This window comes from Mauremys mutica, chromosome 3 (assembly GCF_020497125.1).
Source record: "Mauremys mutica isolate MM-2020 ecotype Southern chromosome 3, ASM2049712v1, whole genome shotgun sequence".
Lineage (NCBI taxonomy): Eukaryota > Metazoa > Chordata > Testudines > Geoemydidae > Mauremys > Mauremys mutica.
In genome coordinates this window covers 93,948,342-94,020,430 of record NC_059074.1, presented here as the reverse complement: position 1 = coordinate 94,020,430, position 72,089 = coordinate 93,948,342, and the positions used below count along the sequence as shown (strand labels likewise).

At 44.8% G+C, this 72,089-nt stretch overlaps 2 protein-coding genes across 2 annotated transcripts in view; both read right to left on the bottom strand.

Moving 5' to 3' along the window:
- Positions 1-30,415: 30,415 nt before the first annotated feature.
- Positions 30,416-54,912, bottom strand: SMPDL3A (sphingomyelin phosphodiesterase acid like 3A). Its single transcript, XM_045010638.1, has 8 exons — positions 54,722-54,912; positions 50,355-50,568; positions 46,920-47,064; positions 41,390-41,486; positions 39,531-39,709; positions 37,954-38,134; positions 34,421-34,545; positions 30,416-33,481 (listed from the first exon to the last, which is right to left on the bottom strand). The coding sequence occupies exons 1-8, from the start codon at positions 54,834-54,836 to the stop codon at positions 33,182-33,184; spliced, it is 1,356 nt and encodes a 451-aa protein (XP_044866573.1). The 5' UTR covers positions 54,837-54,912; the 3' UTR covers positions 30,416-33,181.
- Positions 54,913-68,454: 13,542 nt separating this feature from the next.
- Positions 68,455-72,089, bottom strand: part of FABP7 (fatty acid binding protein 7) — a 4,592-nt gene continuing 957 nt past the window's right edge. The window contains exons 2-4 of the mRNA XM_045010575.1: positions 71,836-72,008; positions 71,098-71,199; positions 68,455-68,805 (exon numbers count right to left, since the gene is read on the bottom strand). Coding sequence (XP_044866510.1) covers positions 68,755-68,805; positions 71,098-71,199; positions 71,836-72,008 — 326 coding nt within the window. The 3' untranslated portion in view covers positions 68,455-68,754. The remainder of the gene's footprint in view (positions 68,806-71,097; positions 71,200-71,835; positions 72,009-72,089) is intronic.

Below are 72,089 nucleotides of genomic sequence, written 5' to 3'. Positions count from 1 at the left end.
AGGCAAGCTAACCTACATAAATGTCTTGTAGAATACAAGATCCCACGTACAAAAGGAAGACAGATGGACAGCATCTTATTAGCACACATTGCATAACACAATGAAAGAGAGTGAGAAATAGGACTTATATTTCTCCATATAAAAGAGGATAAGAATGCCAGAATTATCCCAAAAAATGATTATGGACCAAATGAAACAAGAGAAAAAAACCTTACAAGTTAGGCTCATACCTCTGAGGTCACTATTGTGATTCAGATACAATGCACCAAAGGTATAGGCCAGTTAGATGTTATCTAAAAGGGAGAAAGAAAAGGCTGGAGGCTGCAAGCTTCATTCATTAGTGAATTCCATGCTTAAGGGGAGGATGTGGGAGAGGGAGAAAAGGGTAGTATTCATGAAATGTTATAGCTAGGGCCCAACCAAATTCAAGGCCATGAAAAATGCATCACGAACAGTGAAATCTGTTCTTTCCCCTGAAATCTGGAGTTTTGTGTACTTTTACCCGATACTGTACAGATTTCACAGGGGAGACCAGCATTTCTCAAACTGGGAGTCCTGACCCAAAAGGGGATTGTGTGTGTGGGGGGGGTTATTGTAGGGGGTTGTGGTATTGCTGCCCTTACTTCTGCACTGCTGGCTTCAGAGCTGGGTGGCCGGAGAGTGGTGTCTGCTGCCTGAGGGCCTACCTCTGCAGGCAGCAGTGCAGAAGGAAGGATGGCAATACCACACCATGCCATCCTTCCTTCTGCGCTGCTGCTGGCAGTGGCGCTGCTTTCAGAGCTGGGCTCCTGGCTCGCAGTCACCATGCTCTGGCTGCCCAGTTCTGAAGGCAGCACCGCTGCCAGCAGCAGAGCAGAAGTAAGCATGGCAATACTGTGACCCCCCTACAATAACCTTAGGACCCCCCTCACTAACCCCTCTTGGGTCAGGACCCCTCCACTTACAACACTGTGATTTAAATATCTGAAATCATAGAATTTATTATTTTAAAAATCCTACAACTGTGAAATTGACCAAAATGGACCATGAATTTGGTAGGGCCACAGTTATATACATAGTGAATTGTTCTTTACTAGAAGGAATCTGTTTTATTTAAAGCTGACATTGTTCTCTAGAGGTGAAATCCACTCTACCCACCTGCATAAATCTTGAGTATTCAGGCTTTATGGGGGTACAGTACGGAGATTATGGGGAGGTGATATCCATTCCTTAATGCAGTGCCAGCAGGGATGCAGAGTCCCTCTCCCCACCAAAGCTCCAGGAAAATATGGCTCCCTCAGCCCTTTCCCAACCCTGACTCTCATTGAAGCCTGTATGAGCTTATGTGGGACTGGCAGCATGCAGCAATGCTCATTCTTTCATAGCTGTTCCAGACATGGAATCCTGATGCAGCCCTTGTTCAGGGCTTAAGTGCTGTGGAGATCTTGAACTCACCCTCCACACTGTGTGTGAATTTCACCCTGATACAATAATGAAGTAAGTCTCCAGGAATCTTCAAACACAGTGGTTCCCAAACTTTTTTCTGTGGAGGAGCCCTTTAAAATCTGTCTAATTGTTCTGAGCCCCTTTCATTTCCAGTACTATGGGAACACCACTGCCAGCATGGGAATGCCCCCACCAGTGTGATCTCTCACACATGGTGGATGTGAGGTCACACTGCACGAAGGATGCAATTTTGTTCTCAAAATGGAATCCTCCATGTGGCAAAAGTGCTTGAACATCATTCTGGTGTGTTCTGGCCCTGGCTCAAGGGACAGAACCCCCAATAGACCTCCAGCTGTCCAGGCATCTCACTTTGGGAACCACTGCTCTAATAAATTTAGTGAATATTTTTGCTCATTCTTCCACCATCCTGACATCCCCTCCCCCACCCCCAAAAAAAGTAGTTGCATTCCTACTTTGTCTATTTAGATCAGGGGTGGGCAAACTTTTTGGCCTGAGGGCCATATCTGGGTATGGAAATGCCATGAATGCTCACAAAATTGAGGGTTGGGGTGCGGGAGGGGGTGAGGGCTCTGGCTGGGGGTGTGGGGTCCGGGTTGGGGCAGGGGGTTGAGATGTGGGGGAGGGGCGTGAGACGTGAGGGCTCCAGCAATGAGGAGTTCAGGGTGCGGGAGGGGGCTCGAGGCTGGGGCAGGGGGTTGAGATGTGGGGGGTCAAGAGGTGAGGGCTCTGTCTGGGAGTGCGGGCTCTGGGGTGGGGCTGGGGCTGCAGTGCTGGGGGTGTGGGAGGTTGCTCTAGGTTGGGATGGAGGGGTTTGGAGGATGGGAGGGGGATCAGGGCTGGGGTAGGGGGTTGGGGCATGGGAGGGGGTCAGGGTGCAAGCTATGGGCGGCACTTACCTCAAGCAACTCCTAGAAGCAGCAGCAGCAGCAGCATGTCCCCCCTCCTGCTCCTATGTGGAGGTGCAGCCAGGTGGCTCTGCACGCTGCCCCATCCCCAGACGCTGCCCCTGGAGCTCCCATTGTCAGTGGTTCCCGGGCAATGGGAGCTGCAGGGCAGCATTTGGGGCGGAGGCAACGTGCGGAGCCCCCTGGCTGCCCCTTTGTGTAGAAGCCAGAGGTGGGGCATGCTGCTGCTTCCAGGAGCCACGTGGAGTGGGGCAAATCCCCAATCCCGCTCCCCACTGGAGCGGGACAAGCCCCAGACCCTGCTTCCTGGTCAGAGCTCGAGGGCCAGATTAAAACATTTGGAAAGCTGGATGCGGCTCCCAGGCCACAGTTTGCCCACCCCTGGTTTAGATAGTAAGCTTATCTGGAAGAGAAGGTTTGAGGTCTGGAGAAACAAGTATCAACCCTGCATTGCATAAGAGAAAATGAAGATTTCCTGGACAGACATCAGGATATGCTTCTACGGGCACAAAGTTCTGAAGAATCGGAGCAGGCTGCGCAGAGGGGACAGAGGGATGGTGAAGAAATTTGGCAGCATGTGACCTCCAGAAGAAGAAAGAGGAGCGTCCATATACCAGCAATGGAGATACACGTGAGCAACCATTTTCATGTTCTCTGCATAGGTACTAATGCAGAGAGTGGACTAGATGATACATCTGAGGGAAGGGAGCAGAAGGAGACTCCACCGATTGGAAGGCATGAGATGCACTGTCCTAGGGATGGGGGCTCCACGACCACCGATCCCAAGAGAGGGAGGTGGGTGATGGTGGTCGGGGACTCCCTCCTCAGGGGGACTGAGTCATCTATCTGCCACCCCGACTGAGAAAACCGAGAGGTCTTCTGCTTGTCAGGAGCTAGGATTCATGATGTGACAGAGAGACTGCCGAGACTCCTCAAGCCCTTGGATTGCTATTCCTTCCTGCTTCTCCATGTGGGCACCAATGATACTGCCAAGAATGACCTTGAGTGGATCACTGCAGACTACATGGCTCTGGGAAGAAGGAGAAAGGAGTTTGAGGCACAAGTGGTGTTCTCGTCCATCCTCCCTATGCAGGGAAAAGGCCTGGGTAGAGACCGTCGAATTGTGGAAGTCAACGAATGGCTATGCAGGTGGTGTCAGAGAGAAGGCTTTGGATTCTTCAACCATGGGATGGTGTTACAAGAAGGAGGATTGCTAGGCAGAGACGGGCTCCACCTAACAAAGAGAGGGAAGAGCATCTTTGCAAGCAGGCTGGCTAACCTGGTGAGGAGGGCTTTAAACTAGGTTCACCGGGGGAAGGAGACCAAAGCCCTGAGATAAGTGGGGAAATGGGATAGCGGGAGGAAGCCCGAGCAGGAGAGTGCAAGAGGGGAGGACTCCTGCCTCATACTGAGAAAGCAGGACGATCAGCGAGTTATCTTAAGTGTCTATACACAAATGCAAGAAGCCTGGGAAACAAGCAGAGATAACTGAAAGTCCTGGCACAGTCAAGGAACTATGATGTGATTGTAATAACAGATACTTGGTGGGATAACTCACATGACTGGAGTTCTGTCATGGATGGATATAAACTGTTCAGGAAGGACAGGCAGGCCAGAAAAGGTGGGGGAGTTGCATTGTATGTAAGAGAGGAGTATGACTGCTCAGAGCTCCAGTATGAAACTACAGAAAAACCTGAGAGTCTCTGGATTAAGTTTAGAAGTGTGAGCAACAAGGGTGATGTCGTGGTGAGAGTCTGCTATAGACCACCAGACCAGGGGGATGAGGAGGATGAGGCTTTCTTCCGGCAACTAGCAGAAGTTACCAGATTGCAGGCCTTGGTTCTCGTGGGGGACTTCAATCACCCTGATATCTGCTGGGAGAGCAATACAGCAGTGCACAGACAATCCAGGAAGTTTTTGGAAAGTGTAGGGGACAAGTGTAGGGGACAAGTGCTGGAAGAACCAACTGGAGCAGAGCTCTTCTAGACCCGTTGCTCACAAACCGAAAAGAATTAGTAGGGAAGCAAAAGTGGATAGGAACCTGGGAGGCAGTGACCATAAGATGGTAGAGTTCAGGATCCTGACACAAGGAAGAAAAGAGAGCAGTAGAATACGGACCCTGGACTTCCGAAAAGCAGACTTTGACTCCCTCAGGGAACTGATGGGCAGGATCCCCAGGGAGAACAACATGAGGGGGAAAGGAGTCCTTATTGAGGTTGCAAGAAAAAAACATCCTGATGTGTAGAAAGAATAGTAAATATGGCAGGTGACCAGCTTGGCTTAACAGTGAAATCCTTGCTGATCTTAAATGCAAAAAGAAGCTTACATATTCCTTGACTTTAGCAAAGCTTTTGATACAGTCTCTCACAGTATTCTTGCCAGCAAGCAGGGCCGGCTCCAGGCACCAGCTGACCAAGCACATGTTTGGGGTGGCACCTTGGGGCAGGGAGGCACTCGTTTTTTGTTTGTTTGTTTTTTGCTTTCTCAAGGCAGTGCTGGAGGGGTTTTTTGTTTTGTTTTGCACTGGGGTGTAGGGTTTCGGGCGGGGCGGCGCTTGGGCGGCGTGGGGCACTCGGGGGCAGGGCTTTGGGGAGCACTCAGGGGGGCGGGGGCTTGTCGCAGTGCCCGGGAGGGTGAGGGCTTGGCGCGGCGCTCGGAGGGGCGGCGGGGGCTTAGAGCATCACAGCGCCCGTGGGGCGGGGGCTTGGCGCAGTGCTCGGAGGGGAGAGGGCTTGGCACAGCACATGGGGGGGCAGGGGTGGGGGCTTGGCACGGCGCCCAGGGGGGCAGGGGCTTAGAGCAGCACGGCGCTCGGAGGGGGGGTGGGGGCTTAGAGCGGCACAGCATCCGGGGGGGGCGGGGGCTTGGTGCAGTGCTCAGAGAGGGGAGGGCTTGGCACGGCGCCTGGGGGGGCAGGGGTGGGGGCTTGGCACAGCGCCCAGGGGCGTGGGGGCTTAGAGCGGCACAGCGCTTGGAGTGGGGATGGGGGCTTAGAGCGGCACGGCGCTCGGAGGGCTTGGCACGGTGCCTGGGGGGGCCGGGGGGGTGCTTAACGCAGCGCTCGGAGGGGGGGCTTAGAGCAGCGCGGTGCTCGGAGAGGGGGCTGGGGCTTAGCACGGCGCCAGGGAGGGCAGGGGCTTGGCGCGGCGCAGCGCTCTGAGGGGGCGGGCCTTTGGGCGGCGTGACACTCAGGGGGTGGGGCTTCGGGTGGCGTGACACTCAGGGGGTGGGGCTTCGGGTGGCGTGACACTCAGGGTGTGGGGCTTCGGGCAGCATGATGCTCGGGGTGGTAGCATGGGGCAGCGCTCTTCTTTTTTGCTTGGGGCAGCAAAAAAGTTAGAGCCGGCCCTGCCAGCAAGTTAAAGGAGTATAGGCTGGACTATAAGGTGGATAGAAAGCTGGGCTCACCAGGTAGTGATCAATGGCTCCATGGCTAGTTGGCAGCCAGTTTCAAGTGGAGTGCCCCAAGGGTCGGTCCTGGGGCCATTTTTGTTCAATATCTTCATTAATGATCTGGAGTATAGCATGAACTGCACTCTCAGCAAGTTTGCAGATGACACTAAACTGGGAGGAGTGGTAGATATGCTGGAGGATAGGGATAGGATACAGAGGGACCTGAACCTGGACAAGTTAGAGGATTGGGCCAAAAGAAACCTGATGAGGTTCAACAAGGACAAGTGCAGAGTCCTGCACTTAGGACGGAAGAATCCCATGCACTGTTACAGACTAGGGACCGAATGGCTAGGAAGCAGTTCTGCAGAAAAGTACCTAGGGGTTACAGTGGACGAGAAGCTGGATGAGTAAGTGTTCCCTTGTTACCAAGAAGGCTAACGGCTTTTTGGGCTGTATAAGTAGGGGCATTGCCAGCAGATTGAAGGAAGTGATCATTCCTCTCTATTCGACATTGGTGAGGCCTCATCTGGAGTACTGTGTCCAGTTTTGGGCCCCACAATACAAGAAGGATGTGGAAAAATTGAAAAGAGTCCATCGGAGGGGAACAAAAATGATTAGGGGGCTGGAGCACATGACTTATGAGGAGAAGCTGAGGGAACTGGGATTGTTTAGTCTGCAGAAGAGAAGAATGAGGGGGGATTTGATAGCTGCTTTCAACTACTTGAAAGGGGGTTCCAAAGAGGATGGATCTAGACTGTTCTCAGTGGTACCAGATTGGCAGAACAAGGAGTAATGGTCTCAAGTTGCAGTGGGGGAGGTTTAGGTTGGATATTAGGAAAAACTTTTTCACTAGGAGGGTGGTGAAGTACGGGAATGGGTTAACTAGGGTCAGGAGGTGGTGGAATCTCCTTCCTTAGAGTTTTTTAAGGTCATGCTTGACAAAGCCCTGGCTGGGATGATTTAGTTGGGAATTGGTCCTGCTTTGAGCACGGGGCTGGACTAGATGACCTCCTGAGCTCCCTTCCAACCCTGATATTCTATGATTCTATTATTCTTATCAGGGTATGGCTCTGCCCTTTTAGCTGCATGTAAAGTGTCATACATACCTGCTGCTATAAAAATAAAAGATCAGTTGGAATTCTTTCAGATATACCTGGAGAGTAGTGAATTTTAATTGTTGTTCTGCTTTTTCATTTGTCTCTCTCAAATGTTTCACTTAAAAGAACTACCAATACCAACACTTCAAAATAAGAAATTGATATCCCTTGAGATCTCAGTGCTAGAAGATTTTCTTTCCAGATTTTCTCCACTTCCAGAAGAATTACGAAGTTGATGTTTGACTGAAGAACTAATGAGTAGATGTTTGGGTAGTAGGGAAGCTACTTTCTTTTTTTTTTTAAGTGTCTACAATAATATTTTCTTTTTGGGAGCAAAATGATCATTTTATTTCCTTAACAACAAAAGAGTTTAACTTCTAGACAAGTGAAAGTAATTTCCAAACTGGAACAGGGGAGGGCACTAAAGAGTTACACATTGATCCATAATCTCAGCAAAGCTTTTCCCAAAATGTAAGCTTGGTAATAAAATTATTATTTCAGATTCATTGCTTATACACTGACAAAACACTGATTCTGATTTACATTTTCATATGAAATTACACTGTTAAAGAGCTCTCGATGAAGCTTATGTAAGATGTTTGAAACAACAGCAGAACCTCTGCTTTGGATTTAATTGTATACCTGCCAAGTACAGAAAAATTTAATTCTGTCAAAAACTAACCAAAGAGATAGAAGGCCTCTGAGAGACAAAAACACAGAGAGAGAGAGAGCACCAGATGGTATTTTTTTATATTATACTGTACTTTCAGGGATTGCCAATTCAGTGGAAGTCATTTATTAACGTATAAATATATTCATCAAATCTTGCTCTCATCTGCCTTTAAGACTGCTCCAGGTTGAACTGAAGCTATGAAAGAACTGAAACATTTGGATAATAGCTTACAAACCTCATAGTACTTCTAAAAATCTTCTGCAACTTTACTATACCTGCTTAATTCCCAGAGAAACTAGACTTGGCTCCTTTTAGGAGACAACAATTGATCTTTGTTGACAAAACTGAACACTGTGCACCCATTACCATAATTAATTACTATTAAGTCCACAATGCAGTTAAAATGCTGAGACAATTTCTGCCTGGCAGAGGTGCACTACACATTGGGGGACACTCAGGTCCTTCTTTGCAGAATCACATTTTTTTAAACGGCCAGATAAAGTTGTAACCAATAGTAACATTGTAATTATGCATGCTAAAGTAAAGCTAAACAGATCTCATACATTAGACAGAAAATGGATCTCTCCACTCTCACCTGCAAATTGTATAAGTAGGTAGGTGCTTTACTGGAGAAAGAGGAAGCTAAAGTATAAGGTACTGGCCACTGTTGGAATTATGGTACCAGACTTAGTGGACTGATGTTCTGACAGATATATTCCTGTGGTGACTCTCTTGCAAAATCCTCCACATCATTCAACATCTACTGGTGAGGGATATCTTGTTTGATTAAGTGGACGATTCGGGTTATTTTCAGCTGAACAGTAAGGAGAGAAAAATGCTTTCAGATAAATTACACATGCAGTGGAACTCCATATGTTTGACAAGTACTTGTATTCACTAAAAATGTATAAGGTTTTGTTCTGAAATGCCTTTAAATTCTGTATTCAGTGTTGTTGTAGCCATGTTGGTCCCAGGATATTAGAGATACAAGGTGGGTGAGATAATACCTTTTACTGGGTCAACTCCTGTTGGTGAGGGACACAAGGTTTTGAGCTTACAGAGCTCTTCTTCAGGTCTGGGAAATGTCAGGGCTTGTCTACACTTAAAACACTGAATGGCAGAACTGCAATGGTGCAGCTATGCCGCTGTAGTGCTTCATTAAAGACACTACCTACACCAACAGGAGGGGTTCTCCTGTTGGCATAGATACTCCATCTCCTCTCCGAGAGGTGGTAGCTAGGTCAGAGGGAAAATTCTGCCATTGACCTAGCACTGTCTACACCGTTACTTAGGAATAGGGATTTTTCATACCCCTGAGCGACATTGTTATACTGATCTAATTTCCATGTGCAGACCAGGACTTAGATGGAAAACCTGGAGACATATCTCCACTGCTACAGTGATCAATACCCACCACAACACCCCTTTAAGGCTCCCTGGGTTCTACACATGCTTATCATAACATGTGTTGTACCTCATTCAATGTATTAAAAGCCACAACAACTATATGGGCCAAACCAGACAATCACTACACTCCTGAATGAACTCACACAGGAAAATGATAAAAACAAAAATACCATAACACCTGAGGGCGAACACTTGTCACAAAACAATCACTCCACATCTGACCTCTTAGTCCTCATCCTCAAAGGAACTCTGCACAACACCTTCAAAATATGAGCTAGGAGCTTAAATTCGTAACGTGGCTAGACACTAAGAATCATGGACTGAGAGTAGAGAGACTGGAGTTATGGCTTATTACAACAATCTGTAACCCACTAGCCCCCCTCCCCCGCATTTTGCCTACTCCCCTTCCTTTTCCCTTTTTGACTAGAGGGATGTTAATGAGCCACTTCACCTTGAATGGTCTCTTGAAATGTGTTAACTACTTATGCTAAACAATCTGTTGCACCTTGTATTTAATTGTAACACTGAGTACATTTCCAGACCTGAAGAATGGCTCTGTGTAAGCTCAAAAGCTTGTCTCTTTCACCAACAGTAGTTGGTCCAATGTAAGATATTACCTCACCCACCTCATCTCTTTAAATTCTGTGGAAGTGCAGGCATGACTCAATTATGTCTTTAAATGGCAGTAGCACTAAATGACCACAGTGAAAACTTACATTGCTCGGCAATGCTGAACAAATGTACGATTGTGTGGATGAACAAGGGAGTCAGAAAGGCTTTTTTCCCCAACATTTTCCCACCATTGCTACCACTGGTGAAACTCCACTGATAATGGGAGCTCTAGTGCAGATGGGGCTCCAGGCAGCCATCCACATTTTAAAGAGTATGTAGTCTAATATTTCTGAGGGGAAGTCTGCGTAACATGGTGCTTAAAATTCCAATGACTACCAATGTGTTGTGTACTCTAGCACCCCTGCCAGGGCTACTAGCAGAGTGAAACTGAACGGGTGGGATATTTTAGAGAAATAATCCTAGCAGACAGGTGTCAAGCAGACTAAGGAGGAGTATAGCATGCCGCCAGAGTAGGTAAGCTGGGAAAAGAGAGAGGGTATGGAAGAGAGAGGCTTCTAGGAAAGGAATCACACACTCTGAGAAAGCTTTAACTGGTACAAAACAGCCGTCCTGCTGTTGAGCAACACAGGTCACCTAGAGCTCCTCACCCCAACGCTCTGCTCTCTGCACTGCCTTCATATTGTAGTACATACATATTCCAGTTTGAGGTCTTTGTCCTGAAATTCAAAGCTTTTCATAGGACTGGTCATAGCTAAATGAAAAATTTCTTCTTCTTTCATGACAGTGGCTTCCCATGACAACTATATTGCACTAGAACAATGAAACCGTCAGCCAGTAGGGAGAGGCTCAACATGAGTACGGGAGACAGAACTTTCAAAGGAGCTGGATGTAGATTATGGAACTTACTCTCACAAGAGATAAGAATGGTTACAGAGCTCACCACTTTCAGAACTAAATGCAAAACTCTCCCCTTTGATTTAGCTTCCCTTCAATACATTTTCCACACTTAAAAGAAACAACAACAAAAATGCTATAATCACAACAAGAGAGTTACTGTTATTGTGAATTTCAAGTCTATGCAGGAGAAAGTGGGTGTAGCTTTCTTTCAAAGCAACATCAGAAGCCTGCAATGATAAAAGTGAAGCAGACACTTATTCAGCTTATTCCCTTGTGGGAAACTGTTATTATTAGTATATTAATGGAGAGCTAGTGCACTAGTTTAAAAATATAATCCTGTTTTTATAATCATTGTACATATAAGCCTTTTCACAAATGAATTGCTAATGTTGCTGCTATGAAAAACAAGCAATCAAAGCAAAGTTTTGACTGCTTGACATCATAGACAATCTCAACAGGTTCTGCTGATAAATAGTATTTGGGAACTGTGACATAGGTTATTTCCTCACCAATATTCCCTACCCATTTTTGTTTCTTCCTCTTTAGTCTACATTCTGTTTTTGTGAGGCTTGAACTACCCATTCTTTTTGTTCTCTTCATTACCATGCAGACAATATTCATCTGTTCTCAAGGAAGGTCTGGGGATCTATGCACTTTTCCCAGGCTCTCTTCTTTTCCATTAAAAGAAGAAAAACAACAAGGAGACTGTTTGGTGCTGTCTGGCTTAGCCATCGTCTGATAGTGATGTAAGGTGCAAAACCCACAGTGACTGGCTGCAGCCAAACTGGCCATGTTCTGTCCACACACGGAACAGCAATCAGCTTACAACTAAATCACATCTGAGCCCAAGCTGTCCTCACAAAGACAGCTAAAGGGAAAGCATTCACAGGCTAACAAAGCATCAGTGAAGCATGAAACCAAAGGGAAGCTTGTGCTCAGCGAAGAGATTGTTTCCAGCTTTTATACTAATTTGGAGATTGTATGGATTATGTAGTAAAAGTAGTCTAGGACTCTTCAGTTTAACCTTTGAAGGAGTAGCATTTTTTAAAAAATGGGGGAGATCTGGGAAGAGAGCACATAAGAATATAAGAATTGCCGTAATGGGTCAGACCAAAGGTCCATCTAGCCCAATGTCCTGTCTTCTGACTGTGGTCAATGCCAGGTGCCTCAGAGGGAATGAACAGAACAGGTAATCATCAAGTGATCTATCCTCTGTCATCCACTTCCACCTTCTGGCAAACAGAGGCTAGGGACACCATCCCTACCCATCCTGACTAATAGCCATGCCTAATACCTATCCTCCCTGAACTTATCAAAATACAGCAGTTCTTCCAATTGAGGAACAGAATGGAGACTTTTGTTGAAAAGCAGCTTTCCATGACTGGGAATCAAACCCCAGGCCATGATAGTGAGAATGCGGAAGACTCTTACCCTAGACCACAAAAGGTAAGAGGAAAATTGTGATATATTAAAACACACAAGATTAGATCTCTGCTGGTGTAAAAGAATGTAGTTCCATCAGCTGGGGCTCTGACACAGACTGTCTGGTTGCTGAAGACTGATGAATTCTCAAAAATGTTGAACAATATGTTGATTGACAATTCTATACACCTGGTAATTTAAATATCTGCATATATATGATTTCCAGATTTTTCAAATCTCACTTTTTTCTTTCTAAGACTCTGAAAGACGTTTTCCGTTAGAGGTACAATACTGAACACAGGAATGAAAAGACACCTAACCATGATCTCCTTACAGTGTCCTTACAGTCTATGGGTTAAAAAGTGGTTTATTACTCTTTCTTCATGACTTTTTTTTAAAACACGTAATTTTTTTGAAACATGTTGTGAAGGGGGACACTCACCAGCAGTGCTGCTTAACGGTCAGGCTGGGGTGTTGACACCTTGTTGTCCATCTGAGCACTCCCCTTTCTCACTAGAGCTCTGCTGGATGGGGGAGGGGGTCTGTCCTTTTAGCAATTCAGATGTCCAGTCAGGTCACACATTCAAGTTCACCCCTTTTGGGGTATACATAAGGAGCCCAATACTGTGGAAGTCTTCAGAAGTCAGGAAGGGCTTCCCCTTGGTCTTTTGCACCTGCAGGATCTTCCCCAAATAGGTACTCCACCAACAGATGGACTGCTGTCATTATCCCATCTTTAGGGGCTGGTAGGGGAGCTTGGGCCCACCCTCTCCACCAGGCTCCGATCCAGCTCCCAATGGTAGGCAGCTAAGACCTGCACCTTGTGGTGTTATGCAGCTGCCTCCACAGATCGCCTCCTACCCGTGCCCCCTCTTCCCACAGGGTAAAGAACTGAACACCAAATTAAAGTTTCTGACCTTTGAAAGTCACCAATCCCTCCTCAGGTTTGGTCAGGTATCTCCAAGGTTCAGGGAGCAATAGCTCCTATTGTGCTCCTTCCCAGGCATTCAAAGTGCAAGTCAGCTCACCTCCTCTGCCTACCTACCACTGAGCTACTCTGCTTCCCTTTTTAAGCTCTCCCTCCAGCTTGTGTAGGCTTTGCAGGTGTGGTGCGGCAGGGCCACCTGGGCTCAGAGCAGCTTCTTAACCCCATCTTCTCCAGTGTGGGATTTGAATACCCCATCACACACTATACAATGATAGATATGATGTTAAAGTGCAAAAATCCTTTCTTTGGATGCCATTTCTCCAATGACCTGGTAATTTCTCATAATGGGCTTTTCATTTGTAGCTTTTGAAGATTATTTACATTCTCATTACCATAGGTCATAAATGGGTTACTATGGAAAGGAATGCTACAGTTTTTGCACTCTCCTTGTATGACCTTGCTAGACATTCCAGAGAGAAAAGGCTTATTAAATATATGCGGCTGCCTCACACCAGAAGATAGTCAATACAATTTGCTGCCCATTCTGTTGAGGTTTGTTATGTTTGCTAAATAACTTCACCTTTTCATCCCATTCCCTCTCCCCCTCTAGCATCTCAAAAGCTGGCTCCATTGGTGGCCCATTTGAATCTAGGCATTCACTGCTCACAATAGCTAGAGTTGCAGTCCCTTGACAGTTCTGTTGTAAATGGAAAATCAAATGAATCTCCGCACCTCATTTCTGGAGAGGCAAGACATTGACACTATAAAACCAAATCTCCACTTTCCGAAGAGGCTGTCAGACTTTAATCCAAAGGGGGCCTGAACAAATGCACTGTATGTCCCTCAAGACATCTTGCCCCCTTTTGCTGGAAGATCAGGTTCTAAAGCATCAAAATCTTCTGAATATAACTTAATATCATATTGTGTTGTCTTCTCTCAAATAATAGATCTTTGGCAAAATGCAGTTTAATCAGTTCAGGGTATCTCTCAAAGTCCCAGAACATCTCCAGACTGAAGCTTAAACTCAATAACATTGAACAGGTGGAAATTAATTCATTTATTTCTAATTAAAATAGAAATAATAAATAGCCATCCATTTGGTCTGGATGCCTTCATGTTAATTAAAACACAGTCCAAATATAAGTAGCCAATAAAATACAACAGAGCAGCCTATCTCTGTGCCTCAGACAAACACAATTGTGACCCCCCCCGCCTCCCCCACACACCATAAAGACTAATAAAAAACATTCCAAAAGTCCCCCAGTAGGCATCAGACCCCTGAAAGGCATTTAGAATTGATTTGTGTTCACAATTCCTACCTTCCATCTCTCAAGAGCACCCTGTCAGCACCTGCTGCATACATCGTGATGGCCCTGCATGCTTTGGCTTCTTAAAAATAAAGCACATTGTCATTCTACATTTCAGGGGGAAGCTATCCCATCCCTGACACTTCCTTGGTGGCCTTCTACGCCATCAGGTATCTCACTTCCAAGAATAGGTATTTACAGCCTGGTTCACTGAAAAAATGAACAAGTAGAACTACAGCCTTTTCAGACACTCACGCCTGAACCATTATTTAAATTCTGATTTTACTCTTCCCAAGGGAAAAAAATATTAATAATTATTGTTAATAATTGTTATTATTTGTATTATTGTAGCACATGGGAACCCGAGCCATGAACCAGGACCACATTGTGCTTGGCACTGTACAAACAGAACAAAAAGACAGATCCTGCCCCACATAGCTTTCAATCTAAGGGCATGTCTACATTTTCAACTTGCTGCATGTTTTTGTGTATCTGTGTTAAGTGTTCTGCAACAACTTCTGTGCAAGTAGTCTGCATACACAGCAAGGTTACGCAGTGTTTTCTATTACTATGGAATGGAGAGTGTATACATACCCATAGGAATGGAAATGTCTAGCTCCTGAGAGGATATCTGCATACTTTAGAAAGGGGAAAATGAAGAAGGGGCTTTAATTCTGATGTGAGATATTTGGTTTTTCGTTCATTATGTCTGTGTGGATCCAGCTTGCATGCTGGGGTGATGAGTGAGTGAAACAGTTCTTTCTTGAGTATTTTATAGTCAATCATTCTAGTATGAGACTGATTTGGAAGGGGAGCAAAGGGGAGGTCATGCGCAAGAAAGGTTGTATTTCAAGACTTGCAACCAACTGGAACTGGGCTGTGGGAAAGCAGCGTCACATTTACAGAGATCCTGAACTTAGCTTATGGAGTAGATAAGTGCTCCCAGTGCCTGCGGCGTCTTCTCACTGAGAACCACCACCTAGAAAATAAATCCTGTAATGAAAGCCGATTACCTCATAACATATCCCTAGAAGGGACTGATCCATCTAATTTCTCTTGCTTACAAAGTGCCATGAGGTTACCATAGTTCAGGCAGCCTCATTAGAAGCAATGCTAAACGTGTAGAGAATGAATGGAGATTAAACAAAAGCACTATGGATGGCTGTTACACATAATCCATTTGTTACTATGCTTCTAGCGAACAAAAGGCTGTATTGTTCAAGGGACTGATTTCTGCCAGGGGTGGGAAAAAACCTTACATGATATTCCACTATGTTTAAAAGGAATAGACTGCCTTCTTCACAAAGCTAATAGCTCATCATTTTAAAGGAATTGAGAATTGAGTAAAAATAAAAAATTAGATAAATGAATTAGTATCAGATTTACAGTAAAGTAGAATTTGACAGACCTGGTCCTCAGCACGCGGGGGCCCTGCATTTTCCAGGGTTATAAAGTGAGTGTGGTTCTCATGACATTTTACATGGTGCCCCATACAACTCTGGACCAGCTGTGGAGTTCATAGGCAGTTTGCTTCAAGTTCATGATATTCTCCCCCCCATTTACTTCAGTTGGCTAATTTAGCCTATAATTCTTCAAGGTAATGGGTGATGAAGCCTCGCTAAGTATATATGTGAAAACGATTTAAAATACAAATTATAAAAGCATTTTTAAGAGGTTTTGTCTGAAGGTCAAATACCACAGTGGTGGGCACAAAACAAGTATCAGAATCAGAACAGAATAGAATAGGATCAAAATTAACTGCACAATCAAAGGGTTGGTTTTAGTACTACAGTGAAAAGGATGAAAATAAAAGCTACTTATAGTAATTTTATATGACACACATGGGATTCTGCTCAGTCTTCCCCCTCCCTCCTGCACACACTTTCATAAAAAATGTCTGAGCCCCTCCCACCCAATGTAATATGCAGCCTGTGCAATATTTCATCTTTAGAAATAGCTTAAGATACATAGCATCATATTCTCAGCTTGACTTCACCGCAGCTACACCAGTTTACACCAGCTGATATGACCTGCAGTCAGTTTCCATGGGTAAATTATTATTTAATTATTTCTTGCAGATGTTAAATTGTTTGGTGGAAATGTGTGCTTTAAGACTACACTGTAAAAAGGTGTGGGTTTTTATATTGTTTATCTCTGAACAAAATATAATTACACATGCAGCTGAGTTACCAAGAAGATCCTAAGCATAAAGTACACATTCTTATATAAATAGAAGCGTGCTTTGTGCACCTGACTAGGAAACAGCTGGGGATCATTCTCCAAGCGGAACACAGACAAAAAATGGACAGAGCCAAGCACTGTGTCTTATTATATGGAGAGTTGTTTTTTTCCCCAAGCAGTTTGAAAGTAGTTTATCAGCTGAACATACAAAACAGCAGGGATTTCACAGGCACATTCACAACAGGATGCTTCATTTGTAGGAATTCAAGAACAGTCTTCTGACTGAAACAGAAATGAAAGTTGTGGCACTCCCGAGATACCGGTACAACTCACTCTGAGCTTAGAGTAAAAGGACAAGACCTTCTCATGCCCAGGCTACCTTCAGGAGGGAAAGAAAAAAGTAATTAAGAGACTTTGAATGCATGAGAGGCCTCAGAAGGGGAATTAAGCATTTGCAGGCAAAAAGTTGCATTGTGCAGCTCAAAATATTTATTTTATTTTGGACTCACAAGGAAAAGTAGCTGCAATGCATGACCTCATGTAATCGCATTAAGACAAAATTAAGGCAGAGATGCAGTTCTCCGTGGGAAAACATCTCTCTTGAAGCACTCAGAATCAGTGACATGTTTTAATATGACTTAGCAGTCCAAACTTGATACTCCACAATGTTGACAGAGTTGAGAGCAAACTGCCCTCCATGTAGAAGCTCGGCTTACTTACATTAGCACATTTCCATTTGATCCCACTGTAGCTGAATTTGTATATAATAATATGAACATGATAAATATGACTATTGTACATAAACATTGACGTCTAAGGTACAGTCCTTGCAATTGGCTCTGCTTAAGTGAACACATGCCTGATGAGAGCCCCAGGGACCTCAGTGTGGCTTGGTGCAGGAAGAGAGGTCCGCCTTCGTGAACTCTGTCATGTACTACTTGTACACAGTAGTTTGCAGGGCTGTTACTAGCAGGTCAGGCTTCTGTATCAGATGGAGACTGACTACAGAGCTTACTTCTCAGAGAGATACATACCAGATGTGTTCACCACAAGATCCTTTACTACTCCTGAGGAAACGCTGCTCCAAAAAAATAAAAATTCTGTGCACAATATTTTAAAATTCTGCATATTTTATTTCTCAATAAATAAATGTGGAGTCTCCAGCATGGCAGCGGGGAGTACAGGCCACTGGCTGCATGAAGGTGGGAGATCACGCTGCTGCTTTCCAGAACACGGACTCAGTGGTGACATAGCGCAATGGCCAAACCTACCCCAGAAACACCCCTGAGATGCCCCTCCACGCCAGGTGCACTAAGATAGCAAGCAAGAGGGACAGAATCTCGCATGCACACCCAGCTGTGGCCCCCAATCCAGGTGTGGGGCAGGCAGGCTCAGGCTGGCAGGATCCATGCGTGAAGGAGCTTATGTGAGGGGATCCAGGTGTATGGTGAGAGGGTTCTGTGTGGCAAAATCTGGGTGAGGGCAGCTTGATGGGGCATCTGGGTGCAGGAGGAATGGTTCTCTGCAGGGTGGTCCAGGAGAAGGTGATTGGGACTCAACAGGGGGGAGCTGGCTTGGGGGGGGATGGGGTTTGGTGGTGGGTTGTGGGTGCTGGGGAGTGAGGCTTGGTGGGGTGGGGGTCTGGGTACAGCTGGTTGAAGCTCAGTAGGGTGGGGGTGCAGGTGTGGAAGGCTTGTTGGGCTGGGCCAGGTGCAAGAGGGGTGAGGCTTGTCGAGGTGGGGGTTCAAGTGAAGGGGACTCAGCAGTGGGTGGTCTGGGTGCAGGGATGCAGCTCCAGTTGCAGGGGGTGAGGCTCAGCAGGGTAGAGGTTTGGATGCGGGGGGCTCAATGGGAGGGGTCTGGGTACAGGGGTGAGGCTCGGTGGAGAGGTCTGGGTATGGGGAGTCTGGATGCATGGAGGTTGGGCAGATGGGGGAAGCCGCTCCCTGTACAGTTACCCCTCCCCTCACGGCTGAGGAGTGATGGGGGCAGGAAGCAGAGAGTGGGGAGGTTTCTGGTGGCCACTTCTTGCAGGGGAAGAGGAAATTCCATTCTTGCCTGCCCCTAGCCCAGCCGGGAATAGCAGTTGATCCTGGTGCAGGGTAGGAGCCACTGGCGGGGGTGCCTCCCCACCTCCCCCCCGCAGTGATTAACCTCTCTGCCAGCTGCTCTGGGAGCCCAAAACCACAAGCCCACTCTGCTGGGGAAAGGTACATGACTGGTCTTGTGGCCTCCCTTTGTTTTGCCATCAGAAGCCATTTTTCTGCGGGGAAGCAAAGAAATCTGCAGGGGACATGAATTCTGCACACATGTGCAGTGGTTCAGAATTCCCCAGGAGTATTTAATGCTCTGCTGGGTATGGCTAAGATTAGCCTAAATGAGGTATTTTACACACAGCGCCACCTAGTGGCTGAACAGTATAACTGTTTAGTATTCCATTGTAGGATCTGGCCTAAACATCTAGTTCATGTCTGGTATGTGCTGCTTATACATCTCCAGTACATACAGAAAATCAGGGCACTTAGAGTTCCAAACTCAAAAGAACACCATTTCTTCATAATGTGTGAATTCCTTATATTTTACAGTTTTAAAGGTGAATTTAAACTTCTTGTCTGTGCCTTCCAGGTAGCTGGGTACCCTCAATAAGATAGATCCTGAGTGGATGAAGTCCTATTTTAATCAGTGGAACCTCACACAGGAATAAGTGTTGCCTAAAGCCAGTGGGACTACTCAAATGCTTTGCTGGATCAGAGCCTAACTCTTTAATGCATCCTGCACACTGTATTCCATTGAATATTTTTTATTAGAGTTGCTACAATGCAAAAGGCAAAAAGTAATATCTTAAATGTTGCAGCATTGGGTAAAAAGGGAAAGTCTGATTTGAAGTTAATAAGAAATATTAGGCCCAAGAGTGAAAACTCAAGTGTACTAAGCTCAGCTGAATTTAAAAGATGACAAGTGGTACCACTAAATAGCTGCCTAAATCAGAAGATGTAAGGTGTTGCTGGAATGAGCAGAGAGCCCCGTTTAGCAACCAAATAGTCTCCAGCACCTATGCACACAGCCTGGTGGAACTCTGTCCAGATATGTGCCCTAAAGAGCACATTAAACATGGTCTCCAAGTCAGGGTAACCCTTAATCTGCAGCTTTAAGAGAAAAACTCCTGTGTTCTAACAGTAGGAATCCACAAATTCCAAAAGTTTTATACCAAAATGTATTCTCTGAGTAACACTGCAAACTTTCCATAGTGACTGTACTGGGGAAAGTATTTAACACACACAAATATTAAGCGACAATTCCCAGAATCACAGGGAGGAAATATAAGTGATTAATGGATTCTCTGCTGAACAAAAACTACTTAGGCCTGTCACTAGATAGTTGCTATGGTTTCTTGATGCCTCCTGGCAGCAATTTGCTAGCTTAGCAGGAAAAAAAAGATACAAAAGAATGCTATAGAAAAATACTTCATGAAACACTAACAATTGTTCCATGCACAATTCTGTGCCTGTCCTGAATATCGAGCCTTGAATATATACTTTCAATTAATTTCTTAAAACAAACAGAGGTCTTTTTTAAGAACAGACAAACACCTTGAAATATATCTTGTTAGTAATAGGTAAAGCATATTGGAGAGTTTCAACTGGATTCATGTTTTTTTGTTTTGTTTTTTTTTATAAAAAAACCTCTTTTTGTGAGAATAGGTCAAACACTCTTTGCAATTTCTGAATTTTCCGAATGATGTTAGGGTAAAACGCACTCTCCATTAATAGATGGACGTTTTTATGGGTATAAAACATACGATAAGGGAGAAGTTAATTCAGAATTGTTTAATAAAAATAGGTAAGAATGGGCCAGAGGTGGAAGAGTGAATTTTGCACCCTTACTCTGGCCTTTTTACACTGTGTAAAGGGGCCAGAGTGAAATAAAGAGGCTCTAGAAGTCCCAGATCCAGGTATTAGAGAATTTTCTCAGCACAGGAACTGAGGTGGACAGCAATACGCTGTCCTCCAAGGATCCCTCCACTGACTTCCAGGATAATTTCATACAGCATCATTAACTTCAAACAGCTATGCCAATTTACACCAGCTGAGGATGTGGCCCACAAGAACTGTCACCACACTGGTTGATTATATAGGACAATAAACTGCTCAGTGATAACAATTAATTAATTAGCATATATTTATGTAGGTCATGCTGGATGCCAAATTATACAGTATTTGGATTCTCTCCAGGTAGTTTTGCCTCTGTTGTGCAAGAGATTGTTCTGAAATCTAACGAAATAATTTACAGGAGCTATGATGCGGATGTCAATTTTGTTGTTCACTATTGTACCACCCAAGACTGAAAATGTGATAGAGGAAAAAACTCAAGTGATTAGTTGTAATACTGTAGACAGCTACATTAATATTGCAACTCGACAGAAATATAGCTATTAAAAATCATTTTCAAGGCAAATTCTAAAAACTCCTGTAAGTGTTTCTGCAGCTCCATTCTGTGAACGAAACTGCTCGCTCTCTCACTCTCTGTCAGTGGAGACTACCATCTGGTTGATAACATGGCATCAGCTTCATGTGATGATACAGGGTGGGACTTAAGGAACCAGCTTGCCTATAAATTAAAAAAAGGATTGGAAATCAAAGTTTCACGTTTTGGTAACAGAAATTAAGCATTTTTTAAAAATCAGATAATTTAACTTTTTCCATTGATTTCTAACAGGAAAGCAATTTGGGTCCATAGACAGCAATTTTTTTATGCACAGTAGTCAGATTTGCCATGTGCATATCATTATATACAATATCCACTACTGTGGGATCAAGGGAGGATTCACTCCAATAGCAGGAGGCAGGTAGCATTTGCATTGCCATCACCATGCCCCTTGAGGGATTATGCCAGGGAGAGCTGCTTTACATTGCAACTGAGAATCTATAGGAAGTTAAAGCCCACTGGTGAATCTTGCACAAAGATTCAGTGAATCAGAACTTTTCCTAGTCAAGCTAGTCATGTTTCTTCTCTGGTGAGCACTGCCAACCGCTGAGGCACTGCTCCCCTGCTCCAGCCCTTCCATCCCCTGCAACTGAATGTTTACAACCAACCCCTCCCCGTCCCTGGCTAGATTTTCTGCTGTTTGGAGCCTTCTGCTGAGGTCTGCATCAGTGGATAGGGTCCCTAGTCTGTACCCATAAATTACCAAGATGATGACTAGGAATTTGATTGTTAGTTATTCCTCTGATATTTAAGGTACTTAATTTGTTGGTGATTTACTCCAGTATATAATTAGCATAACATTTATTTTACACTGGACTGTTTTGCAGACCCACAGGTTGTAAAATGGCATGGAATTTACATTCTGTATGTTCTACCAACATAGAAAATCTGCGAGAAGCCACATCTGACTCAGAATTTGAAATCTCAGAGTCAGGCTGTCAACATGGCTCCTCACTGATTATATTCATCTCTAACATTTTAAATCAATGTTGTTATGGATCTGGGGTGAGCTGTCCCATTGCCCTCTCTCTCTCTCCCAGTCTCTCCATATGCAACATCTTTCAAGTGACAGGCCTACAGGCATTCTCAGCATTCTCCCAAGCAACTGTTTCACTCTTAGCTGGGGCATTTCCCACCCTCAGACATGTGTCATACATTTGGCACCACTCATTAACTGCCTCAGTTTCCCCACTCTTGGATAGAAGGTGATACACAGCACACCTCCGCTGTGTCCCAGTTTCAGCCACAGTAACGCGCAGCTCTGCCTGAATGTACTTGATAAGAGCAGGCAGTGAACTGACCTCCGTGGGTACTGAATCTGGCCTCAGGAAGATTATACTTCAGCCAGTGTGACTCCCACCTGACATCTCCCATGTGGGAATGGGTGGACACATCCCTCCTCCCTACTCCAATTCATGTGCTTATTCACAGATGCTGGGGAAGTCACTTCCTTCCCATCACTCCATTTGCATTTTGGCTTTCACCTTCATTTGCATCCATGCAACTTGCTGGCAGAAACTGACCCACACCTTTCAAGGAAGAAGGATTGGATGTTGTTGTAGGGTTATAATCATGTTTCCAAGCAAGACATCAACAGGGATATCTTCTTAAGCTTCCACCACCAGCATTTTCCAAACCTTCTTGGGTCAGCACAAGAATTTGTGCCATAGGCCGTGTTGGTGCTGGTGTAACCACTGGTTTCACATTTGGAAATGTCACCCCTCTTTTACAGTCTCTCAGCATTTGATGCAGCCTCACCACATGAAGTTTGACCAGTGTATGGGCAGAATCTGTGTCCTTCCACTCCTTGAACAACTCCCCATTAACTTCCACCTTCCACTCCTACTGGGTATCAGGTGGTTCTGTAGTCACAAAAGTGCAGCATGAGATATGGCCAAATGACTGTGTGAACTCAGTGGCATAAACATTGTACATCTCCTCTGGAGCTGTACTGCCCTGATTAGTGTGTTGCATTGGTGTGATGGCATCACAGCCCCATTCTGGCCAGACAACTAGTAGGTTCCCCAACTGTGGTTCATTGCCAGTCCCTGGGTGCTTGAGCCCTGGACAGTCAGCCCCGGTATGTCCCATCCCCAGGTAGTGATAATGTTTCAGATCCTTGAGATCTCTCTTAGACATTGCAAGAGGATTCCTGCCCCCAGTCCTTGGGGTCCCTAGTTTGGGGTTGTCCCCACATGTTCGCCCTCTGGTGACCCAGGCTTTGGCCAGTCAGCTTTGGGCTTTTTCACAGAACAAGCTTTCCTATCCACAAACGCATCAGCTAACCTGCCTATAGTGCACAGGTCTTTGGGCTTCTGATCCCTCAATCACATTCTGAAATCATGGGGACACAAATCATAAGATTATTCTTACCAAAACATTTCTAGCAACTCATACAGGGTTGTGGCTCCCCAACATTTGCCTGATTTTCAAAGGTAATTTCCTAGCTGGGTTGTCAGCTTCAAATAAGTTACATGCTTGTGCTTTTGAGCCTCTTCAAAACCTTTTCCTGTAAGCCTCAGGAGTCCACTCAGATTTAAGGAATAAGACTTTCTGAAATCATCTGTTGCTCAGAGAATCAGTCCCATCTTTTTGGCTGTAAGCTTCTATGCCTTTCACACAGGCATCCCTCCCCTGGGACTAGACTGGAGCTGGTACTGCATTCTGCCACTGGTCAGTATCATGCGGACACAACACTTCTTCAACTTCCTCTCTTGAAACATTTCTAGTAGGTCATCTTTCCTGAACTGTGCATAATTCATTTTCTGACAGGCTCGTCTCACTCTCTTTCCTGAAAAGAACATAAACCACTTTTTTCTCTTGCTTCTTCTTTTGCAATATTTATTCTAACTCCTGTTGTGACTTTTTGTAAAATTACCACTGCCTCCAACTGTTAAAATTCTGGGGTAAACTGTATATTTGCCCTTTCTCTAAGGCTTTCTGTGGATACCTTTTTCAAGTGACAGGTCTAAACATGCACTTATTTCAGAGTGGAATCCAGAATTTGACCCACTTTAGATTAGCTCACCAGACTAGAGCATTCGCTGTTCACCAACCATAAGAGATCACCAGGTCCAACTGGCTTTGGCTCCTGCTACAGACTTTGCTCTGGGAGTTGTGACCAGTTTGAAAATGCAGTGAGTAAGAGCAACATGTTCAAAACCAAGTATTATTTACTTCTTCATAGGAATGTAACAAGCCAAGTGAAAAGGTTTAAAACAAGAAAAGTCTAAATATATATTGTCTGGCCTAATCTTAGCATTTGCCTCTTATACAGCACCAAGTACAGGGTTAGTGCTTAAAAAAAACCAATTACAGTAGAACCTCAGAGTTACGAACACCTCGGGAATGGAAGTTGTTTGTAACTGTGAATAAAACATTATAGTTATTCTTTCAAAAGTTTACAACTGAACACTGACTTAATATAGCTTTGAAACTTTACTCTGTAGAAGAAAAATGCTGCTTTTAACCATCTTAATTTAAATGAAACAAGCAAAGAAAGTTTCCTTACCTTGTCAAATCTTTTTTTGAAACTTTCCCTTAATTCTTTAGTAATTTATGTTGAACACTGTACTCTACTGTATTTGCCTTTTTTTTTTTTGGTCTCTACTGCTTGACTGCATACTTCTGGTTCCAAATGAGGTGCGTGGTTGACTGATTAGTTCGTAACTCTGGTGTTCATAACTCTGAGGTTCTACTGTAATAATAAGAAGTTACATTATAGTCAATGGAATTACATAAGGGATAAATTTGGCCCATTGTGCTTCGATCTTACTATTCCTTCTGCTTACCTGGCAACGAAGCTCTTTGTCCAGTGTCACAAAGTAAATCTGGGGCAGAGCCAGGAATAAAACCCAGCAATCACAACTCCTACTCTTATGCCTTAACCACAAGCCCATTTTCCTACAGGTTCACATACTAATATACAAAACATAATAGTATAAAGGCCATTATATTTCACATAAGTCTTATAACACATTAGGAAAGTCCCTTTTGTAGCATATAAATACAGTGAAGTGATGAAATCAAGAAAGGAAGGTTAATTCCGATTGCTGTTGTAAATCCCAGGCCTCTGTAATAGGAAAGGGGAAACACTGGAGATAATGTTTCTCTTTTGTAGTTTCACAAGTCTTCTTCCTTAATTTCAGTGGATCAGATTTTTGTGGTTGACACTTTTGTGTATGTCTTGGCATTAATACTGCTGAATTCATATATCAGAATTGTCTCTGCAGCAACTCATTGCAGTTCCTCCAGAGCTGTTTCCATACAGAATAAGACATGCACTTCCATTATCATAACAGCTTCCTGAAGCACTGATATAATCTCACTTCAGCAGATTAAGATATCATAGAGTTAAATAACTATTTCAGTCATTTAAAGTCACAAAATATTTTATTTATATTTACACACGTATAAATCAGGAGTAACTCCACTGAATTGCATCAGTGTAAAAATGATTTAAGTTACAGAAGAAACAGGCAGACAGTCTTTGAGCCTTTTTGCATGTACAGAATGGTGTCTTCTTTCAAATATTTGTGTGCATAAGGCAAGCTGGAAATTAGGCCACATTGAGTAGTAGGCCTTTGAAAAGGGGGTCCTGGGTGTTATTCAACTATGCAACCCCCAATCCTGCAAATCAAGTAGTCACTGAGGGGGATGCTATGTAATCACGAATTAGAATGTTATTTGGTGGGGAGGTGGAACACAAGATGACCTCAGCTAAGTGTTGACCCATGATAGGAACCTGGCCTGTTTGAAAAATGAGAAGTTATTGATTTTGTACAGTAACTGGTGTTCTTAGAGATTTGTTGTCCAGGTGCCCATTCCACTATTGGTATGCATGAACCCCATGTGCTTAAGTACAGAGTCTTTTGGCCAGCAGTGTCTGTATGGTGTGCATAGGTCTTTGTACTCCTCAGCAGGGGTATAAAAGGGTGGAGAGCACCAACTGCCAACAGTTTCCACAGAATCTAAATATAAGGAACTCTAAAGTGAAGAGATGGAGATCAGGTTATGGAATCTGCATATGGACAACACATCTCAAAGAACTCCAGTTACTGTATAGGTAAGTAACTTGTCATTCTCCTTTGAGTGATTGTCCATATGGACATTCCACTGATGGTGACTCTCAAGCAGTGAACCCCGTGCACTGGAGATAGGATCTCAGAGTCTAGGGGTATGTCTACACTACCCGCCGGATTGGCGGGCAGAAATCGATCCAGCGGGGGTCGATTTATCACATCTAGTCTAGATGCGATAAATCGACACCTGAGCGCTCTCCTGTCGACTCCTTTACTCCACTGCCACAACAGGTGCAGGCAGAGTCGACGGGGGAGCAGCAGCAGTTGACTCACCACGGTGAAGACACCATGGTAAGTCGATCTAAGTACGTTGACTTCAGCTACGTTATTTATGGTAGCTGAAGTTGCGTAACTTAGATCAATCCCCCTCCACCCTCCACCCCCCCCCCCAGTGTAGACCAGGCCTAGGAGAAGAGAGACTGCAGCATCAGACCTGGAGGCTTTGGTAACTGCATAATGCTTAGTGAATGTATGACTTGATCCCCAAATAGCTGCTTTGTGTATACAAGATGGAGTTATTCTTCAATGAGGTTGCTGAAGCTGCCTGAACACTAGCAGAGTGAGTCTTAAGGATGGTAGGCAGGTCCTTATTTGCTGCCTCATAGCAAGCCCTTACATTAGTAAGGCTTTTGACACAGTCCCACATGACATTCTCGTAAGCAAGCTAGGGAAATGTGGGCTAGATCAAATTACTGTAAGGTGGTTGCACAACTGACTGAAATACTGTACTCAAAGAATAATTATCAATGGTTCACTGTCAAACTGGGAGAGCGTATCTAGTGGGGTCCTGCAGGGGTCAGTCCTGAATCTGGTACTAATCAATATTTTCAATAATGACTTGGATAATGGAGTGGGGAGTATGCTTATACTATTTGCAGACGGCACTTAGCTGGGAGGGGCTACAAGCACTTTGGAACAGGATTAGAATTCGTGAACGTGACAATTTGGAGAATTGGTCTGAATTCAACAAGATGAAATTCAGTTAAGACAAGTGCAAAGTACTTCACCATGGAAGGAAAAATCAAGTGGACAACTACAAAATGGGGAATAACTGGCTAGATGGTAGTACTGATGAAAAGGATCTGGAGGTTATAGTCGATCACACTATAGGAGTCAATAATGTGATGCCGCTGCAAAAAAGACTAATATTAACTGGTATGTCATATGTAAGAGATGGGAGGTAACTGCCCTACCCTACTTGGCACTGGTGAGGCCTCCGCTGGAGTATTGTGTCCTGTTCTGCATGCTACACTTTAGAAAGGATGTGGGCAAACTGGAGGGAGAATTCAGAGGAGAGCAACAAAAATGATAAAAGGTACAGAAGACCTGACTTATGAGGAAATGTTAAAAAAAACTGGGCATGTTTAATCTTTAGAAAAGACTGAGGGCTGTTATAAAAAGGATGGTGATCAGTTGTTCTCCATGTCCACTGATGGCAGGACAAGAAGTAATGGGCTTAATCTGCAGCAAGAGAGACTTAGGTTAAATGTTAGGAAAATCTTTCTATCTATAAGGGTAGTTAACATCTGGAACAGGCTTCCAAGGGAGGTTGTGGAATCCGCATCACTGGAGATTTTTAAGTACAGGTTGGACAAACACCTGTCAGCAGTGATCTACTTGGTCCTGCCTCAACACTGGCAGATGGACTAGATGACTTCTTGTTGTCCCTTCCAGCCTGACATATCTATGATTCTATGTCTGTCAGAGATCCATCTTGAAAAATATTGGGAAGATAGAGCCTTGTCCTTTCCGTGACAGCCACAAAGCACCTTAGTGAAAATCTGAATAGCTTTGTTCTTCACAAGTAGAAGGCCAGAACTAAGGCCACATCTAACTAAGCTGGGCAAAAAAAATTTGGTGAACAGCAAATTCAATGAAAAATGCATTTTTCAGTTCAAATGAAACCAGGAATTCAGCTCAATTTCACCAAGTAGTTTTGGCCAAAAAAAATTGGAAAAGAATTCAAAAAAGAAGTTGAAACTGCTCATTTTGGCCATTTCAAAACAAAACATTTCAACTTTTCATTTTGAAACATTTCATTTCAATCATTTCAAAGCATTTTATTTTTACTTTGCACTTTGAAATGGTATTTTGTTTGGAAACGTAGGTCATTTTTAAAAAACAAAAAGGGTGAAAAATATCCCCAAATGAGCCAAAATGAAAGCCAAAAAAAATTTTGGTTTAGGTTGAACAAACATTGTGTGTGACCCAAAACATAAGTTTTATTAATTTTTTTGTTCATTTCAGGCATTAGACCAAAAGAATTGAGTTCACGGTGTAAACTATTTACGTATTGCATGTTTTCTAGAAATGTGCAATTCCCAAGGCAGTAATTGTACTTGAGGTGCCCATCATTGGCAGCCCCGTATCTTTTGCAAGAGAAGCAGTACTTAAACTCCAGGGACCTTGACGAGGTCATTTTCATAATCCAAATCAGCTGTTTGTGTTTGCTTAAAATTTGCCAGTGGGCAATAACTACTAACAATTAAAACTATACCCATAACTACAAAAATAGAGCTGGAGTACACAGCAAGCCCTCCATCTGGTTGCCAGAAGGCAACTGAGAGGAAATAATAGCAGTTTGTGCACTCTGCCCTTTTATATCCTCGCTGAGGTGCATGAGGAGCTGCACGGTGTACGTGCACTGCAGCTCCTGCTGTCCAGAAGACTCCAAACTTGAGTACATGGGGCGTATGTGCACTATTAGTGAAATGTGCATGTGGACAATCACTCAAAGAAAAAAAAACCTATTCTTGCTTATCTTCTAAAATTTGGCTCTAGATAAAATTAAAGCACTTTTCAAATTCACTATGTGGTGTAATTTGTCTTTTTCTGTTAAATATGGCTTTACAAATATTCCTCAAAATTAATCTCTAAATGGAGGCGGGAATAAGTAATTATACAAACTATGATGCAAGAATCTTGTCTTACAAACAATAATCTTATAGAGGTGTATAAATTTATTAAGGCCAAAATGTAGTATTCGCTTCTCGGCTCCTCAGAGGTAAGATCAAGTGTAAGTAGTTTCTCGGTCTATCAAAGGCTGTGATCAAGTGTCTTGATGGTTTTGGTCTTTTGGCCCTGAGATGAAAGCCTTGTCTGTGTCCCTGGACCATGAAGTACAAACATTATCTTCTAAGTTATGGCCATCCTCTTCACTGATGTTATGATTGATTAAAATAGCTACAGTCAGGAAAAGGTATCTGGTTTCCAGAACTTTCGTAGAACCAAAGAGGGAATTCAATAATTGCCTTGAGTCCCAAAACTCCAACCTAAACCTAAATATGCAAAAAGAAAACGGCCACTAAGTAACCTGTATTGACACTTAAATGTTTCAGTAATCAATAATTAGAAGAAATTATTGAATCTGGGGTCTTTTTTTCTAGTCAGATAAAATCTGGACATTTCTATCAATTTCAGATATCAGTTTTCCTGTAAAGCTTTGAGCCTGTGAATTTGTATCTGTTTTAGTTCCTTTCAGGATCCGGCATAAAAGAATGACCAGTGGTGTCTTTGATTTACTAGTTCATTGTATGTGGTTTATGGGGAGTTGGTCCTGTGAGTCCTGCTTAACATTTAGATTCAGAAGCCACAAAAAAGTAGGAGAAAAGAACAGTGGTGCACTCCCCTAAGGGGCTGGATTAAGCAGAATTGGCTATGGAAGTTTGAAAAAAACATAGTTAACATCTCAACTGCTATTGTCATTGCACCATCTGCCTATGTTTCCTCTTGGCTTATATTTGCACAACGTATTTTATCAGTGGAGAGTTCAGGTTGCTCAAGTGCATTTGCCAAACAACAAAACTGCTAGAAATTCAAGAAACTACCAATTAAGCTAGCATTCACATCCACGTCAACCTCAATTTACATCTGGTACCATCTAAATATCAAGATTCTCAAACCCACTCACAGAGTGCACAAGTCGACAAGTAGCTGTCTTTATTTTATTTATTTATATATCCTGATACAACTGAGATTACCAGTAGCAGATCAATTGGATGGTAAGGAGTGTACGGTTCTTTTATTTCCATTCAGAGGTGAAAGTAAGCCAGTACGGTGCAGTACACCGTGCCAGACTGGACCGGCTTCGCCAGCGGTGATTTAAAGGGCCCAGGGCTCCGGCGACCGCAGGGAGCCCTGGGCCCTTTAAATCACCACTGGAGCTCTGACAGCTGGGTTCAGGTAAATTAAAGGGCCCGGGGCTCCGGCCACCGCGGAGCTCCCGCCCCTTTAAATTGCCTCCGGAGCCCTGCCGCCGCTACCCCAGCCCTAGCCTGAGCCCTGCCGCCCCATAGTGGCGGCAGGGCTCCTGCGGTGATTTAAAGGGCCCAGAGCTCTGTGGCAGCCGGAGCCCCGGGCCCTTTAATTCGCCCCTGAGCTCCAGGGCTCCCAGCTGCCTTTGCAGCTGGGAGCTCTGGGGTGATTTAAAGGCCCTGGGGCTCCCAGCCACAGCTGGAGCCCCAGGGCCTTTAAATATTGAAAGGCCCCGCCTCTTCCGGTTGAGGCCCCGCTTCTTCCAGTTGAGGCCACATCCCGCTCAGGACTCCGGCGTACCGGTAAGTCCTTTAAGTTACTTTCAGCCCTGCTTCCATTAGAATGTAATCAGACCATTTGCTGGTATTCATTCTAAATGATTTATTCCACTTTAAAGGGAGTGGGGGGAGCCACATCTAGGCTGACAAAACATGGACAATTTCAGGAAATATAATTTAAGAGAAATATTACAGTAGAAATTATTTGGCATAAAAGATGAAGTTTACATGGTATTAATGCCTGTATTTCTATATTTTACACACCCTCAAAATATGAATGAAATGTTAATACAGCAATTAAGTTTGTACACAATTTTTTTTTAAATTGTGAAATACGAGTGGTCAAATTATCAGAGAAATGTTATTTTGGACAGATTATTCCTAACAGCAATGGGAAAATACTACAAATGTATAATGTGAGTGAGTTCGCTTTCATAAAAGTACCTTCATTCTTGTATTTTCCTATTTTATTTTAAAATATATCAGCACTGATCAGATTGTACTTCATCTCCACACTACCCCCGTTGGATACAATCTGTATAGAAAGAGTAATCCAAATACTGCATTAGGAAAAACTTTTTCACTAGTAGGGTGGTGAAGAACTGGAATGGGTTACCTAGGGAGGTAGTGGAATCTCCTTCCTTAGAGGTTTTTAAGGTCAGGCTTGACAAAGCCCTGGCTGGGATGATTTAGTTGGGTTTGGTCCTGCTTTGAGCAGGGGGTTGGACTAGATGACCTCCTGAGGTCCCTTCCAACCCTGAGATTCTATGATTCTATGAAAAACACATCTTTTCTTTTGTATTAATGCCGCTGCATCACTTTGAAGTGTAAATATATATCTTAATGCAAAGACATACAGTTTGAACAAATAACAGTGTGATAGTTACAGGAATCCCAGCACTGCTTTTAAGAAGTCAGTCATGCTGCATTCTGGTGTGCAAAGGCCAGTGTATGGGAAAGATTAATAGAATGTGTGAGCTAATGATCAAGCACATTCTAAACATTCATAGAAAGGAAGGAAGGAAGACTGTCATAGTATGGAGGCCTTGTTTACAGAGAATAATTGAAGAAAGCCAGATTAAGTTCTCTTACCTTTTTTTTTTCAAAGTCCGTATTGCTAGATTTGAGCATGTATGGGCACCATTTAAAATTTAATGAGATTTCCTATTGTGCATATTCAATGACCTGCTCAAATGTTAACAACACTGAAAGATTTGTTTCAGAATGCAAACTTAGCAAAAGCAAGCATTCCTCATTGGAGGATCCTTCCATGACAAGTCTAAGGTATTTGAAAAAGCTAACAATATTTTTTATTATTATTATTATTATTTTTTAAATTTCTTCTTCATAACCAACAGCTGAAGGGATTTTCCCCTCAGACTCTGCAGAACAAATTTCACTTTTGGGTTGAGACAAAACATAAGATGTTCTCCAACAGCAAAATCTATCTGTAAGTTAAGACCTCATGAAAAATAAGGGGTTAATAATGGCAATAGTTTTGCAACCACAGCTACAGCTTTGGCTACCCATGAATAATATATATATTAACCACAGTTCTCAAACTGGCCCCGCGCTCCAGGGAGAGCAGAAAATGACTTCTCATTTCCATATGCTGAATTGCATTAAAAGACATTTAAAATACTTGGATAATATTACTTTTTCATGTAAACAGTAGCTGCAGCTGACTAAGGGAATAGGTGGTCTGTGCAATCACAAACCAGAGGAAAGGTTGTCCATGAGAAACTCTGTATTATGATATAGTTCACCCTATGAAAAAGTTTCAGAAGTCTTCTGATAGGTGCGCGTTTGCCTATATTATGTAAATGAATGTGTGTTCATATCTTATTAGTGACTTCCATTTATTTAAACATTGATTTGTGTCTCTGTTGTCAAAAAATCTGTTAATATAAATATGTATAAAACTGACATTATCACTAATATACACAGCTTTATACGGAGAAAGCAATGTCCAGATCCTCAAAGGCATTTAGGTGCCTCCCATGGGTGTTAATTGCCTAAGCACCTTTGAGGATCTGAGCCTTAAGGTACCATCTAGACTTGGCGCTGGGGGTATGATTCCCAGCTCGAGGAGACATACTCATATTAGCGCTGATTGAGCTAGCGTGCTACAAACAGCATGTAGCCATGGCAGCGCTGGTGACAGGACAAGCTAGCTGACCCAAATATGTACCATCCTAGCCATGCATTCAGGGAGGCTAGCCCATCCCGCCACTCATGCTGCTGCGACAACACTATTTTTAGCACACTAGCTCAATTAGAGATAGCAGGAGTATATCTCCTTGAGCTGGGAACCACACCCCCAGCTCCAAATGTAGACATACGCTTAGTGCTGGATAGTCTTGTGTCCTTCAACTTTCAGTAAATATTTACTGATCACAAAGGTGTGTGTACTGATTGTGTGATAACTTGATTTACACTTATACAAACATTGCTTTTTTCAGCGTTACAGATTATATTCTAAACAGCGTATATATTGCCCAAGTATTCAAATTTAGACACCTAAACCCGTATTTACACACCTAAATAAAAATGGCTTGTTTTCATAGGTACTGAGCAACTGCAGTGCACATTCACTGTAATGGCTGTCACTGGTGCTCAGGATCACTGAAAAATCAAGCCATTGTTATTAAGGTGTTTAACTTTAGACAAAGCAATTGGAAAATTATAACCAATATATTTACCAAGAATAAAAGATTTAGGGGATCTAATGTCCCCCTGCAATTCACAGAGGATTGCCGCAGGCTCCCATTTCAGCAGAATAGGGAAACAAATTCCTTAAAATACAGGCTACATAGCAACATCAGTACTGATCACATTGTACTTCATCTCCACACTACCCCCGTTGGATACAATCTGTATAGAAAGAGTGATCCAAATACTGCATTGCACATATCTGGCTGGTCTTGCAGTCCCCTTCACAGACAATGCTTTTGTCATAACTCACAATGAAATTATTGTAATATTGTTGAAACAGTTTGCTGTGTGGCACAGTGAATTGCTTTGCCATTTCATATAAATTTTCTGGCTTCAAGTCTTCAATACCATATGCTTTGGTCAGGATGTATTCTAGTTTCCAGTTTGATTCATTTTTCATGTTGGCATCTGTGAGGTTCAAGTAAAACTGCCAAAGATCCTACAGGTTTAAAAAAAAGGAGAGGGGGCACAGTTGTATGGCTTTCTTGCTTGCTTCATTAAGTTTCTAGAATGATATATTGATTAGGAAGCTGTCACTGCTTATTATTCACAACTGAATAAAAGGTCATGCCCCACCCCAAGAGCTGGGCTCACACCATAAGCTGGCACTTGAATTGAAGTAATGGTGGGGGGAAGAAAGAGAGAGAGACAAATGAGGTAGCTACATTATTAGAGGTGCTTTCTCTCAAAAAAGAGGGTAAACCAAAGTCCCTTATGCTCATCTCTGGTGGCTGGCCAAATGAATGATAAAACCAGATCTAGGCTACATATAGGGAGAAAAGCATAGTAAGGGCTGAACTCACTTTTCCCCAGGCACCATTTGGTGGCATATGGATAGGTGGCCAGTGGAGGCCACGGGAAGAATGTAGGGAAATGAATACCTGCAGGAATGAGGGTCATGTGAGAAATGGGCAGCAGCTAAGCACATAAGCTTTGCCATTGACTCCAGTAAGGCAAAGGATTTCACCCCTGAACCTTCTGGAAGTTCTCTTCCAGTGTTTTATACAGTGCCAGACTAAGCGCACCAAAGTTATTCTCTCTATTACCAAAGCTCGCAGGTGTCTAAAGAGAGACGCGCCAGGATTCTACCTGCCTTTTCCATGGCTGAACAAAAGCTTTTTTTCTGACTTTTATTCTGTGTTCTAGGGTTTAGGCAGCAGAAGGAAAATGGGAGGTGGATCTTTCAGATCCAGGAAAGGCTGCATAGTTCCTATTTGAAGATTAAGAAGATCCCTTCCTCCTCCCACCCCTCTCTGCCTACCAGTGAAGAGACAGAACCCAGCACCAATCTGGCAGCAGGACACCCAGTATGAAAAAGGCTTGAGCTGTAGCTATTTTAATCCTGAACACTAACACAATGCTTTTCATCTTCACATACCAACAAGCTGTACTGAAGAGGATCGTATTGATACAGTCTGACTCCAGGATTGTTGGACTCTCTCTGCCACACACTTTTCACTGGAGTCACGGCAGGTGCCACAAACAAGGAATTTATTGGGTTTTCTGGAAAAAAAAATTGGGAAATAATCATTCGCTTTAGGGTAAATGCTTTTAGAAATGCATTATTTACATTTGAGAACAAAGACAACAAGACCCAGGGTGCTTGGCTTAAGTACTTTAGGGATTTTTGCACAGGGGTAGCTATATCAGTGCAACCGCCCAGCACAGAGATGCTGCGCTGGTGCAAACCTAGGTACGTCTCACCCATATGAACTCCACTTTATGTCAGTGCAGCGCATCTACACTGGAGGCTTGCACTAGAATAGCTATATTGGCCCAACAATCCAGAATGTAGCCATGCCCTATGTATCCAGTGCATTTCTCCTGTTAGCCTGGTGACAGATATGGCAATTTCCTGCACAACCTCATTGAAGAGAGACAAAGTAGGTGAGGTCATTTTTCTTTTACTGGACCAACTTCTGCTAGTGAAAGGGACGAGCTTTTGAGATTCACAGAGCTATTCTTCAGGTCCTTATTGAATTAAGTTTATATATCATTGTGGGCCAGGGAGTGTATGCAATTCCATGGGGGATGGGAACAACAGTCCCCCAGGAACTGAGAACAATGGGGGAGTGATTAGGCAAATTTACTCAGGTTAAATACCTCCAGAGAGCTACCACCACCAGGAGAGATTTGCATATACTGATTCAGACTGGATACTCTAGAGAACCAATAGTCAACAAAAGGACTTTTGGATAAACAGCTTGAGTTTAAACAGTCCAAGGGAGGCACCAATCCTTCCTTTTATTGTTTTAATGTATTTTCTCTGTAATGTTTTTACCTTAAGCATAAAAATGTTGCTTAGAAAGAGCTGGGTATAACTTAACTGTGGGCAATTATGCTTCCTATAGCCTCTGAGGAGAAGGCAAAGCAGGCCTGCTCAGGCAGTCTGATTTGCTGGAGAATTCGGTGTAGGCAGGGCACTGTGCAGCCTGGAAATACCCTAGTCAGGAAGGAGAGACACACATCCAGTGATCCCTCTAATTTTTCGCATGCATGTGCAGAATGAATTTTGTTGTGTGCAGCAATATGGAGGTGACGTGTGAAACTTCACCTCCATATTGGTGCACATAACAAAATTCATGTGGTGGGGGTGGGGCCGAGGGGTTCAGAGTGTGGGAGGAGACTCAGGGCTGGGGCAGAGGCTTGGGATGCAGGGGGGTGAGGACTCCAGCTGGGAGTGCGGGCTCTGGGGTAGGGCAGAGGATGAGGGGCTCAGGGTGGGGGCAGTGGGCTCTGGCTGTGGGGGTGGGCTCTGGGGTGGGGCCAGGGATAAGGGGTTTGGGGTGCAGGCTGCCTCAGGGCTACAGCGGCGATAAAGGATTCCCCCTAGTTCTCTCTCCCTGAGCAGCACCTGGGCTGGGGAAAGTGGGGGGGAAGGCACCTCTCCCTGCCACAGCAGCTCCGGGGTTGGGGCCATGGGATAGGCACCTCTCCGCGAGTTGGGCAGGAGCCGGGGGAGGGGTGCCTCTCCCCCGGCCGTGGCAGGTCCAGGCCGGGGCTGGCTTGGGGTCGGTGGAGAGAGGCGCCTCTCCCCACCGCAGTCCTGAGTGCCTGCATGGAGCTTAATAGGCTGCTGCATGGCCGCAAAGCTTAGAGGGAACTTAGGACATGTCTCCACCCAAGAGACTGATAGTTAGGGAGCCAGAAGCTTGAGAGCAGGTTCCCCTGCTGGATCACGGAGGGGGAATTCAGGTACAGGTGCCCTGAACTGTGACAAGCCTCACTAAAGGAAACAGATCAGAGCTATCTTCAACTTACGTCTTACATGCAGCTTCCTTTATGTTTTTTGCATTATCAGAAATGTCAGGAGCCTACAACAATTTGCCCTGAAGCTCACCTAACCAGACTATGAGAGAAATCCCTGCTGGCACCTGTTATGTCTACCCTGCTCTTTACAGCAAGTCAAAGGGAGGATATTTGAGGACTTTCAGTAGCTAGAATACACAAGTATGTGTATTTAGAGCATATCTATGAAGAAAGTTAGATATTCCTTTATGCAGCCAACATAACAGTGCAGAAGTCACAAGGCTGAAGGCCACAAGTGAGTAGGAGCTCTGAAAGCTGCAGAACAGTGCTGGAAAGCCAGCAGACTCTTCTGAAGGAAATAAAATGGACTCTGTATCTCAATACATGGATTTTGGCTGCAAATTCCAATTAAGCTTGAATTCAGCGAAGCTTGTCAATAAACAAATGCCTGAAATGAGAACACATTCTGAAAAGAGCAAAGTCATAGTGAGCAAGATTAGACATGCAAGTGCCTATTTTTGTCAGAGGAACAAGACAATAAAACAGATTTGGAAGCAGAGTGACTTGCACAACACAACCTGCAGCAACAAAACAGCAAGGCTGGTCTGTCCCCCTCGCTGAAGTTTGGATGTGTAGTCAGTTAATTAAATGTGCAGCCAGCCCTGGGAATGTGCAGCCAGCCCTGCCTTAATAGACATGTTAAGAACAAACTCTCTAAAGGTGGTTCTCTCACTTGGTGCAATTCCTTCTTATTGGGGTGTCGATGTGAAATTGGTCTATGTTAAGATGACAGCAACTCAGAGTGCAGAGCTGATTCATCAAAGGGTGTTATGATTGTCTTTAGAAGTTCATATAAAACCTATTATAAATGTGGAGTCAATTATGGTAAGTTTATAGATACTGTAACAAACTCAGGCACTGGAGTCACCGTTCTATGCTATAGACACAAATATTTAAGCAGCAATTTCTATTAGAAACAACATCCTTTGTAGCCACTCTCACTTTTAAAAATAAGTGATTTCAGAGCACAAAGCAAAACCTTCAAAGCTGGGTGCTTATCCCAAAGGGAAATCACCTGATCAAGGAGATGGCACAAGCAGAGATTTCTTTTCTCCACCCCCGCCATTTATCTTAATTAACTTTGAAGCAGCAGGGAACCCAGCAGAGAGGTTCAGTAATCATGCAGGAAACACAAAAAGCAGAACACGTTTCCTTGGCCTGAGAACATTCCCTTTGACATACATAACACACGATAGGAACCGGCCAATGTAATTTGACCATGTCACTGAAAGAGAGGAGAGGAAAGACTAGAGATGCTTGTCTAGGAATTACTGGTGTTCATTAGAAGTGTGACGCTTAAAAGTCTCTTCTAATATCAGTAGAAAAGGAAAATGTGGACAGTCTGTCTTACAATACAATGTGTAGTTCTTCCGCGCAGTTCTCATTACAGGAGTTTGGGGAGAACAGCATTTATACAGTGTTCTAGTAAATGTTCAACAACCTTGATCAACATAAATAAATAGCACTTTCATCCCCATTTCTTTTTAAGAATAATTCACACCAGAGTTTGATTGGCCCCCATATACACCAAAATATTCTTTTACTTGGAGCCAATCAGGAAGGGATGCAGCAAAGACACTTTTATTCTACAAACATCATTACCTTTCTCATCCAGAAGGATCATGATGCTATCTCTGTGAGTGTGTCCAAAAAACTGTCCAGCAATAACATCACTATACTTGCGAAAAATCTTTACTAATCTCTCATTGTAATATCCTCTTATGGCAGTAGTGTTCCTTGCAAAAGGCAGATATCCTATTGGCACATGTCCTATCACATATACCTAAAAGATCAGATAGATACAACACAATTAGCATCCTCATATGAAGCAAACATTTTCAGCTTTAACCTAGAACTGATTAACACCGAGTCTCATAATAATGCAGTCTTTGAAAGACGTTGTCACTCTGAACATTGTAAGTTAGTTTTTCTATAAGCAAGCATGAGTAGTTAGTAACAGAGTGTAAAGTAATTATGAACCAATATTTAGTAACCTTACATAAAAAATGAGCATAAGTGATAGGGTGACCAGATGTCCTGATTTTATAGGGACAGTCCTGGTTTTTGGGACTTTTTCTTATATAGGTTCCTATTACCCCCCGCCCCCGTCCTGATTTTTCACATTTGCTATCTGGTCACCCTAATAAGTGAATACATTTATTACAATACTAGGGAAGTAGCAACTCCTAAAACTAAAGCTGCATGACATTTCCTTTCTATGCCTTTCTATGCCTTTCTTTTTGAACATTCATAATTTTTTTGAAAAATATTTGCCAGGGTGACATTTTTAGCATTGTTCTTTGGACTAGTGTGAATATTTGGGGAAAGGCTGTGCAAAAAAGATTTCAGTAATTTAGGAGACAAGAAGAGTTAAAAATATACGCTTGTTCCATTATTTTAAAAAAAAATTGTGCCTTTTTCTTGAACTGTTTTAGGTTCCAAAATTGTTTGATATTTTATTGTAGGGTTTGAGAAATGGCATATGACTGTTTGATTAAATACTGTAGCAATATGTATCCACACAGGAGACAAAATTGTGTACACAATTTTAACTTTCATTTCTTCACTTCTGCATGCTTGGCAACCTGAACAATGTTTTGTGTTGCAAGATAGAGTTTGTGAAATATGCTTTTCATGTGTATTATCTGCTAAAGGGAAAGAATGTAATATTTGTACTGCAAGTACCTGTACAAACATACCCATGTTCTCTGGTACCATGTTACAGATGCAACTTTTCAACCAATTTCCCATTTAAATAGCAGAAATGTCCTCTGCATCAAGTCTTGTAGTTTTGTGGATAATTCCATTTTGGATTTCCTGGGCTATGAAAGTACTGTAATAGTCCTTATAATGCAGACATGATTCTGATCTCACTTGCACCAACACCGACCAAGAGTGAGGTCAGAGTTATGATATTAAACCTGTTTAAGTAAGACTAGAGTCAGGTCTCTTTTTTTTTCTTTCCTATTGCTCACTACTGCATGTAGCAGGTAGCAAATATACATTTCTTAAAGCCTCTGCCCTATCAAATCAATTGCAAATTCTAAAATAGCCCTGAAACTTGATTCACTTCTTTCTCTTTTCCTTTTGCCAGATTTCTTTCAGTTTACACAAATAGATATGATGGATACTACTACTGACATTGAGTTGATTCATTGTATTCTGTGTGTAACACCTACCTTCTCCTTCTTTTGAAGAGAGATTTCTAGTGTGCTCTCCAACCACGCTAACTGGTTGGCCGGGTCAGTTATATTCAGAGTCACATGGTTGGGACTATAATATAGATTTGTGTTCAAACTGATTATCCTGAGTGGTTGAGGGCTAACACTGGATTGAAAGAGTTGTGTATAAAAGCCACCTGTGGAAACAGGATCAACATAATTTAGAGGAAGAATGCTTTCGGAACACAAGTTTAGAATGAAAGGACTACACTGACAGTTAGAATAGTAAGACTTCTATCAACCAGATTCTGAAATGCTTACTCGTATTGAGCAGCCCTTATTTCTCAAGTAATCTAGTTGATTTCACTGTATTCAATATCACTCAGAGGTGAGGAAAATGACACAGGGCATCTTTTAGGACCACTTCTACTTTTTGCCCTTTATTTGTCAATTTGCATGTGTGTATGAATTGGGTAATTGCATAAGCGGTGCTAAATGCAACAAGAATATCTTAGCCATTTCGTGGGTTCTCAACATTAGCATTGTGTGAGTTCACTGATTTTCCTGTAGTTAAGGACATCTGACTTCCAAAACAGAGATCCAATTAAAGGAAAACACAATGTGTTTGCCATCCATTCAGGCTCATTAAAGGAAGCCTATGTTATGTAGTAGCGTGAAAAAATTAACCCACAACTCTGGCCAACCCTCTATAGCATACAGTAAACCTCAGAGTTACGAACACCAGAGTTATGAACTGACCAGTCAACTACATACCTCATTTGGAACTGGAAATATGCAATCAGGCAGCAGCAGAATCCAAAAAACCAAAATCAAACCAAATACAGTACACTACTGTGTTAAACATAAGCTACTAAAAAAATAAAGGGAAAGCAGCATTCTTCTTCTGCATAGTAAAGTTTCAAAGCTGTAGTAAGTCAATGTTCAGTTGTAAACTTTTGAAAAAACAACCATAACATTTTGTTCGGAGTTGTGAACATATCAGAGTTATGAACAACCTCCATTCCTGAGGTGTTTCTCCTAACTCTGAGGTTCCACTGTAGATGTTGTGGAGTGGATCCCCCAGCTACTATAGCTCCACTGACTTCAATTAACACCAGCTCTTCAATTAACACACCCTCTGTGTGTTATTCCTTTAGTCTCTCTCTCTTCCCTTCTTGCTCTCAAGTCCTTCTTACCCAGTCTTTCCTATTCAGAATGCCAACCCCCAAATATTCCAGTTCAAATTAAACTTCCAAACCCGCAGTGTTTGTGGGGGCTGGAAATTGAATTGAGTTTGTCAGCCCGTTGCTTTAAAAAAAAATCATTATTCTATCAGCCTATATCTGATTAACTGAATTAGATACGGAATATTTTAATTAATTGTATAATCCCAGTGATTATTTGCTAGCTCCTCACTTTGCATAAAGGTGTTACTAGATCTTTGAAACTTGCTCTTTGAATTGCAAGTATTCTCAAAACAAGTAAACAATTATTCTTCAATTTTTCTTTAAGTATAAGTGTAACTATGCTTCACATACCCTTCCTTGATAGTTATGCTCTTATTTTAGATTGTGAACTCTTCCATGCAGTGAGTGAGTCTCTTTTATGTTTGTACAAGGCTTACAACATTGTAAATGCTACCCAAAGCAGGGAATTATTATTATACAAGAACAAGAATAAAGTCTCCCTACAAGATTAACTGTAGACAGGAATTGCTATATAGCAAAATCAATAACTCTTTTACCTCTGGAGAAACTGGGCCAGATGCTCTATCGCACTGATTCATTCTTGCAGTTTAGTGAAATAGAGAGGGTAAATCTATAGAACTGTCAGATCTCTCAGCATTAGTTTTACAAAATATAGCTACTATATTTTACCTTTCTTGAAGGTACTGATTGCCTCATCAGTTAGCCAAGGTTTCCAGAAATTTGCTACTGCGCTGTAAACTTCACTGGCAGATACAGGCAGCTGATCCTGTCAAAAAACAGAACTTTCATCACAGTCTGACACACAAATTCATGGATTTTTAAAGCCAGAAGGGACCATCTGTTCTGATCTCCTGGAAAACATAGGCCATAGAATCTCAGCCAGTTACTTCTGTAGAGTGGTAAGGAGCAGGGTCGGCTCCAGGCACCAGCCGAGCAAGCTCGTGCTTGGGGCGGCAGATTCTATGGGGCAGCATTCCGCCCAATCCTAGGGCAGCAGGGGAGCACCCTGCTGGGAGCGGGCTGCACGCTCCGTCTGCCCCAGCCGTGCCAGGTCTGTAACAAGCCCGGCAGGGCAGCCCTGTCCTTCCCTCTCCGCCGACTGGAGCGGCGCTGAGGCCTCCCGGCAGGCGGCGCAACGGGAGGGGCCGCGTGTCGAGCGCCCCGCTGAAGCCCTGGCCACCCCCCTTTTCTCTCTTCCCCCCCCCGCTCCCTACCACTTCCCCCTCCCCCCCGCTAGCCGGGGCACATCTACGGCGCAGGGAAACCCCCTGCACCCGCGCTCCGGACGCGCCACAGGTGTTTTTTGTTTTGTTTTGTTTTTTTTGCTTTGCCGTTCTGGCCACCCCGATTTTTTTTTTTGCTTGGGATGGGAAAAAAGCCAGAGCCAGCCCTGGTAAGGAGTGGGAGCTTAAGGTACTGTTCTGACTACAAGATATCACTGATGACCAGTGCAGCTCTGGAAATTCCTTTCACAGTAACAGAAAGATATGCGGTGCATGCAATACAAAGATTTTTATGGCCCTACTTACATGCAAAGCCTGAAAGACGCTTTGTCCACAGACTTTGAGACAAGAGACTCTACCTCAAGAGCCTACAAAGTTTAATTTTTTACATTTTATTTAAACAAATCTGAAAACCATCATAATGCTATTCCCCCAGCCCTCTTTTTCTCCCAAGCTAAACATTTTAACAGTTTTTTTTAGGAGAAAAAACTTTTCATCTTCTGTCTAAGTTTGATGTGAGAGTTCTCTAATCAGGTTTTGCTGAGGCACTTGAGCATTGCTTGGCTCAGGTGAAAGTGCAAGAATCCTAGTTAAAGATGTTGATAAAAAATGTTCACATAAAAGTCAAAAACGATCCCTCCCTCCCCACCCCCAATCCCTGAATAGCCTAGTGGTTAGGGCATTCACCGGGCTGTCAGAGGTCCAGGTTCAAGTAATCAGAACCAAATACCTGAATTTCAGTCAGAGCTGAATATGACGTCTCTTTTCTATGGCATTTAACACCACTAGTAAATGAGAGCTAGAAACATTTAAAGTAATGGGATTAGGGCTTAACAACTCAGTTGCACAAAAAATTTCCAAGTTTCTAAATGTGTTTTTCTTTTTGATGCAAGATGAAAATGACACCTTTCTGATTCACAAAACGTGTGTGTGGGGGGGAGGTGAGAACAGTATTATGGTGGTTTTCATATTTGTTCAAATAAAATGTAAAAATTAAACTTTGTAGGCACTTGAGGTTGACACTCTTATTTCAAGGTCTGTGAATAAATCAGCTTTCAGTCTTTGCAGGCACACAGAGCTATCAAAAATCAGTTTATATCTTTTTGCTGCATACATCACATATGTTTCTGTTTCTGTAAAAGGAATTTCCAGAACTGCACTGGTCAAATATATGGTTAGTTTTCATCCAACAGATATGCTCAAATCTAGCTCCAGATATGAGGCTGAATTGTGGGTTCAAGGAGGCTTAGATCTGGTTCCCAAACACAGGGTCATGTTCTGTGTACATTTGGATTAGACACTAAATTAGGGAGCCTGTTCTAATTGGAGCTACCAGGTAGGCTTGTGCAAGAGGACCAATATGACAACAAAGGCTGAAAGACAATTCAATTACATATTAATCCGCTGATATTTTCCACATACGTTGCAACAAGAAAAGGACCAAAGATCATTAAGTAGCTTTACTCAATCAGTTGGTGTTCAGCATATTGGGGCATGTAGTCCAAAAGCAAATGTGAAATATGTAACAGCAGCCATATGTGCTGTGCCACATCAATGTCAGTTTGTGGCACGTAGTAAGCAAGTGCCTACAAAATACAGCCCATCCAAACTTGCAACACCCTCACATTTTGTACAGTGTCTCCCTTGTAGACTCCCACATGATATTCAAACTATAGGGAAAAAACATGGCAATTCCGCACATCAATGAAGTCTTAGAGTATGTCTGCACTACCAGATTAGTTGGATTTAACTTAATTCGAATTTGTGGAATCGACCTTACAAAGTCGAATTTGTGTGTCCACACTAAGGACACTAATTCGACTTTGTGAGTCCACACTAACGGGGCAAGCGTCAACATTGGAAGCGGTGCACTGTGGGAAGCTATCCCACAGTTCCCGCAGTCCCCGCTGCCCATTTGAATTCTGGGATTTCCCCACAATGCATGCTGGGGGGAAAAATGTGTCGAGGATGGTCTTGGGTAACTGTCATCATTCAACATGCTTTCGGACGTCTCAAGGGGAGATGGAGGAGCTTACTGACTCGCTTGGATCTCAGCGAAACCAATATCCCCATTGTTATTGCAGCTTGCTGTATGCTCCACAATCTCTGTGAGAGCAAAGGGGAGACCTTTATGGCGGGATGGGAGGTTGAGGCAAATCGCCTGGCTGCTGATTACGCTCAGCCAGACAGCCGTGCAATTAGAAGAGCCCAGCGGGAAGCGTTGTGCATCCGGGAGGCTTTGAAAGCTAGGTTCCTCAGGGAGCAGGGTAACCTGTGACTGTTCAGTTTCTTTACAGAGAAGCTGAACCTGCCCCTGCTTCAGTTACTGTTGACTTTCTTCTGCGGTTACATACCCCGTTCACCACGTTTCCCCCCTTCCAACACACGTTTAAAAATAAAGTTAATGGAACATTGTTAATTAACAACGTTTTCTTTATTAATGAATTCGCGTTAAAGGGTTGAAACATGGATGCAGACTGTGGTGGGTAGGGTGTGCAGTGATGTTAACACCGCTTCTACACTCGAGGAATGACAGGCTCCTGCTCCTAGAGCGGTCTGCAGTGCCGGACTGGTTGTTTCAACGGAGCCTGCCATTCCTCCTTTTCGGGTCTCTGTGTGCGGGGGCTACGTGGCCTTGTGGCGGGGGAGGATTCCCCTGCTGCGTGGCTCTGTGGACAAGGACCGCTGCATAAGTTCTGTAACCGCCCTCCCATGCCACAAAGTCACGTACCCCCCACCCACACAGAACATGGAAAACCCCTCCCAGACCGACCAGGGTGCCTACTGACTCCACTGTGTGTGTGACCTGCTGTTGATCCTGCCCCTGTGTCTGTACCCTGGTAAAGGTGACTGTCCTATGCAATTAACAACCCCCTTCCCCCGCCCTTCACAGACAGTCTTCTGTAGAAAAACTTGACGGAAATAGTAATTAACAGCAAACTACTTTTAATAATCAACTACACAGTTAGGGGATGAAACTGGGATTGGGGCTTTGGTGAGCCAGGAAGGGAAGTACTTCTCAACATTTAGGGAATGAGAGCCTTCTTGTATTTGTGCACTCTGCAGGGGTGCAGTGACAGTTTTCACGGCCCCTGTCACCCGTCCTTGTTACTTTGGGTGAGGGGGGTTTGGGACTTTGTGGTGGGGGAGGGCAGTTGCAGATACAGTGCAGTGGGGCTCTGTCCTCCTGCCTGCGGTCCTGCAGAACATCCACAAGGTGCCGGAGCGTGTCAAATTTTCCCTGGGCATTTTCTGTGTGGCTGGTCAGAACATCCAAGCTCGGACTGCTGTCCAGAGCGTCAACAGAGTGGTGCACTGTGGGATAGCTCCCGGAGCTACTAAGGTCGATTTCCGTCCACACATAGCCTAATTTGACATAGCCATATCGAATTTAGCGCTACTCCCCTCGTCGGGGAGGAGTACAGAATTCGAACTAACGAGCCCTCTAGGTCGAACTAATTAGCTTCCTGGTGTGGACGGGTGCATGGTTAAGTCGAATTAACACTGCTAAATTCGACATAAACTCCTAGTGTAGACCAGGCCTTATATTTCAAAACGAAATGCTATATAATAAATACTGACATATTTTAGAGTGCACAGCTGAGAGAAATAGATGCAGTTTCCCTTTAAACAGCAAACAAGTTTTTGGAGCATGATATTTTTCTGTCCTAGTTTACTATATTTCAGTGTGTTACATTGCATATGCTTTACAAACACGACTAACATTCACCATACAGGGTTCTCAATAGCTACATTCTAATGTCTGCACTGAGAATTTACATCAGCCACTGTTCATGAGAAAAATTGTATGCAGCTATCTTCCTCTAGATCCCAGGAGGTTGCTACGTATCAGTTATTCTCCCTAAACGCTGAAACTCCTTTTAAAACAACAACAACAACAAAAACCTGAACTAAATTTCATTTAAGCAAAGAGGAGAAACAGTGTAACTATACATTATATTAAAAGACACACACACACACACCCGTCCCCCCGTAAGGGCTAATGGACATACAGAATGCTGCTGGGGGGAAGGGGGGAAGGAATGTTTAGAGTATGGGAGGATCTTAAGAGAGTCCTAGCTAAAATCTAAAAACAGATTACCACAACTGATCTGCTTACGTACGATCTACCTCCTCCCCTGAGATCTGGTGGGAGAATTCAGCCCTTACTCCTTTGAACTGCTATATTAACTTAGAAATATGTTTAGTGGATATGTTCATTTTCTATGTTTTAATCTATGCCGAGAACAACATTGCTAACACAATGTGGAAGTCAGAAAGGCATTGTGCCAGACTGGAATGAACAATGGGACCAATAACTTGTCAGTGGAAATCTCTGTAGCAGTCCCAAACAATGCACTTCTAATGCAATTTTTTATATCAGTGAAGGAATGATGGGATTTTATGTTATCATTTGTTTTTGTTTTATGTCACCATTAGAAAACAGAGGAAATTAATTACAAAAAATGTACATGGTCCTGATACAATGTCCTGTGAAGTCAATGGACACACTCCCAATGAGCTTTAAGCAGGCCTTGAATATTACTGGCATACTGACAGATCCCATTAAGGATGCCATCTGTAGTACTGAGCTCAAGTATTACACACATACGCATGATTTACCCAGCATAAAAAATGAAATGTATATAAATTGTGTATATGAGGTAGTGGTTTCATGATTTGTAAGCATCCAATTTATCTAAGTCAGTTTGCAATACCATAGGTCAATAGATCTGACATCAACATTAGTTCAGGTAACTTTACACACAGAGAAAGTTGTACTTCACATCACTGTAGTATGGAAATATTTACACTCTGAAGATCTAGGTGTAAACTGGAGAATCACAGGATACTGCCTCCAGTATAACACACATATACAAATTTCATTTGTATTGCAGTGTTTCAGCGCTTTTAATTATACACAGCCATTCTGGTAAAGAAGCCCATCTGCTCATATTCCTAAAAACTCATTTTACCTGTGGCCAGTAGTCATGATTACCCAATGCAGGAAACACCTGGAGATCTGGAAAGAAACTTTGAATGGTGGAAGTCATATTGCCAATAACATTAATGACCATCTTTGTGGAGAGTTCCTCCACTGGAACATGAGGTGGACTATCCCTAAAAAGAAAAGGACTTCATAAGTGTCAAAGTAGCTACAACACTGTAAAAACCTACTCATTTGTTGTTCTGAACAACTCCGCCAATGCACCTAAATTCTGGCCTGGAACACCGCTACAGAACTCAAATAAAAAGCTAGTGCATTGTCTGAGAGGGTCCCCGCTAAGTCCGCTCCTTTTATAAATAGGTTCCATGTTTAACAGAAGTGAGCTGTAGCTCACGAAAGCTTATGCTGAAATAAATGTTAGTCTCTAAGGTGCCACAAGTACTCCTGTTCTTTTTATGTTTAACAGAGAATCCCATGATAAATACTTACCACTATTAATACTTTTCATTATCAAACCAACCCACTCAAAATTGATATGTAATCTGGATTTCATTGCTTCCCTGTACCTTTCCCCCATGAGCCATTTAAGGTTTTATTTATTTATTTATTTATTTCCTTCCCATTCTGTTGAAAATAAAGTGCTATAGGTTAATCTAGTCTGGTCTGTTTATACATACACTTGTCAGCATCCTACTCCTGTATTTATATAGCACCTTTTAGCTCAAAAGACCTTGAAACACAAAGACAAAGCAGCAAACACGGGTATCACTACCCATCACTAAAAGTAAATAATCCACTAATTTACACTGAAGAAGGAATTGTAGGTAGGTAGAATGAGGGATTTTGGCTAGGATGCCAAACTAATCACCTACAGTTCTTATGGAAAATAGCACGATAGTCCTGTCTAGCTACTGACATGGCCCCCATCACCACAGTGTTCAAATGCTTCACAAGCATTTATCTTCACAGCATCCCTGTGCTAATGGGAAGTATCATTACCCCTATTTTACAGATGGGGAACTGAGGCACAGACAGAGTAAATGTCTTGCCTGGGTCAACACAGGACTTCAACCCTGCTCTCCTGCATCTCAGGCCAGTGCCTCAACTACAGGCGCAGCCTTTGTTGATGATAAAGCGGGCAGGCTTGTTCTAATTTTCGTCAAAAGGAGAGCACCACCACCGGCACAATACTGAGTTATCAGTTCAGTATTGACTCAAAGAGGAGAAAAGTTCCTCCTGAATTTTCCTTAAAACCTGATTTTTTCTTGAAAGTCTCCCATCTGAGTGGTAGCCAGTCCTGACCCAGTCCTGTTCACCACATAAGTCAAGGCATAAGTATGAACCCAATATGCAGTTAAAATAACTAGCCTCCGAGTATTACATTACTGTGCACAACCATGTGGGGGTTCAACCAAAGAGTCAAACCACAGGTTGCCTGGTCCTTCAGTTGTTAGGGACGAGGAGGGCAGCATTATAAAGTGGCCATCTCTTTTAACCAGCCACACCACAAAATAAAGGACAGAGACGATTGCAGATAGAGAAAATGTAGCAGATGAAAATCACATAGGTTACCATAGATACAGAGCAGCTGCACTTCTCTCTCTTTTCAGGTCTCTGTGTGCATCTTCTCAGGCCTTTACCTATACCAGGGTGAAACTCCACAATCATCCCACTCTTACACTGAGCCCTGACCTACAACAGACTCTGCACCGGCCATGCTTACCCAGAAGGTCTGACTGGGTTCAGGTACCTGCAGGTCTCCCCTTCAGGAGTCTGTGACTAGAGGTACCCAATGGATGATCAGACAGCCTTCTCAAACCAAAGTGTTGTTTATTTTAACAATGGGAACAACGCATTTAGAGAACAAATATTTTAAAATAGTCCATACACGTGTGTCTGACCTAAAGGCTTACCATCATGATGCTAACCTGGCAGGCCTAACTTCTTCAGACTCCCCAGTGGGTGCCTTTGTCTGAGCCTGGTTCCCACAAACTACTCCACTCATGCTCGAGAGTGTGTTTCTTTTTAAACCTGCCACAGTTCTTTTGATCACCTATGCTCCTGGGTCTCTTCCTGTCCTGGCATTATTGTCTCTTAACACCCTCAAGTGTTTGGAGAGAAGTGGCTTCTTTTGAGTTATTCTTTTTCATAGATTATTAGAGTTTAAAGTCAGATGGAACTATTAAATCATCTAGCCTGACTGCCTGTATAACACAGGCCATTACATTTCACCCATTTATCCCTGTATTAAGTGTATTAAGCCCAATAACTTGTTTGGCTAAAACACAGAAAGGCATCGAGTCTTCAAGAAATCAAGAATCCACCACTTTCCTTTGTAGTTTGTTCCAGCGGTTAATCATCCTTGTTAAAAATTTGTTCTTTATTTCTTTTTCTGTCCTGCTCCCTTGTTTTCGCCAACAGCCAATATTAAACTATACAAATATATTTATACAGTAAACATCCCAATAACCAGGTCAACATACAATATTAATAAATTATTCCACAGCACCTCCAAATCTGTTACAGAGGTCTTAAACATTCAGTCTGTCTTGCAACTTGTTAGTAGGGATGTCAAACGATTAAAAAAATAATTGCAATTACCTGATTTAAAAAAATAGATGCCATTAATCACAGTTTTAATCACACTGTTAAACAATAATAGATACCAATTTAAATTCAGCATGGAAGCATGTCCTTTGGAATGGTGGCCAAAGCACGAGAGGCCTATGAATGTTTAGCATATCTGGCACATAAATACCTTGCAACACCAGCTACAACAGTATCATGTGAACGCATTTTCTCACTGTCAGGTGACATTGTCAATAAGATGTGGGCAGCATTATCTCCCGTAAATGTAAACAAATGTGTCTGTCTTAGTGATTGGCTGAACAAGAAGTAGGCTCAGGGGACCTGTAGGCTCTAAAGTTTTACATTGTTTTGTTTTTGAGTGCAGCTATGTAAAAAAAAGTTCTACATTTGTAAATTGCACTTTCATGTTAAAGAGGAACTACAGTTCTTGTATGAGGTGAATAGAAAAATACTACTTCTTTTATCTTTTTAGTGCAAATATTTGTAATAAAGTGAGCACTGTACACTTTATATTCTGTGTTGTAATTGAAATCAATATTTGAAAATGTAGAAAAACAACCAAAAATGTTTATAATAAAATTTAAATTGGTATTCTATTATTAACTGTGCGATTAAAACTGCGATTAATCATGAATATTTTTAATCATCTAGTTAATTTGTTTTGCATTAATCGCTTGAGTTAACTGAGATTGATAGCCCTACTTGTTAGTAATTCAGATAATGCAAGCGGAGCAGATAGAAGCAGCATCTAACTCAAATTTATTGCTGCATACAGAAACAAATATTTGAGTATTTAAAACTAGTGCACTATGGTCTTCCAACTATTCAAAGTGTGTCACTAGCAGAGTGGCTATTGACTGATTCGATTACTTACCCTGTCCATATCATGAAGGAAACTTGTTGTTCAGACTCATTCATGTACTTAAAGGCTGATAAAATAAGTTGATATGGAGAATCACAGAAAAAATCTCCAAAAGGCCCAGGGTTGGAGGCATTAGCCCCTTTGGAAGAAGAACAAACTTTGGTGTGATCACCAGTGATGTGGTAAGTAGGGTCTAAATGCAAGTCGGATACATGCCAGAACTGCCCTGTTTTTAGAAAACAAACAGTAATGAAAATGGACTACTGTATTTCTTGCCAAGGTGCTGAGTTTCTCTTTACAGTTTGCATTAAGATTAATATATGAGTCAATATCACCCTCTGTCATAAACAGATAGTTAAGGGTTAAGGTCTCTTTTACCTGTAAAGGGTTAACATGCAGTACCTGATGACCACCTGACCAGAGGACCAATCACAGATAAGATTTTTTCAAATCTCTGTGGAGGGAAGCTTTTGTCTGTGTTTTTTTTGTTTGGCTCAGGTTCTCTTTTTGGATCTAAAAGAGACCAGTCATGTCTCCAAGTTCTCCTGGAGTAGTTTCTACTAATTAATAGTGAGTATTAATTAGAAAGGTGAATTAGTCTTATGATTTGATTTCTATATTTGCAATTGTGTGTTTGCTAAAGGAAATGCTTTATTCCTGTTTGCTGATATTGCTTTTACTGAGAAAAGGGGGAGGGGGGATTCTCTCCAGAGATTGATAAGGTTATCCCCTATGAGTGTCCAGCTTGGGCTCATAGAGATTCTGTATTTTCTTTTTGTTCTCTTAATAAATTATTTTCTTTTCTTTGGACTTGGTTAATTCCTTCTCTTGTGGAAATTCAGGGGAAGGGGAGGGGGGAAGAGACAGTTCCTCCTGGGTTTGATTCAAGCAGTTTGAATCAGGTATCTCTTTCCAGGACTAGGGAAGGGGAGGGGGGAAGTGAGTCCCTCTTTGTGTTGAGTCAAGGATTTGACTCGGTGTATATCTCTCCAAAGTGGCTAGGAGAGAGAGAGGGGGGAAGTGGGCTGCTTCCCTGTGTGTAGAGATTCAAGGGGTTTGAATCTGGGTTCCCCAGGGGAAGCTTGGGGGACAGGCAGTGTGTCAGACACTTTAACCTGACTGGTGGCAGCGAAGGAGACCTACCCTAGGATTTTAGGGTGGGGGAATACATGCTGGTCCTCAACTTGAAACCCCCCAGTTTCAAGTGAGGGTAAGACCAGGACATGGTGGCAGCTTACTAGATCTAAACTAGGATTTTAGTTTAGAGGGAAACCAAGTCAGGTCCCCATCTTTGAACCCAAAAGCTCAAAGTGGGGGTGAGACCCCGTGACACCCTCTTTTGCCCATGCTTGGCAAATCTATTTATCAACTGAGATTGGGAAACTAGCCCTGGTGAATGTGGGGCCTATGCCATCAAGTTCTGCAGAATTTAAGCTTTCATTTTAAAAACTAAGTTTTTTGCCTTCATGATTACAAAGACAACCTGCAAATGTGAACTGAATGTACAAGATGCAGTGTTGTAATCCTAAATCTGCAGACTGCTCCAGTGCTTCTGTTGTGCCTCAAAGTTTTGCTAAGCAGGAGTAGAGTAAACTTAACAAAACCATGATCAGTCCCACTGCTGCTGTCCATTAGCCTGTGAGAGTGGTTTGAAACTGACAAGAATCACATCAATTTCATTCTGTTGCTACTGCTTGGGAAAGCTGTGAGCATAGGCAGTAGTAAATGACCCCAAATTGGAGGATGACATGGGGTGGAGTGATGGAGACCCTCCTTATTTACTGCTGGGTGTGGGGAAATAAAGAAAGCACTTCTCCCTTCCAGCAGCTAGAGGAGGGGGGAGTTTCAATTTTTTCCAGACATATACTATCCAAAAGTTGATAAGAAAGATGACGCCTCCAGGCAGGGTCCAGAAACCCCAACCTTCTCCCCAGCAGCTGTGATAACAAGCAGCCTAGACTTCTTACCAGGGCAAGGAGCCTCTACCAGTCTTATATTTTGTATCTATCTCTAGCTACTAGGTGTCTGGTAAGTTTTCAACTGCAGTTCCTGAGCACTAAGCAAAGGCAAGCACCCAATGGACTTTAGGTGTATATTAAACTAACAGATGAATTACAAAGTTACATGTTATAGGAATACTGACCTTCAGGTTTCAGATATGATTATAAATAGTCTTTTCAAGCTGTAGATTTCAATGCACTTTATAAAAGAGAAAATTATTATCTCTATTATACAAAAGGGAAATTGTGGCATAGAGGCAAAGTGATTTGCCCAAGGTCACACAGCCAGCCAATGGCAGAGCAGGGAACAGAACCCCAGTCAGACTCATCATAGTGTGCTTTAACCAGAAACTTATTTCAGGAACTTAAAAAGAAGATGTGAACATCTGAAAATTGTAATATTGCAATTTCTGCTAATGGTTGCAAGATTTGTCTTCTGGAAACTTACAGAGGTTTGCATTTGAGATGCATGTGAGTCACGGAAGCTGAGTATGGAGCAATAGTTCTTTTAAAACATGTATATAACTGGAAGATAAAATCACACATAGAAAATGTGGAGTTTGCTTTGCTGACCAAAGACAAAACATGAGTTAATGTTTATTATAATGGAGTAAATAAATAAATTTCAGACATATTGCATTATTAAGTAATGCAGGGCCTAGCCTGTATGCCATTGTCTGAACCACACCCTCATGCAGACAACATAACCTATACTCAGCTTTGGAAAGATCAGATTCTTTTATTGGTAAATGTCAGCAAATATCAATTTCATTGTACACACACAAACCAACGGAAAAAAAACCCCAAAAACAAAAAACAAATCTGGTTGTCCCATCTCAAAAAAAGATATATTGGAATTGGAAAAGGTACAGAAAAGGGCAACAAAATGTTTAGGGGTATGGAACAGCTTCCATATGAGGAGAGATTAATAAAACTGGAACTTTTCAGCTTGGAAAAGAGATGACTAAGGGGGGATATGCTAGAGATCTATAAAATCATGACTGGTGTGGAGAAAGTAAATAAGGAAGTGCAATTTCTCCTTCTCATAACACAAGAACTAGGGGTCACCAAATGAAATTAATAGGCAGCAGGTTTAAAACAAACTTAAGGAAGTATTTCTTCACACAACACATAGATAACCTGTGGAACTCTTTGCCAGAGGATGTTGTGAAGGCCAAGAAGTTGGAATGGGTGACTAGGGATGGATCACTTGATGATTACCTGTTCTATTCACTGCCTCTGAAGCACCTCTCATTGGCCACTGTCAGAAGACAGATTATTGGGTAGATAGACCATTGGTCTGACCCAGCATGGCTGTTCTTATGTTCATCAATATCAGTCAAAAATTTACAGATAGGAAAAGAAAAGTGCTACTTGAGAAGTTATTAGAGTTTGATTTAAGGGTATTTACTTTGTATATTTTGACATGTGATGGTCACAATTTATGTTTGGATGGTTATAAAGCTTTAAGTTTTTGAATCTTAGTATCTACTATCGTTAAATAATTGTGTGATCCTCCATTGTCAGACACACCCCCTCAATTTCCCCAAAGTGTGAAAATTTAGATCAATAACAATTGGGGTAAAATGCTTAAAAATAAACACTGACATATTATTAAAAAAATTAAAATAGAATTCTGTCATGCCTACTTGTCGCATGCTCTGCTCAGGTCAGGCACTGACTGATTTATCTGGGAGAGTGCTAGGGGGGTCACACAAATGCCTCAGCTTTGGGAAGAGAAGTAAATAGTATGGCATTGTACATTTGGTTAAAATAAAGCAAACGGGGGGTGGGGGGAGTGAATAAAAAGGAAGGGGTGTGTGTACCTCCCCGGCAGGGAAGTTTCTGGACATTTCCGGCCAGGTACAAAGGGAGGAGGGAGGCTGAGGACATATGAACGCAGGTGAGGGACTGTGGCAGTGCCACAGAGCCAGTTTAGAGCAGCTGGGACAAGTCACACGGGCTGGATGTACAGCTTTCCCAGGCTATAGTGAGGTGTTGCCAGTGAGCCACCCAAGCGGGATGTGGAGGGGGAGGAAGCCCCCCGCCCCCAGGAGGAGAGCTCTGTCTGCCTCTCATTCTCAGCGGGGGCTTTGCAATTAATCAGCAGCCTGGGGGATGAAGGGGGAGGGGGGGCAGGAACAAGCCCGGCTGGCTGGAGCTATTGACTGGCAGCTCCTTTGTGTCGGGGTCGCTCCCAGTCGGGAGGGTCTGGCTGGAGGTGACAACCGCACCGAGCCGGGGCCCCAGCCCTGCCCCTCCGCCTCCTTTCCAGCGGGGGCGGCCCCTTGCCCTACCTCTCTGGGGGGCGGGGGGGGAGGAGACAAGCTCGGCGGCTGAGGCTCAGCGCTAGCTCCCCGGGGCGCCCCGCCGACTCACCCACGGCTACGGGCCCTGCTGGCGGCGCTGGGGCGGCGGCGCCCGGGGCCGGCAAGCGGCGCAGCAGCAGCAGCAGCCAGAGGCTGAGCGCGCAGCGCCCGCCCGCCAGCTCCATGGCCCGCGAAGCTGCCCCGGGACAGGCTCCTCTCGTGCGCTCGGCCTCGGCACGGGGAGGAAGGTGCGCTGGGACCAGTCACGTGGCACTTCCTGTCCTGCAGAGCCGCCCCGCCTTGCGCTCAGCGCTGCTGTCCCGGGTGCGCCAGGCCCGGAGCTCGGACGTGGAGGCTGCTCCTGCGCCACCCTAGGGGTTAGCCCCGGGGGCGTGTCCACACTCTACTTTGCCCCCAGCCCCTGAGGCAGGTCTGAGCCCAAGCCCCCTTGCCGCCGCGCACAAATGAGTGCAAGTCAGCAAGCCCTCAGGGCCTGGGTCCTAGGACCCTGCTGGGCGGGGACAGAGCTTGAATCCTGTAGTGACGGGGTCTAAGGCCTTCAGTTCTGCAGTGTGGACACAGACCACCTGAGTCAGAAGCTCTGCATACAGCGGCATGGATGCATTAGCATGGCTATGAGAACCAGGTCCAGGAGTTGTAAACCCATGTTTACAATGCAGCGTGGATGCTCAAGCATGGACTTGGAAACCCCAAATCCACAAGCACAGGTCCCACAGACCTGGGCTTGGTGTGACATGTAGACATACTCTTAGAGCAGGGATCGGCAACTTTTGGCCCACAGCCCATCAGCGTAAGCACCCTGGCAGGCCAGGCCGGTTTGTTTACTTGCTGTGTCTGCAGGTTCGGCTGAGACAGAATCATTGGGAAAGTAGTGCACCTGATCTCTGACAGCATGTGGCACCAACATCCTGGATGCTTTTCAGTTGGGCTTCAGACCAACACACAATACAGCAGCAATGGATGAAGGTTATCTCTCAGGGCTCATGTTGCTTGACTTCTGCGCACCTTGCCACTCACTTGCAAGCAAAGTACTATAAACATGTTTTCTTGACCTAGCTGGATTAAATGGTGCAGCACTACACTGAGTGCAGTTATATTTCTCCAAGAGGGCCCAGAGTGTGGTGTTAGGCAATGAGAGCAGTTCTCCAAGGTTTTCACATGTGAAATTTTGCAGGGATCTTTCTGTCCCACCTCCTTCCTCAATATTGTCATGAGACTGTTTGGAGAGGTGGTGAGACATTACTTCTTTTGCCAATGATATACAGCTGGGTATCGTCAGACTATCTTAGTTTCCACAGTCCAGCACCAGCAAAAGGATATCATAATGCTGACAAGAAATCAGCTCCTGGATATAAATCTAAACCCAAGCAACATAGAAATGATACTAGTCCCAAGAGACAAATTCTAGGAATTAGCCAGGACACGGACTTTCTTTTCCATTGAAAGTTGTTGGTTTCCCATTGTCAAATAGTGCAAATTGCAGTCTCACTGGAATTATTTGGAGGGATAGCTCAGTGGTTTGAGCATTGGTTTGCTAAACCCAGGTTGTGAGCTCAGTCCTTGAGGAGGCCATTTAGGGATCTGGGGCAAAAAAGATAGTTGGGGATTGGTCCTGCTTTGAGCAGGGGGTTGGACTAGATGACCTCCTGAGGTCCCTTCCAACCCTGATATTCTTTGATTCTATGATTGCAGCTCCCACTGGCCGCTGTTCACCGCGCCAGGCCCATAGGGGCTGTGGGAAGTGGCGCAGCCAAGGGATGTGCTGGCCACCGCTTCCTGCTGCCCCCATTGGCCTGGAGCAGCGAACCACAGCCAGTGGGATCCGCGATTGGCTGAACCTGCGGACACAGCAGGTAAATAAACCATCCCGGCCCACCAGGGTGCTTACTCTGGTGGGCCGCGGGCCAAAAGTTGCTGATCCTTGCTGTAGAGGAAGGAATTGTTGTCCAAAGAGCAATGGAGCCCCTTTCACTCAAAGCTAAGACTGCCAATAAGGAAAGTCACCTGTTGTAACTAGGGTGTTTTATCTCCCCTAGGACAATTGGCAGGAGAGCCAAAGTTCATGTGTTAGAGAGAGACAATCACACCTTTACAGATGGAAGAGCCCAATGAGATCATCCAGCCCTCTGCACAGAGGTCAGTGTAGGAGTGCAGTGCTTTCCATTAGCTAGTGTACATTAAAGCATACCATGAGATGGACCTTCCAGCACCTGTCTAGGACAGTTATTAACAGAGCTTATTGTCACAGGCTTCTATTATTAGGGCGTATTCTGCACTGGGATACATCCAGAAACCTCTGACATGTAGGGAAACCTGCTGGAGGTACAGTACAGAACGGACTAAATATGTCTGAGGTACAGAATAAGATTACAGGTGCCTTAGAAAGAGGCACATGGTCGCACTGCATTGCAAGTCAGGAGAGTTGTGTTCTTGTTCCTGAGTCTGCCTCTCAGGAGGCCTTAGGCAAGTCATTTTGACTCAGTGCCACAGTTTCTCCATCTGTGAAATAGGGCTAATGATACGTTCCTTTGTAAAGTGGCTTGAGATCTGTGGATGAAAAGTGCTATGCAACAGCAAGTAATATTATTAGCAGTGTAATAGAATTTGGGCCTTACAGTCTAGGTTCCAGCTACAAACAAAGCGCCCGATTCTGCAAACACTTAGGTACGTGTGTAACTTTGCTCTATTTGCTCCATGGGACTGCTCCCATGAGCAAAGTTCCATGTGTGCATAGAGGGCCTCAAATCCTGCACAGGTGTCCCTCTACACCCCATAGAATCATACAAATGCAGGGCTAGAAGGGAGCCTGAGTAATCATCAAGTCCAGCCTCCTGTGCTGAGGCAGGACCAAATAAACCTAGACCATCCATGACAGGTGTTTGTCCAACCTGTTCTTAAATAACCTCCAGTGATGGCTGTACGGGGAGATTTTGGCAAACCAGTAAAGTGCCTGAAAGCAATTTGGCTTATTGCTAAAAGTAGTCAAGTCAGCAGGCCAATGTATGAGCATGCAGCGGCCTTAGCATAACTCAGGTAGGAGGGGAGGGGTTTTTGGGTGCCACAGACAGGGCAGCTTGACCTTGCGTCCTTCCTGTTAAGAATGTTGAAATTGCTGATATATATATTTTAGAAAAACAGGAAGCTTGTCTATAATGTACCCTGAGGAATGGACACTGAAAAAAAAACATATCTTGTTAATTGACGATCATAAGGAAACCTCTTGCTTGACCTTTAAAAACTGCTTGCTTAGCAAGTTTTCTTTAAGGGATATGTCATTGTATTACTAATGTATAAATAAGGGGGGAAAGTTAGAGGTAGTGGGACTTCTCAGAAGGGGCTCTTCAGGGACTCTCCCTCTGGATGCATCTTGTGTTCCCCACCGCAGACGGGCTGCTGCTGTGCCACTTGAGAGCCACACTCAGCTTTGGTAATTATCGAGGGTTGGGAGTGTTTTACTAACCTGTTGCGGATGTGTGTAAGTGCTTGAGACTAAGGAAAGTTTAGCTTTAAATGAAAGCACTCTTGTGTTGTCCTGTTTGTGCCAGCCATCTACTGGTCAGACGGCTGTGTCTCCCCTGATTTATTTCCTGACACCACCTCCCTTTGGGTTGAAAGAACCCCGGGTTACAATGGTGATTTCACAACCTTCCTTGGAGGTCTATTCCAGAGTTTAACTACACTGATAATTAGAAAGCTTTTCCTAATATCTAACCTAAATCGCTCACTGTAGATTAAGTCCGTTACTTCTTTTCCTACCTTCAGTGGCCATGGAGAACAAATGATCACAGTCCTCTTTTTAAAGCCCTCAACATATTTGAAGACTTATCAGGTTCCCCCCCAGCTTCCTCAAGACTAAACATGCACAGTTTTTTGCACTTTTCCTCAAAGGTCAGGTTTTCTAAACCTTTTCTCAATTTTGTTGCTATCCTCTGGACTCTCCAATTTGCCCACATCCTTTCTAAAGTGTCAAGTATCAGAGGGGTAGCCATGTTAGTCAGGTTCTGTAGAAGCAGCAAAGAATCCTGTGGCACCTTATAGACTAACAGACGTTTTGCAGCATGAGCTTTCGTGGGTGAATACCCACTTCTTCGGATGACAGCAGTGCTAAAGTGTGGCACTCTGAATTGTACACAGTTCTCCAGCTGAGGCCTCACCAGTGCTGAGTAGAGCAGGGTAGTTACCTCCTGTGTCATACTTACAACACTCCTGTTGAGAGCAACAAAGAGTCCTGTGGCACCTTATAGACTAAGGCCTGGTCTACACTGGCGGGGGGGATCGATCTAAGATACTCAACTTCAGCTACAAGAATAGCGTAGCTGAAGTCAACGTATCTTAGATCAAATTAAAATTACTTACTTTGCATCCTTGCGGTGCGCTGGGGCTCCCCCGTCAACTTTGCTTCTGCCTCTCGCCAAGCTGGAGTTCAGCAGTTGACAGGAGAGCGATCGTGGATTGATTTATCGCGTCTACACTACACGCGATAAATCAATCCCCAATAGACTGATCGCTACCTGCCAATCCGGCGGGTAGTGTAGACGTACCCTAACAGACGTATTGGAGCATAAGCTTTTGTGGGTGAATACCCACTTCGTCAGACGCATGCTGTGATGGAATAGGGAGGTTTGTGTGGTTGGTAGGTGAGAGCAGGGACTGTCTGTGTGCTTGGTAGGCGAGGGACAGGTATGCAGCTGTAACATGAGCTGGGCCTGGGGGAGGGGAGGTCTCACCTCTGGCTGTAGCTAGACAAAGGGAGGGGGGAAGTGGAATCAGTTTTTCAGTCTTTGGTTTAGGAACTGGGTGGTGGGTTTCAGGGGATCCTAGGCTGGGATCCAAGCACCCTGAACCCCCCAGAAAGGCCAGAGTGAGGGGTCCTGGCTCTGAACCCAAGCTGGGCTGTATCCTGTGTTCCTGTTGTTCAATAAACCTTCTGTTTTACTGGCTGGCTGAGAGTCACTGTGAGACCAGGAAGAGGGGTGCAGGGCCGGACTCCCCCACACTCCGTGACAACTGGTGGCAGCGGTGGGATCGACTGCACCCCGCGGACGGCGCTTCCTGCAGTAAGTGACTGGGGAGCAGTCAAACGAAGGGGCGATTCACCCCTGGGCGAGTGTGGCCAGAGAGCAGGACTTTGCAGTAACAGGGTCCCCCGGGGGATCACAGCGAGCGATCCCAGGGGCGGAGGAGGCTGCAGCTCGACCCTGGCAGAGAGGTGGTGACCTGAAGGACTGGACCTGAAGGACTCCCCCTGGAACCTTTGGGGAGCGGCGAGCACCCCGGCTTGTGAGCGGCCAGCAGGAAGATGTATGCCCAGCAGCGCAAGTGGGAGCTGGTGGAGCTGTGCAAGCAGAGGGGGCTGCACTATGGGAAGCTCACCAAGGCCCAGCTGATTACCCGGCTGGAGGAGAGAGACCGCGTCAATGAACCGGACCCGGTCTCTGAGGGAAACAGCCCGGCAGATGCAGCACAGGCACTAGTGTCTGTCCCCGCTGGGAGTGGTCAGACAGCCGCTGAGGGCATCCCGAGACCCCCCACCCCTAGGCGTAGGGGGAGGGGGAGCCCAGCGACTACCGAGGGCTCAGTGGCCAGCAGGGGATCGTCCCGGCGGAGATCCCTGTCCCTGGAGCGGAGGCGGCTGGAATATGACAGGGAGGCGCTCGAGTTAAGGAGGCAAGAACTGAGACAGGAGCGAGAGGAGAAGCAGAAGCAGCGTGAATTCGAGGAAAGGGAGAAGGAGAAGCAACGTAAACACGAGATGGACCTGGCCCGGCTGAGGAGCAGTGAGGCCCCGGCTGCGGTGAGTGAGGGGGGGCCCAAGCCTACAAAGAGCTTCGATAAGAACTTCCTGGCCCGGCGTAAGGAGGGGGAGGACATAGACACCTTCCTGACGGCCTTTGAGAATGCCTGCGCGCTGCACCAGGTTGACCCCGCAGACAGGATCCGGTGCCTCACCCCCTTACTGGACTCCACCGCCGTGGAGGTGTACAGCCGCATGAAAAGCACGGAGGCGGGGGACTACAACCTGTTCAAAGAGGCCCTGCTCCGCGAGTTTGGGCTGACCCCGGAGATGTACCGGAAGAGGTTCCGGAGTCAACGTAAGACCCGGGAGGGCACATACCTGCAACTGGTCAACCGGGCGCAGGGGTACGCCCGCAAGTGGACAGCCGGGGTCCAAACTAGAGAGGACCTGCTTGACCTGTTCGTACTGGAGCACCTGTATGAGCAGTGCCCATCCGACCTGAAGTGGTGGTTGATGGACCAGAAGCCGGAGAACCCGCAGCACGCAGGCCGGCTGGCCGACCAATATGTGGACAGTCGGGCAGGGGATGGCAGGGAGGAGTCTCGAGGGAGCAGGCCTGCCTCAACGCAGAGAGAGAGTCACCACGGGACCTCCCAGCGGGGCCCTATGGAGAACCCCCACAAAAGGGGAACGTCCAGCGTCAGATCCACCCGACCCCCTCGAGGGGACCCACGAGACATGGGCTGCTTTCACTGTGGCCAACCAGGCCACATACGGGCCCAGTGCCCCAAGCTCAGAGACAGACCGAGCAGACCCAACCCGCCGAGGGTTGACTGGGTACAGTCCCAATCGGAGGAGGGGCAACATGCCCAAGAGAGGGGGGCTGGCAGCGTCCCACCTGGGAAGGAGGGAGGAGGGCCCCAGGTCGGCGCCCCTGGGGGGCTGGATGCTCCGGACACAAGGTTCTGCTACAGGGTGGCCATGGGGCTGCCCCTCCGGAAACAGTGCCTGGTTCCCCTGGAGGTGGATGGGAAGAAGGTCACTGGGTACTGGGACACAGGCGCAGAGGTGACGCTGGCCCGGCCCGAGGTGGTGGGCCTAAATCGGATGGTGCCTGATACCTACCTGTCCCTGATGGGCGTGAGCGGGACCCCATTCAAGGTGCCCGTGGCAAGGGTGCACCTGAAGTGGGGGGTCAAGGAGGGCCCCAAGGATGTGGGGGTACACCCCCATTTGCCCACAGAGGTGCTAATGGGGGGGGACCTCGAGACCTGGCCCGGCAATACCCGGGGTACCCTGATTGTGACCCGTAGTCAGAGTCGGCGCAGGGCTCTGCACCCTGACAACGGGGAAAGTACTCTGCCCGAGTGCCTGGTGGGGAGGGAACGCCCAGAGACACGACCCAGAGAGGCTGCGGCCTCAGACCCAGCCGGTGAGAGAGAGCAGGGCCCCATCCCTGTCCCAGCTGCTGAGTTCCAGGCCGAGGTGCAGAAGGATCCCTCCTTGCAGAAGCCCAGGGACCGGGCTGACCTCAATGCAGCGCAGACCATGAGGAGAGGTTGCAAGGAGAGGTTCCTGTGGGAGAAGGGGTTCCTGTACCGAGAATGGGCTCCCCCCGGGGAGGTGGAGTCATGGGGAATTAGGAGGCAGCTGGTGGTTCCCCAGAAGTTTCGCCACAAGCTCTTGTACCTGGCCCATGACATCCCCCTCGCAGGGCACCAGGGAATCCGGCGCACCAGGCAGAGGCTGCTACAGAACTTTTACTGGCCTGGGGTCTTTACCCATGTCCGGCAGTACTGCCAATCCTGTGACCCCTGCCAGCGGGTGGGGAAGGCCCGGGACAAGGGGAAAGCAGCTCTGAGGCCTTTGCCCATCATAGAAGAGCCTTTCCAGAAGGTGGCCATGGACATGGTGGGGCCCCTCAGCAAGGCGACCCGGTCAGGAAAGAAATACATCTTGGTGGTGGTAGATTTCGCCACTCGATACCCCGAGGCGGTGGCCTTGTCCTCTACCGAAGCAGACACCGTGGCGGATGCACTGCTGACCATTTTCAGCCGGGTGGGGTTCCCCCAGGAAGTCTTAACGGACCAGGGGTCCAACTTCATGTCGGAGCTGCTCCAGTCCCTGTGGGAGAAATGTGGGGTCCGACCCAGCTGGGCCTCAGTGTACCACCCCCAGACCAACGGGCTGGTGGAGAGGTTCAACGGGACGCTAAAGATGATGCTAAAAACATTCATGCACCAGCACCCACAGGACTGGGACAAGTACTTACCTCACTTGCTGTTTGCGTACAGGGAGGTACCCCAGGAGTCTACTGGGTTTTCGCCTTTCGAACTGTTATATGGAAGGCGGGTAAGGGGGCCCCTGGACCTGCTGAGAGACGAATGGGAGGGGAAGGCCGCTCCCGATGGAGAGTCGGTGGTGGAATATGTCCTGACCTTCCGGGAAAGACTTACCGAGCTCATGGGCCTGGCCAGGGAGAATCTGGCCCGAGCCCAGAGGAAGCAGAAGGTCTGGTACGACCGCACGGCGCGGGCCCGCGCCTTCGCCACCGGGGACCAAGTGATGGTTCTCATCCCCGTGAGGAAAAACAAACTCCAGGCTGCCTGGGAAGGGCCCTTCAAGGTTGTCAAGCAACTAAATGAGGTAAACTATGTGGTGGAGCTGTCGAACCGGGCTCATCACTGCCGGGTGTACCATGTGAATATGATGAAGCCATATTATGACCGGGGGAATATGGTGTTGGCCGTGTGTGGCCACTGGGAGGAGCCGGGGGATGACCCTCTAGTGGATCTATTCCCAGGGACAAAGGCTGGTTCCCCCCTGGAGGCGATTCCCCTCTCAGATCAGCTGACCCCGGCTCAGCATGCTGAGATCAGAGGGGTGCTGCAACTGTACCGACAGTTGTTTTCCAACCAGCCTGGGTGCACTAATTTGACCGTCCACCGGGTGGAGACTGGGGCACACACCCCGATACGCTGCTCCCCTTTTCGGGTTACCGGGAAGACTGCCCAGGACCTGGAAAGGGAGGTCAGGGACATGCTGGCTTTAGGGGTGATCCAGCCGTCCGCCAGCCCCTGGGCCTCCCCAGTGGTGCTGGTCCCCAAGAAGGACGGGTCGATCCGGTTCTGCGTGGACTATCGGAAGCTTAATGCCATCACCGTATCTGATGCCTACCCCATGCCAAGGCCTGATGAGCTCCTAGACAAGCTAGGAGGCGCTCGGTACCTCACCACCATGGATCTTACAAAGGGCTACTGGCAAGTGCCGCTGGACGCAGATGCCAGGCTGAAATCGGCCTTCATCACCCCCCTGGGGCTCTATGAGTTTCTGACCCTGCCCTTCGGCCTCAAGGGAGCGCCGGCCACCTTCCAGCGCCTGGTGGATCAGCTACTGAGGGGGATGGAGAGTTTTGCTGTGGCGTATATTGATGACATCTGGGTCTTCAGCCAGACCTGGGAGGATCACGTGTTCCAGGTTAGACAAGTGCTGGACCGACTCCGGGAGGCGGGGTTAACCGTCAAGGCTGAGAAGTGTAAGGTGGGGATGGCTGAAGTATCTTACCTGGGCCATTGGGTGGGGAGCGGCTGCCTAAAGCCGGAACCGGCCAAGGTGGAGGCGATCAGAGACTGGCCCGCTCCCCAGACCAAAAAGCAGGTCCAGGCCTTTATCGGGATGGCGGGGTACTATCGGAGGTTCGTGCCCCACTTTAGTGCCATAGCCGCCCCCATCACTGAGCTGTGCAAGAAGGGGAAGCCAGACAAGGTGGTCTGGACCGAGCAGTGCCAGGAGGCTCTCCAGGCGCTGAAGGAGGCTCTGCTCAGAGGCACAGTTCTGGCAAACCCAGACTTTGACAAGCCCTTTATGGTGTTTACCGACGCCTCAGACACGGGCCTGGGGGCGGTGTTGATGCAGGAGGATGAAAAGGGGGAGAGACACCCCATCGTGTACCTGAGCAAGAAGTTGCTACCCCGGGAGCAGAGCTACGCGGCCATCGAGAAGGAATGCCTGGCCATGGTGTGGGCCCTGAAAAAATTGGAACCCTATCTCTTTGGGCGCCACTTCACCGTGTACACTGACCACTCTCCCCTGACCTGGCTGCACCAGATGAAAGGAGCCAACGCCAAGCTCCTGAGGTGGAGCCTGCTCCTGCAGGACTATGACATGGACGTGGTCCACGTGAAGGGAAGTGCCAACCTGATAGCGGATGCGCTGTCCCGGAGAGGGGGCCCTGAACTTCCCCAGGTCACTGGGCAGAGTGACCCCGCTCAGTTCAGTCTCGGAGGGGGGAGAGGTGTGATGGAATAGGGAGGTTTGTGTGGTTGGTAGGTGAGAGCAGGGACTGTCTGTGTGCTTGGTAGGCGAGGGACAGGTATGCAGCTGTAACATGAGCCGGGCCTGGGGGAGGGGAGGTCTCACCTCTGGCTGTAGCTAGACAAAGGGAGGGGGGAAGTGGAATCAGTTTTTCAGTCTTCGGTTTAGGAACTGGGTGGTGGGTTTCAGGGGATCCTAGGCTGGGATCCAAGCACCCTGAACCCCCCAGAAAGGCCAGAGTGAGGGGTCCTGGCTCTGAACCCAAGCTGGGCTGTATCCTGTGTTCCTGTTGTTCAATAAACCTTCTGTTTTACTGGCTGGCTGAGAGTCACTGTGAGACCAGGAAGAGGGGTGCAGGGCCGGACTCCCCCACACTCCGTGACACATGCGTATTCACCCACAAAAGCTTATGCTCCAATATGTCTGTTAGTCTATAAAGTGCCACAGGACTCTTTGTCACTTTTTACAGATCCAGACTAACATGGCTACCCCTCTGATACTTGACTCCTGTTAATACAACTCATAATGATGTATGAGCTTGCATGTATGAACTTGCAGGATCAGGGCCTAAATGTCTGCAGAATTGGGACCCAGTTTTGCATTGCTCCATTTCCCAAAGCAGAGTTATGGCCAAAGGACTAATCTTTTGGTAATGTAGTATAGCAGTTTTAATTCTAAATCTTAATATGCCTTGGAAAGGATAGTCTGAAGCATCTTACATTCCAGAATGAATAAAACACCAGTAATTATAGAAATACTAAAATTAAGCTAAAACCTAATAAGATGTGAGAGTTGAGATGTGTATTCATGACATAAGATAAGGAGTGAGTGAATACAAATGCCTATCTGTTCATACTACAGGAGGGCTGTGATGCCATTTATAGATAGAGAAGTGAAAATTGTTTTCCACAAGGGAGAATGTGAAGTTCCAAGGTTAGCTAACCCAGTGATATTGTAATAGCAGAAGATCAGGAGACTTATGCTTTCCACCTCTAGGTCCTCTCTGTCTCAGTTCTCTAAACGTTCAGTTACTTTCCATCCAGTGAATGTATTTTTCTTTCTGTGTATTTTTCAGTGATTTGCATTACTATGTAAAAGCAGCAAAGAATCCTGTGGCATCTTATAGACTAACAGAAGTTTTGGAGCATGAGCTTTCGTGGGTGAATACCCACTTCGTCGGATGCAAGTAGTCTTGCATCTGACAAAGTGGGTATTCACCCACGAAAGCTCATGCTCCAAAACTTCTGTTAGTCTATAAGGTGCCACAGGATTCTTTGCTGCTTTTACAGATCCAGACTAACACGGCTACCCCTCTGATACTTGCATTACTATGGTTTCCCTAACTATATCATGAAATATTTACATCCATCCACAGTTGCAAGTCCCTCATGTCTGACTTTTCTCCTTTCCCTTCCCCACTCCCGATAACCCCACAGGCATTTCACAAATGTCACTTCTCCTAGCCCTAGTTTCCTTTTCCATTCATAGTATTTGTTTGCCTTTGAGATGGCAAACACCTCCATCAGTAAAGTTGTATTGGGTAGCTGTTACATGTAAAACATATGCATACAAGGCATGAAGTGAAGGGGGGAGGGGGAGTTGCCTTTGTTTAAATGTGTTTGTAATGCACATAAGGAGAGTAACCAACAGAAGGGATGGAGAGTTCCCTTGTTAAATATTTACCATTCAGGCCTTATGTGTGCTCCAGAGCCTTTTCTATCCATCACCTCATTCCTTTCTGCACCAGTAATAAAGACTTTATTCTTTTACTTCGTGCCACTATAAATCAGTTGTCATGGATATTAATGCCACTAGTAGAGAATCATGACTTCTTTCCATGGAGATGAAGCAAAAGCATCTGCTCCCAATTCTCTGGGAAAGGGATGGGTGGGAAAGGGGATCATGTGATTTGCATACATAAGAAGACAGCTGTGATGTGAGCCATACTGATGGATGACAGACATAATCTGTATTATTACACTGAAACTGAGGTTTAAATCAACCAATGCAAGCTCTGTAGTGCAGAAAAGAGGCTCTTTATAGCTGCACACATGGACAACAGAGGCGGAAGCAAACCAGAATCCAGTTCCACAAGCCACAAAAACGAATACTACTTTTTCATTCCTGTTGGCCTAAAAGATCACTTTGTTAGAACATGGTGCTAGTGCATTATGCTTATGAAAAGAATGCTGAGGCTGACGTTCCTAAGGAACATTCAAAAGTCTAACTGAAGTCCATCGCAGATGCAGGAGCTCTGCACCTCTGTAGGTCAGGCCCCCAGTTTTTAAAGTGATTCATGATGGTTCAGAATTAAGAGGGCTTTCTCCTCTGCACCTAGATTTACAGTGTTAATAGTAATACTGTGTTAACAGTCCCTTCAGAGAGCACCTCCCTGTAAAAGTTAAGATATTAGAAAACAAGATCTTGTATTCATGTCTTTTTTAGGGCCAACTTGTGCCTAGACCCTTATCAAATGAGGTGCTCTTGTGCTCCCTGCACAGAAGGACCAGCCATAGTTGCAGTCGCTGAGACCAAGCACTAGCCCTCCCTCAGTGTCCATATGAAAGAGAGCCACCTATGGTGGGAAGGAACCAGAACTACTTCCACCACACCAGCTAGCAGATCTAAGGAATACTGTGGTCCAGCATCTGGTCTGGGAGCTCAGGTGCAATTCCGCTCCTGAAGCACCTCTCCGGCCATACGCCTTTGCAGCATCCTCAATGTGGCCCACTGGTTAAATGTCACAACTGTGTCACTGTTAAAAAAAGGTCTTAATCAACCAAAAGCAGATATGGCCCCTGGATGCAACGCCCTAACAGAAGGGGGATTCTCTTTACATCTTTTCCTCCTAGTTACATATATGATGCCATGTAACTCTTTTTGGTTTTATTTGGCTCAGAAAACTGGGGTATAGAGCCAGTTCACACCAATTCTGCTTTTAAGATGTTTTATTAATACAATTTTGATTTCTGTAAAATGCAATACTGCTCTTAGACGAGATTACTGCCCCTCCACACAAATTAAGGTCCATAATGCACCATCGTGTGATAAAACATACAAGAAGGTACTCCAGGAGGAGGTTCACATCATGGAGCTCCCCTCAAGGAGCAAGGCTTCCTAACCCTGTGGCATCTGAGGATCCCTAGGAAAGGCAAGCTATAACCCTGAGGTTGATCAGGGCCTGCTACATTCCTACTGCCCTCCCACCCCAATATATGGAGCATTTCTGCCTTTTGGGTCTGATTTATTTCCCTCTGCACTGAAGATCATAGAACTCTCACCCACTTCCTCCATTAGCCACATTAAAACACACACACAAAATAGTAAAGGATTGATTCAAAGCCCACTGAAGTCAGTGGAAGTGTTCTCCTTGACGTCAGTGAGTTTTGGATCAGGCTGTAAGTAAAGAGTATTATTATCAGAGAGGAAGGGAACTGTCAGTGGTTTGAGCCAGGGAGGTAGTACCCATGTTTCCTCTCACCTCTCTGCCCCCACTACAGCACTACAAAGATGCTGCTCCTGAGTTTCTCAAGCAAAGAGAGGCCACTAAATTGGAATGAAGTCACACTTGGTTTCCTGTTTGACCAAATCACCCCATATAGCCCAGCCTACTGTAGCATCTTGCCACCACCCCTCCTTGCAGCATTAATCCCATTTAGGAAATGTTTTTCATAGCACCTCCCCCAAAGCACTGAAACACTAGTCCATTAAATGCAAAACCAGCATGGGTTTAAAAACATTTTAATTTTAAGTTTGAATTGCATTCTATAACATGTCAAATATGTTCTATTTATTGTAAAAAACAAAGACAAGTGTTTCAGAGATTTAATGCAAAGTTCTACCTGTTGCATTTTACAGAACAAGAGTTTGCCAATTTGATGGTATAAAGTAAAAATAAAAAACCAACAACCCACAAGCTCTTCATTAACCTTTCATGCCAGTAATGTTCATGTCACTTAGCTACGTTCATTTGTGGATAGCAGTTAAATGCATCCAGCAGGAGTAACACCTGGACAGGGGACAGGTAGGTTCTATGCTTTCTCATAGTGACGAACAGCAACCACATCACCAAAGGTGAGAGTCTGCAAGTTGGAAAAGAAATAGAGAAGTTAAAACACCATACCATGTTTCATAACCATTTTCTACATATTGCTCAATCTAAAGAGGTTGTTCTAGTGCAAGGGTTCTCAAACTGGGGGATGGGACCTCTCCAGGGGTTGCGAGGTTATTACATGGGGGGGGGGGGTCGTAAGCTGTCAACCTCCACGCCAAACCCTGCTTTGCCTCCAGCATTTATAATAGTGTTAAATATATAAAAAGGTGTTTTTAAATTATAAGGGGGGGTCGCACTCAGAGGCTTGCTTTGTGAAAGCGGTCACCAGTGAAAAAAGTTTGAGAGCCACTGTTCTAGTGGATGTAAATCATATAAAAGTAAACAAAACATGATCGTGCACCCTTAATACTGAGTGAAAAAATTCAGAGCTGTGGTTCCCACAGCAACCATACCTTTCTTATTGCTGTTTTCAACAGAGAGTAACTCATGATACACTAGATCAGAAAGGGGACCAAAATAAAAGATGTCTGGGAACCAAAACAGAATTTCCTAACTTTTGTGCATTTAAACTCTCAGCCATAACATTGAACCTATATTAACAATTTCATTAAAACAAAAACAAACAGACAAAAACCCCACTGATCCCATATCAGAATGTGCAATGCACTATGTGTATGTTTCAAATGTTCATATGCAATACTTATTATATGTAGGGGGTATATGTAAAGGGAATCAAGTGTTCAAATAAATGTACCATGTCCACTGATTGTATATGTAACCACTGAATATGGCTGGTAATTCTAATGTATGGAACTCCCAATATATTGCGTCTTGGAGGTGCCAATCGGGTACAGTGAAATTTTCCCAAGTTACTGGGTGGGGGCTTGAGCCGGTTTGGTTATATTGTTGAAAAGGAATGCCCTAGATATTAAACGTGGCCCTTCTTGCTGCCCGCTCCCACTGGCCGAAGGGATAGCTGTTTGCATATCTGCAATTTTGCATCCCAAATTCCTGTTCAGATTTCTTATGATAGTTTGCTGCACGTGGGAAAATACCATCGTTACTGGCTTTATAACAAACAAACAAAAGAACACACATTTCTCATTGACCAACTACATATTGTGTCTGCACTTTTAAGTTTAAACTATTTGGAATTCTCCACACACGAAGAGAGAGAGAATATCTGAACAAAAACAAGAGTTAAAGACTGATTCTCCAATGGCCAGGTATCAGAAAGTAAAGTAGCTGAGCACACTTCTTTTTCGTGCCAAGAACAAACATGAGAAATTTCAGCCCAGAGGCTACATTTCCAAACGCCCTTCCTCCCAGTGTTAAAAGGGTTTAGAACGTGTGCACTTTTCAGCCATAGCTTTAGTATCACTGCCACCAGGACCGTCCGTAGCCTTCCCGCCGCCCGGTAACTGCAGGGCACACCCGACCCCTGCTGCAGTCTCCTATCCCGTAGCTCAGAGGAAGAGGTGGAATGGGGGTACGGCTGGGGGTGGAGCAGGGGGCGGGGGCATGGGGAAGGGTTGGAGTGGGCATGGGGTGGGAGTGGGGGCAGCTTTCCTGGCTGGATTGGGCTGGCCATTGGAGCAGCACGCAGCTGCGTAGGGCACCAAGAAATTTGGGGCAATTTGGTGCCCCAAATTTCCTGGTGCCCTACGCAGCTGCATAATTTGTGTATGGGTAAGGATGGCCCTGACTGCCACAACATTATAATCCTGTTCCCAAAGCATCACTGGAGGTAGGTGGATTAAAAGCCTAAAAGATTACTCTTTACATGAACCTCTTCTCCTGGTCATTGTTTTGAAAAATAATCTAAGCAGGAATACTCCATTCATTATTAAATGCAAAAATCCTCAAGATATATTACCCCAGAGAAATACTTATTCTAAGTAACTAGTTGCACATGGAAGTATAAGACTATTTTAGTGATCTAAAGTACCACCTGTCTAAAATGGATTAATGCACATTTAATCAAATAGTTCACATTTTTGCAGTTCCAGAAGTGTATTTTGTTTCTTTTGGGATTAGTACAATGCTGTATTTAACTCCCCTCCCCTCAGAAGTTTAAAATGTCATTGATACTCTCTGAAGACCATTAACTAGAGCTGGTTGAAAAATGCTGAAAATTTTCCATTGTCCATAAACAGATTCAAAGCAGTAATATATGTATATATATATGTGAACTTTTAAAAATTCTCAACCAGCTTTACGGATAACTAGCTCTAGATTTTAAATAAAAATAGCATGTTCTCGATATATCTAAACAAATAGTTAATCTGATACATGTGAGCTCAATGATCATTTTACTTACCATTACCATTTTGCCATCCTTAATTTCTCTAACAAAGTTTGTCTCTTTGCCATCCCATTTCTGTACATGAACTAGTTTGTCTCCATCCAAGGTCACAACTGACTGGGATATCAAAATATACAAAGAGAAGGATTAATTTAAAACAGTAGCAGATACTATTCAGATTTCTAGGGAATGTATTCAATAGCCTCTACTAGTTTCTCGTCAACAAACTTACTCAAACCTGGCATAATAAACTCATTCTAGGCATTTTAAATCCAAACCCATGAACCCTCCTTCTTTAAAATGAAAAGTCCATTTGATTCTTGTTTGTACAGAAAGGATTAAATAAATCCTGCTTTGTGTGTCCCAGTGACATTTAAATGATAATTTCACATTTGCTCTGGTGTAGCAACTTTTTAAAGCCCCCAAAGTTCAAGGAGGATGTACTTCCTCATTTCAGTTGAGAATGATGTCTCCTAAACTGATTTTTGGATTAAAGCGACTGGTACAAAAATATGGATGGGGCATCTAGCAGAATTCCTTCATACTGGAAGGCCGAAACATATGTCATAACATCCAGACATGACCTTGTGTCTCTAAATGAGTAAGATGTGGTCTTGTCTTTCCTTATACTCCCTTTCTGTGCTACAAAACTAAACTAACTGTAGCAAAGAAGTTGAATCATTCTCCCTAGTCCCTCCCCCACCCAAAGATAAGACTTTTCAAATGCTGCACTCTGAGAGGGTGTTTACTTACTTTGCAGTTTCTGTCATCTGGGGTAGTTTCCTCAAACTCTTCTCCAAGCTTGAAGCTGATTTCAGTGTTCTTGAAAGTGCTCTGGGTCCTGATCACTACTGTGTCCCCTTCATTGCTGATTATCACTGTGGGTTTAGTGACGTTCCCCACCTGCCGCGTAGCAAAGCCCACTCCTAACCCGGCAAATGAAAACAAAAATCCATCAGACCCTGATTTCTTTTACACCCCGTTTGCCAAACAATGAGGTGAAACCT

Coding starts and splice junctions, on each gene's coding strand:
- SMPDL3A (XM_045010638.1), bottom strand. CDS start 54,836: ATGGAGCTGGCGGGCGGGCGCTGCGCGCTCAGCCTCTGGCTGCTGCTG. Junction 50,569..54,721: donor AGCAGGGCCCGTAGCCGTGG/GTGAGTCGGCGG, acceptor TTCTAAAAACAG/GGCAGTTCTGGCATGTATCC. Junction 39,710..41,389: donor AATCAGTACCTTCAAGAAAG/GTAAAATATAGT, acceptor CTGTTTCCACAG/GTGGCTTTTATACACAACTC.